General features: G+C 44.6%; 5 protein-coding genes across 5 annotated transcripts in view; 3 read left to right on the forward strand and 2 right to left on the reverse strand.

Moving 5' to 3' along the window:
* ociad1 (OCIA domain containing 1) overlaps positions 1 to 10,254 on the forward strand; it is an 11,904-nt gene extending 1,650 nt beyond the window's left edge. Inside the window, exons 3-8 of the mRNA XM_084164316.1 lie at positions 7,810 to 7,863; positions 7,961 to 8,008; positions 8,126 to 8,255; positions 8,344 to 8,549; positions 8,782 to 8,937; positions 9,253 to 10,254. Coding sequence (XP_084020442.1) covers positions 7,810 to 7,863; positions 7,961 to 8,008; positions 8,126 to 8,255; positions 8,344 to 8,549; positions 8,782 to 8,937; positions 9,253 to 9,290 — 632 coding nt within the window. The 3' untranslated portion in view covers positions 9,291 to 10,254. The remainder of the gene's footprint in view (positions 1 to 7,809; positions 7,864 to 7,960; positions 8,009 to 8,125; positions 8,256 to 8,343; positions 8,550 to 8,781; positions 8,938 to 9,252) is intronic.
* A 2,459-nt stretch (positions 10,255 to 12,713) lies between these two features.
* Positions 12,714 to 13,723, reverse strand: ociad2 (OCIA domain containing 2; the record flags this gene model as incomplete). Its single annotated transcript, XM_084163875.1, is given in 5 exon segments — positions 12,714 to 12,789; positions 13,052 to 13,223; positions 13,521 to 13,568; positions 13,656 to 13,674; positions 13,676 to 13,723. Coding segments are annotated over 5 exon segments (363 nt in total).
* Positions 13,724 to 16,076: 2,353 nt separating this feature from the next.
* LOC311131464 (DCN1-like protein 4) lies at positions 16,077 to 24,535 on the forward strand. The gene is made up of 11 exons (XM_084164478.1): positions 16,077 to 16,143; positions 17,794 to 17,864; positions 18,275 to 18,314; positions 18,421 to 18,508; positions 19,543 to 19,631; positions 20,182 to 20,252; positions 21,145 to 21,236; positions 21,447 to 21,555; positions 22,132 to 22,236; positions 22,341 to 22,443; positions 22,562 to 24,535. Exons 1-11 carry the CDS (start codon positions 16,125 to 16,127, stop codon positions 22,615 to 22,617), a joined length of 843 nt encoding a protein of 280 aa, XP_084020604.1. The 5' UTR covers positions 16,077 to 16,124; the 3' UTR covers positions 22,618 to 24,535.
* Positions 24,536 to 34,306: 9,771 nt separating this feature from the next.
* LOC311130564 (beta-sarcoglycan-like) lies at positions 34,307 to 48,933 on the reverse strand. Its single transcript, XM_084163330.1, has 6 exons — positions 48,882 to 48,933; positions 47,813 to 48,022; positions 40,632 to 40,817; positions 37,072 to 37,263; positions 36,757 to 36,888; positions 34,307 to 36,647 (listed from the first exon to the last, which is right to left on the reverse strand). The coding sequence occupies exons 1-6, from the start codon at positions 48,894 to 48,896 to the stop codon at positions 36,441 to 36,443; spliced, it is 942 nt and encodes a 313-aa protein (XP_084019456.1). The 5' UTR covers positions 48,897 to 48,933; the 3' UTR covers positions 34,307 to 36,440.
* A 975-nt stretch (positions 48,934 to 49,908) lies between these two features.
* Positions 49,909 to 58,276, forward strand: LOC311130929 (mitochondria-eating protein-like; the record flags this gene model as incomplete). Its single annotated transcript, XM_084163741.1, has 12 exons — positions 49,909 to 49,995; positions 52,716 to 52,821; positions 55,128 to 55,243; positions 55,404 to 55,522; positions 55,677 to 55,772; positions 55,895 to 56,029; positions 56,331 to 56,562; positions 56,722 to 56,880; positions 57,044 to 57,219; positions 57,540 to 57,663; positions 57,783 to 57,848; positions 58,220 to 58,276. 12 exons carry the CDS (start codon positions 49,909 to 49,911, stop codon positions 58,274 to 58,276), a joined length of 1,473 nt encoding a protein of 490 aa, XP_084019867.1.
* Between the last annotated feature and the right edge of the window lie 13,322 nt (positions 58,277 to 71,598).

The raw sequence follows: 71,598 nt of genomic DNA on the forward strand, positions 1-71,598 counted from the left end.
GAAATAAGTCAATTAAAATAAATTCATTAGGCCCTAATCTATGGATTTCACATGACATAGGCCCACCCAATTGGAAGCCAGGCCCAGCCAATCAGAATGAGTTTTTCCCCACAAAATGGCTTTATCCTGGGCTGGCGTGGTTACATGTGGTCTGTTGGACGTACTGCCAAATTCACTAAAACGACGTTGGAGGTGGTTTATGGTAGAGATGAACATTACATCTCTGTCATAAACTCTGGGGGACATTCCTGCAGTCAGCATGCCAATTGCATGCTCCCTCAACTTGAGACATCGTGTTGTGTGACAAAACTGCACATTTTAGTGGCCTTTTATTGTCCCCAGCACAAGGCGCATCTGTGTAATGATCATGCTGTTTATTCAGCTTCTTGATATGCCACACCCAGGCGGATGGATTATCTTGGCAAAGGATAAAATGCTCACTAACAGGGATGTTAACAAATTTGTGCACCAAATTTGAGAGAAACAAAGCAGAGCCAGCGATACTTTTTAAGGAGATGGGAATCGTATTAACGTCCATCGTGTACGTTGCCCATGCAATGTCAATGGGCCGCGCGGTGCATTCTGGGTGATTCTGTGACAAGGAGAGCTCTCCTTCAAGGAGTGAATTGGCGTCAATTAGGCGCTTGCTCAAAAACCTAACATTAGCAATAATTTCTTCAACAAGAAGTACAACATTACAAATATTTTCCAAGATGTGAAATAATTAACCTGCGATCTGTTTTATTGTATAGCTTTGGAATTGTGACGTTACGTACTTTCGAGGAAAATAGACAGTTCTCAACTCATACCCTGACTTTGAGAAGGGATTATGTGACGATTATTTTAGCAACCGAGTGACGCAACATGACAACGTGAACGTGATTTGTCAACATTCTGCTGTGTAGGGCGTTATGCGTTCTTTCATTCATTGCTCAATGGGATTCCTATCTCCTCCTTTCTCTAACATCTCTGGCAGAGCAGCCCAAGCAGAGCGATCGAGTGACAGACAGACACAGAGGACGTTCTTTCTGATTTCGGGTTTTGGGCAGGGCCTTAAATTTGGCAAAAGCAATCGGGCCTGTGTAGGGTAGGGCCTGAACGTCGCCGGCATGGGTATGGCTCAAAATTAATGCCTGTGCAGGGCTCTACTCCTAATAGCGCCTTATAGCTCTGCATTGACATGATTGGTTGATGGTAGGTGGGGGCGGGAGGACCTGTATAAACACAAACTCACTTCCTTGAGAACAGCTCTGCTCCGCGAAGCGCAAGAAGTATGAATGCGCTGACTTCTGGAGGCCGCATCGCAGTAAATGCTTTACGGCCACTGCAGATGTCGGATTGACCATGCAGAGCCGTTAACGCCTCAAGCCTCGTTCACATTACCCATAAGTACTCAGATGTCATGCATTTCAATGGAGACGTCCACAAGGGCGTGAAAGTGCAATGCCCTCTTGTGGTTGAAGGCTCCGTTGCGAGACAGACACCGCATACTTGGACATTTTTCTAACTGCCTCGGAAGTTACCAAAACAGAGAGATGAAAAATGTGGTTTTCGGTGATGGCTTTATGGGATAGCTAGCAACTTGTAAACAATTACCCATTCCAATAAGTGAGTACTATTTGAATAGTAATGTTAAATAATACACATTGGCTTTTAAGTTAATTATGACTGTTGCCTCCGGTTTAAGTTTATTGTGATGGTAATGATGTTTGTTTTGGATGATAATTGTTAGGTGGAGGTTGGTAGCTACAATGGTATGTTCAACCTAGCCTAACTTTTAGGTAGCTAGCTGCTCTGCAGTGCAAGCTGGCTTGACTTAGAGAAACAAGTTGAGGAAAAAGTAACTAAACATGTTTTATCACCTGAAACAACAATATTTATCCTGTCTCGAATGAAAAGGTCATATTTTGCAATCTCCCTAAATAAATGTAATATCTGACGAGAAACAGGCTCTCCTCCATCTCAAACATCTGTTTTATTACTTGTCCGTTCAGTAGCGGGGCAAGACTCCGTGAAGATGACTTACGGTGTAATGAAATGCATCACGATGTGAACGGACCAACTTTTTATTAGCATTAGACCAGAACCATGATACTGTTTGACGTATAAGTTTCAAAATTAGTCATGAAGATTAGGCTATTTTGTAGTTTTACATGATGCCCCGTTCACACAAAAAAATAACATTCCAAATCCATTGCCTTCACAAAAAGGTACAAAAACAATTATATTATTATTATTAAAACAAATAACCATAGTTTTCAAACCACTCAACATATAGGTCACTGAAAGTACAATTCCAGCTCATCACTACAGAATTAAGCCAACAGTTAATTTTTCAGCGCTAATGTTAGATGTGCCGCACTAGGCTGCGGTGCGTTCTGTATCGCATGCGTTCAATATTTTCTACGAAAGTACATACAGACACCAACTAGCTAGCTTTTAGTGAGTTGAAAAGCGAAGCACGTGCGTCAAGTTTGGAAAATATCCGGTAAAACAAAACGTATATGCATCTTGTGGACACCGGGCATGACATGCTTATCAGACCACGTTGCAAAATAAATGTACACATTATTCAGTCAACTGCTCGCGGGCGTCTGCGTTGCCAGGTGCTAAAGTACATTTACATGTACATTTTCGGCATTTAGCAGACGCTCTTATCCAGAGCGACTTACAAATTGGTGCATTCACCTTATGATAGCCAATGGGACAACCACTTAACAATAGTTTTTTTTTTTTTGGGGGGGGGGGGGGTAGAAGGATTACTTTATCCTATCCCAGGTATTCCTTAAAGAGGTGGGGTTTTAAGTGTCTTCGGAAGGTGGTGAGTGACTCCGCTGTCCTGGCGTCGTGAGGGAGCTTGTTCCACCATTGGGGTGCCAGAGCAGCGAACAGTTTTGACTGGGCTGAGCGGGAACTGTGCTTCCGCAGAGGTAAGGGAGCCAGCAGGCCAGAGGTGGATGAACGTAGTGCCCTCGTTTGGGTGTAGGGACTGATCAGAGCCTGAAGGTACGGAGGTGCCGTTCCCCTCACAGCTCCGTAAGCAAGCACCATGGTCTTGTAGCAGATGCGAGCTTGAACTGGAAGCCAGTGGAGTGTGCGGAGGAGCGGGGTGACGTGAGAGAACTTGGGAAGGTTGAACACCAGATGGGCTGCAGCGTTCTGGATGAGTTGTAGGGGTTTAATGGCACAGGCAGGGAGCCCGGCCAACAGCGAGTTACAGTAATCCAGACGGGAGATGACAAGTGCCTGGATTAGGACCTGTGCTGCTTCCTGTGTAAGGCAGGGTCGTACTCTGCGAATGTTGTAGAGCATGAACCTACAGGATCGGGTCACCGCCTTGATGTTAGCGGAAAACGACAGGGTGTTGACCAGGGTCACGCCAAGGCTCTTTGCACTCTGGGAGGAGGACACAACGGAGTTGTCAACCGTGATGGCAAGATCATGGAACGGGCAGTCCTTCCCCGGGAGGAAGAGCAGCTCTGTCTTGCCGAGGTTCAGCTTGAGGTGGTGATCCGACATCCACACTGATATGTCTGCCAGACATGCAGAGATGCGATTCGCTACCTGGTTATCAGAAGGGGGAAAGGAGAAGATTAATTGTGTGTCGTCTGTGTAGCAATGATAGGAAAGGCCACGTGAGGATATGACAGAGCCAAGTTACTTGGTGTATAGCGAGAATAGGAGAGGGCATAGAACTTAGCCCTGGGAGACACCAGTGGTGAGAGCACGTGGTGCGGAGACAGATTCTCGCCACGCCACCTGGTAGGAGCGACCTGTCAGGTAGGACGCAATCCAAGAGTGAGCCGCACCGGAGATGCCCAACTCGGAGAGGGTGGAGAGGAGGATCTGATGGTTCACAGTATCAAGAACGTGGTTCTATTTTAGATGCTTAATGCGCTGCAAGTCCTGGCTCTCCCATCTACTCATGGTTTTTCGAGCATATAGCCACATGTGTGATTGAAAGATGAATGAGGTCCACACTACAGTTGGTGGCGGTAATGCATATAAAGAAGAATGAACGAGGAGAGAGTCATCAAAGAAAACAAAAAAACTAATTAGGTTTCTCCTTTTAACTCTGGATTAATTGTTGGAGTAGCGAACACACGATTTTGTGCGACTCAAAATGGGTCAGAATTCTACAAAGATCCAGCAAAAAAAGGACCATAGGCATTTCAGGTAAAATAACAACCCAATGTGTATATCTCAGGACAAATTAGCTAGCAACAGCAAGCTAGCTAAATATCATTGAATGTTAAATGTCTTCCCAAATTAATATAGTTTGTTCACGGTTGGATTTGTTATTTCAACCTGCGTGTCATTAACGCTTCTGGTGAGGATAGACAAAATCAACATGCGCATGATGGTGGACGCACGCGCGGAGCCGGTTTGGTCATCATGTCGTTTATATCAGCGAGAAATAATTTTAAAAAACCAAAAGGTTAAAATGAAGCACACCTTTTTATAGGGTTAGGGGGCGCTTGTTTACGGAAAACAGACGGAAGGCAGAGTGGACTACCTATGCTAATTTAGCTATCTGCGTCTCCGAATACGGAAGATGGACGCCACAAACGTGTTGTCCCTGAAAAGTACTGTGTGTGCAACTTAAAACCGGTTAAAACAGTGTACAGTAAGTGTGTATTTTGCATTTGTGTAATTATTTTGATGTGATATGAAAGTAGAGGGATTTATGTTTCTAGAACCGTACTGCAATTGATAATCGATTCACGTTTAGATGGAGCATTTGGCTGTTTTGGCTTCCAGAGCAAATTTGCCCAGTAAAAATAACATGTAAGGTCCTTGGACTATAAGGAGTAACGTTAGGCTCCTTTACTCCAATATTGGGCTACATATTCCTTATGTTATAGCCCTATGGGCCTTGGTCAGAAGGAGCACTTGCACTATAAAGGGAACATGGTGCCATTTGTGAGGCATACCTGGGGTGTATTCATTATGCTGATTCTGTTGCAAAACATTTCTTAAACAGAAGCAAACGGGGAGGGACTTAGATTAATTTCTCCAATAGAAACTCTTGTTTTAGTGTCAAATTGTTTGGGCTAATGTTTACACCCAGAGGTTAAATTGGGCCGGGTCCCGCCGTGTCTGAGACACAACACCTATGATCCAAATGAGAGCCAGGTGGAGCTGAGACCAGGTACCTTTCAATATTTGAATTATGTCCACATTTTATTTTCTACAGCCAACAGCACGAGTAAGCAACAGCAAAATCAGACAACCCCATAGTAGAATGGTTTACCTATTTAATTGTTCAGCATGTCGCATTCTATGCGAGAAAATAATATTCCTCTCAAGGCGCATTCAAATTACGAATGCCTTACAGGGAGAGATGTGCATGCCCAGTCATTGTAGCCTACAACATTCTTATTGCAGTTGCGGGAAAACACACCTTTGAAAGCAGTCTTGATGGCCACTGTTAAAAGAGGATCACTGAGTTTTCTAGTGTTACTAGGCTACACTTATTTTGTAGACAATAAAGCTGAACGTTGAATGTTGTAGGTATTCCGCCATGATTACAAGTTTAGACTAATTTACCAATAAAACAATTGTTAGCTGACATGGCTAATTGAGTGACTGTCAGTGACTGACATAAGAGAAAAACGGCTGTTGCACAACCAGATTTTGAAATTGCATGTTGTGCATTCTACTACTCTATCTAGCTCCTAATATATACATACATACAGTGGGGAGAACAAGTATTTGATACACTGCCAATTTTGCAGGTTTTCCTACTTACAAAGCATGTAGAGGTCTGTAATTTTTATCATAGGTACACTTCAACTGTGAGAGACGGAATCTAAAACAAAAATCCAGAAAATCACATTGTATAATTTTTAAGTAATTAATTTGCATTTTATTGCATGACATAAGTATTTGATCACCTACCAACCAGTAAGAATTCCGGCTCTCACAGACCTGTTAGTTTTTCTTTAAGAAGCCCTCCTGTTCTCCACTCATTACCTGTATTAACTGCACCTGTTTGAACTCGTTACCTGTATAAAAGACACCTGTCCACACACTCAATCAAACAGACTCCAACCTCTCCACAATGGCCAAGACCAGAGAGCTGTGTAAGGACATCAGGGATACAATTGTAGACCTGCACAAGGCTGGGATGGGCTACAGGACAATAGGCAAGCAGCTTGGTGAGAAGGCAATAACTGTTGGCGCAATTATTAGAAAATGGAAGAAGTTCAAGATGACGGTCAATCACCCTCGGTCTGGGGCTCCATGCAAGATCTCACCTCGTGGGGCATCAATGATCATGAGGAAGGTGAGAGATCAGCCCAGAACTACACGGCAGGACCTGGTCAATGACCTGAAGAGAGCTGGGACCACAGTCTCAAAGAAAACCATTAGTAACACACTACGCCGTCATGGATTAAAATCCTGCAGCGCACGCAAGGTCCCCCTGCTCAAGCCAGCTGAAGTTTGCCAATGACCATCTGGATGATCCATAGAAGGAATGGGAGAAGGTGATGTGGTATGATGAGACAAAAATAGAGCTTTTTGGTCTAAACTCCACTCGCCGTGTTTGGAGGAAGAAGAAGGATAAGTACAACCCCAAGAACACCATCCCAACCGTGAAGCATGGAGGTGGAAACATCATTCTTTGGGGATGCTTTTCTGCAAAGGGGACAGGACGACTGCACCGTATTGAGGGGAGGATGGATGGGGCCATGTATCGCGAGATCTTGGCCAACAACCTCCTTCCCTCAGTAAGAGCATTGAAGATGAGTCGTTGCTGGGTCGTCCAGCATGACAACGACCCGAAACACACAGCCAGGGCAACTAAGGAGTGGCTCCGTAAGAAGCAATAAAATGCAAATTAATTACTTAAAAATCATACAATGTGATTTTCTGGATTTTTGTTTTAGATTCCGTCTCTCACAGTTAATGTGTACCTACGATAAAAATTACAGACCTCTACATGCTTTGTAAGTAGGAAAACCTGCAAAATCGGCAGTGTATCAAATACTTGTTCTCCCCACTGTACATACACGCACGTATTTGGACACACCTTCAAATGAGTGGATTCGCTATTTCAACCACACCCGTTGCCGACGTGTAGAAAATCGAGCACACCGCCATGCAATCTCCATAGACAAACATTGGCAGTAGAATGGCCTTACTGAAGAGCTCAGTGACTTTCAACGTGGCACCGTCATAGGATGCCACCTTTCCAACAAGTCAGTTCGTCAAATTTCTGCCCTTCTAGAACTGCCCCGGGCAACTGTAAGTGCTGTTATTGTGAAGTGTGAACGTCTAGGAGCAACAACAGCTCAGCCGCCAAGTGGTAGGCCACACAAGCTTACAGAACGGGACCGCCGAGTGCTGAAGCGTGAAAAAACGCCTGTCTTCGGTTGCAACACTCACTACCGAGTTCCAAACTGCCTCTGGAAGCAACGTCAGCACAATAACTGTTAGTCGGGAGCTTCATGAAATGGGTTTCCATGGCCAGGAAGCCGCACACAAACCTAATCTGGGTTTGGCGGCTGCCAGGAGAATGCTACCTGCCCCAATGCATAGTGCCAACTGTAAGGTTTGGTGGAGAATAAATAATGGTCTGGGGCTATTTGTCATGGTTCGGGCTAGGCCCCTTAGTTCCCGTGAAGGGAAATCTTAACGCTACCGCATACAATGACATTCTCTAGACCATGCCTCTATTCCTCTCTAGATTTCTCTTTTACTGAAGTTTATAGCTGCTGAAGTGTTGTGGGCATGCGTTGTTGAAATAAAGAGTTATAAGGATGGATCGATTCTGAATGCACTAATGACAACATTTATTCACAGCCCTTCCATTAACTGCTGTGGCAGTGTCTGTAGCTCAAGCACTCGTTATGAAAGGTACGTTTAATGTTAAGTCCATTGAAATTGTAATTAAAATATCAGCCTCTAATGCCTTTCATTGGATTTTACTTTACTTTCTATCTCTCCCTTTCAGGAGTCCTTGCACCCTCACCACGATTTGGTTCCCTGCCTAAAGTAGCTAGTAAGTGAAGGCTGAATATGAGGCTTGTCAGTGTCCTGCTGGAATTCAAAATGTAAATGTACCATTGTCATGTCTTGGGAATATTCATTTTTGTGTGTGCGTGGTGTCTATTTTCAGTTGCTGGTCTGTTTGGGTACATTGGCGGGAAGATCTCCTACACAAAGATATGTCAGGAGAAGTTCAAAAATCTGGAGAATTCCCCATTGGGTGACGCCCTAAGACAAGGACAACGTCATATCCCTCAACAGTCAGTATTGCATCTAATCCCCCTCCCCCATTGTGGTAACTGGTTATTGTTTTGACATCTTACCAAGTTACATTTTCATTGGAACCAGGTTTGCTCCTAAGAACCAGTCAGAGTTGGGAGATCCTAACCAGGCTTATTTTGAACAAGCCTCCCAGTCAGTGGCGGAACCTCGCGCTCAAGCAGACTCATTCAGCTACCCTAGTGACTTCTCCTATAGTGATCAGGCTGCTCTTTTGAGCCCTCCCATCAGTGAGTCTGGCCCCACAGGAGCTGCAGCTGATGTTAACCAACCAGGTATGGACATCAGGATTAGCATGTTGTGGTTACAGACATGGCTAATGCTCTCTCACTCATCCTTGTTTTATTCACAGAACTGTCTTCAAGCTGAATGTAATTTAGTTGAAGTAGAGAGAACATTTGGGAACATTATCTCACTTTTGAATCAACAGATTTTGTATTGGCCCTGGCCAGACACCTTGAATGGCAGTTTGCTCTGAAAGGTTTCCTCCCCTCACTGCCTTTTTAGTCCCTCCTTACTTGGATGATGAGACTCCCAAAAAGAGACCAATCCTGTACGAGGACCTACGAAGCAGAAACCGAGAGAACTACGAGGTTACCCTGACCCAAAAGGCAGACACTTTGCTCAAGTCCCCGGCTGAAACACCTGTTCTGAAGAGAGATGGTGACTCATTCCCCACAGTGATCTGTTATTGGGGCTATTTACATATGGGGCTTACAATGGTGATATGACCTGTCTATATAGGTTATTCAGTGTGTCAACAGTGCTCACATACTCAGTGTCTTTGGCCATAGCAGGGGGTCTGTATCAAGGAACATGCTAAGATACGCTAACATTTGCTTTTTAGATTGTAGCAATAATTAGCAGTGTAGCCTTTTATAATTGTTGAATTAAACAAACACATTATTCCGGGTGCGTTAGTGAACTACATTGCATAGACATGTCTGATTTTTTTGTATGGTTATTTTGTCTCCACAGTGAAAAAGAACCAATATGGAGATGCATGGGACGAGTGAAGAGTGTGCTTCAGGAGCCGGTGATCAGCTGCAGTACCAGGAGAAGAGGGCACATGTAGTATACACAAGACCTCTGCTATTTCTGCAATCATGCCATAGAAATCTGAAGAACAGATACAGTACGTTCCCAAAGTGATCAATGTCAAATCATATATTGTCAAAAGGTTAACATGAATAGCAGCTTTCTAGAATTGTCCAATTCAATTGAATACAGCCAACAAGCTTACCAATAGCCTGTGTTTCAGTGGAGGCTTCTGAGGGGAGGGTGGCTCATAATAATGGCTGGAATGGAGTCAATGGAATGGAATCAAACACAAACACGTGGTTGATACCACTCCATTCCAGCCATTATTATGAGCAATCCTCCCCTCAGCAGCCTCCACTGCTATGTTTCCACCCTATCATTTTAGCTATATAACTGGGTCTTATTCAAATGTAAATGTTCAGTATTACCAGTGAGCTCATACTATTTTGAAGGTTTATCTGTAAATCCTAAATGAATATAATAGATTTTCTAAGTAAGTGAATATGTCCATTCTTTGGTGTTATCTGGACAGTATCTGGAGTCAGGTTATTGTGTTGAGGGTGGCAGAGATCACAGATTATAATGCTATGTGATGAAAAAGCAGAATGTTGAGGGCCTCTTTGAAGGCCATTTTAGCACAGGTGGACATCTAATGGTCTAGCTTGGCAGGGTGTTCTTGTCTCGGTAATAATGGATGGGTCCCCTTACTAGTTTTTTCACAGCGGTGTCAAAAGTAACAAAACAAAGGATGTTGACTGAGATGCCCTCCAGGACCAGGCTTGCCCAGCTCTCTAGGCTGTTGACTTTTCAGCAAGGTGTGGCGCAGACATAAAAAATAGAACTGTGTAACGCATATCTCTTTCCTTCCGCTTATGTTTTGTCAAACAATTGTGTTGATTATTAAATCATACCCAAATTGGTTTGGGTATGCCGGCTGTAGTCATCTGTCTCATTCATGCTTTATGCTCTATACCAAGGATCACCAACTAGATTCAGCCCCGGGCCGATTTTCTTCTTCAGCGATGGTCAGGGGGCCGGAACATAATTACAAATAATTTGAAGACTGCAAATTGACCCCAAGAACCCCAAACCGATATAATATTTGACTAAAACAATCATTTCAAACCTTGTTTACATTTGTATACAGTGAGGGGAAAAAAGTATTTGATCCCCTGCTGATTTTGTACGTTTGCCCACTGACAAAGAAATGATCAGTCTATAATTTTAATGGTAGGTTTATTTGAACAGTGAGAGACAGAATAACAACAAAAAAATCCAGAAAAATGCATGTCAAAAATGTTATAAATTGATTTGCATTTGAATGAGGGAAATAAGTATTTGACCCCCTCTCAATCAGAAAGATTTCTGGCTCCCAGGTGTCTTTTATACAGGTAACGAGCTGAGATTAGGAGCACACTCTTAAAGGGAGTGCTCCTAATCTCAGTTTGTTGCCTGTATAAAAGACACCTGTCCACAGAAGCAAGCAATCAATCAATCAGATTCCAAACTCTCCACCATGGCCAAGACCAAAGAGCTCTCCAAGGATGTCAGGGACAAGATTGTAGACCTACACAAGGCTGGAATGGGCTACAAGACCATCGCCAAGCAGCTTGGTGAGAAGGTGACAACAGTTGGTGCGATTATTCGCAAATGAAAGAAACACCAAAAGAACTGTCAATCTCCCTCGGCCTGGGGCTCCATGCAAGATCTCACCTCGTGGAGTTGCAATGATCATGAGAACGGTGAGGAATCAGCCCAGAACTACACGGGAGGATCTTGTCAATGATCTCAAGGCAGCTGGGACCATCGTCACCAAGAAAAGAATTGGTAACACACTACGCCGTGAAGGACTGAAATCCTGCAGCGCCCACAAGGTCCCCCTGCTCAAGAAAGCACATATACAGGGCCGTCTGATGTTTGCCAATGAACATCTGAATGATTCAGAGGAGAACTGGGTGAAAGTGTTGTGGTCAGATGAGACCAAAATGGAGCTCTTTGGCATCAACTCAACTTTCCGTGTTTGGAGGAGGAGGAATGCTGCCTATGACCCCAAGAACACCATCCCCACTGTCAAACATGGAGGTGGAAACATTATGCTTTGGGGGTGTTTTTCAGCTAAGGGGACAGGACAACTTCACCGCATCAAAGGGACGATGGACGGGGCCATGTACTGTCAAATCTTGGGTGAGAACCTCCTTCCCTCAGCCAGGGCATTGAAAATGGGTCGTGGATGGGTATTCCAGCATGACAATGACCCAAAACACACAGCCAAGGCAACAAAGGAGTGGCTCAAGAAGAAGCACATTAAGGTCCTGGAGTGGCCTAGCCAGTCTCCAGACCTTAATCCCATAGAAAATCTGTGGTGGGAGCTGAAGGTTTGAGTTGCCAAACGTCAGCCTCGAAACCTAAATGACTTGGAGAAGATCTGCAAAGAGGAGTGGAACAAAATCCCTCCTGAGATGTGTGCAAACCTGGTGGCCAACTACAAGAAACGTCTGACCTCTGTGATTGCCAACAAGGGTTTTGCCACCAAGTACTAAGTCATGTTTTGCAAAGGGGTCAAATACTTATTTCCCTCATTAAAATGCAAATCAATTTATAACATTTTTGACATGTGTTTTTCTGGATTTTTTTGTTGTTATTCTGTCTCTGTCACTGTTCAAATAAACCTACCATTAAAATTATAGACTGATCATGTCTTTGTCAGTGGGCAAATGTACAAAATCAGCAGGGGATCAAATACTTTTTTCCCTCACTGTATCACTATTATGCGTAGGAATACTTTGGAACTGATTTTCAAAATGTTATTTCCTTGGAGCTGATTTGCTGGTGTTTTTAGTCTTATGCCCCCAAAACTTGGGGGCCAAATAAAATCACCCACAGGCCGACAGTTGGGGAACCCTGCTTTATATTGTATGCTAGCTTTGTTTGGATGACTGACTTCTTACAATCACATGCATGCCAAAGTTGAAGTCGGCCCAAGTGATTTTCATTCATAGCCTACTTATGACCCAGAGTCTCACGCAAACCACACACCAATAACAACCCCCGCAGGGCCTCTGATCGTTATATCTCTGCTGGAGTATGAATTGGAGCAGTGATAGCTTTCATAATTAAAAGAATATGGCACAGCCATCTCAGATCTGTTCAACAATGCTGCGATGGCTCTTCCTTGTGGCAGTGACTGCTACATGGCGTCATCCTGAATACACATAAACCTCAACAAAAATCAACAAGATATTTAACTGAGGTAAATACTCTTATCTTTATTTTTTGTAGAACTTATACAAAACAATTACGTCATGTCTATTTGCAATGCATCGCCTGGATTGGCTCCAAGGTGTGTCAAACATACTTGGGAGAATAGATGAGGATCATTAGAATTGAGTGTGTGTGTTTTAGCTTTGCACATCCTCTGTTGGTGTAGCAGGGGCTTGCTGTCGCTTACACTCTTCACACACATGGTGGCAGTGTCTAAAAGAGGCAGAGAACCTGTTAATGTTAAAACTCATTAACAAACCCAGAACTTAAATCTTGCGTGATTACATTAGATGCTATGTTACATGTCTGTCCACGAGAGATTAGCTTTAGTATCACTCATACCAGCATGCAATAAATACCATTCTTGTGCTAGTGCCTTAACTTGAACCTACTTGATAAACCACTGGCATGATAAGGCTTAAGAAAAAAGACTACCATGGGCAACAGAAGTGACAAATTCCTCAGCTCTACTCACCTGGGTCCTGGGCCAGAACCACGCCCTCCAAAGCCACGGCCTCCAAATGGGCCAGGTCCAAAACCATATTCAGATTCTGGACCAAAGACCAGCCCAAGTCTCTGGAACCTATTTCTGCAGGTTGGAACATAGGAAGCCTTCCCCACTGCATAACAACCAATGATGCCAGCTGCTGAAGGGACAAGATCATTGGTCATAAACATGTTAAAACTCTGTATTACAGGTTAAGTCCAGATGCCACTTTTGGAATGTCCAAAGTAGCCTATCCCCTTTTATTAATCAGTTTTTATCCAGCAACTCTGCATCTACCACTGAGTATGGAGCCGCAACTGAGTCCATCAGCACTGAGGAAGATGTGTAACTAAGTCACCATAGAAACCAGGTTTCCCCAAACACAAGTATTGTAAACACACATGATGAAACCTGCTGGACGGAACCCTCTACTTCCTCTCTAATGGACTCAGCTCACCTGCTAGTTTTGGGAATGGCCCAATTTTCTTTGATACACTCCAAACTCCTGCAAGAAAATATGATACAGTACATGTTTGTTTATGATGTTAAACCTGAACCTTGATTTAAACTGACTGATATGCGAGTGTCTTACCTTTGTAGATGAGCCCCCCCAGTGACAGCCATGCTTCCCATAGAGAGGGGAAGAGCTGAGAGGAACATGAGAACAGAGGTTAGTAGTCCTACTGATTTAGGGCCGGATTCAATCAAACCTGCACTACAGTAACCCCTCACTGAGGACAAATTAAGTTGTTCCTATGGTGCAAAGATGTTATTAAAATCAAAGGGAGTCCTGTTTTTCCCCACACCACTTAGTTAGAATGTGCATTAGCGTGACAAAGAAACAGTAATATTTTCTAGCAGAGCGGGTTTGATTGATTTTCAGCTTTATTTACATCATGCCTTTTCACTGAGCTTCCACTGTAATGGAGTTAATTAACCCCTCTGGTGACCGATGGTCAAAGAACAAAGTATTAAAAAAGGTTAAGTCATCTTCTGAAATAACGCTTTGAATACATGCCCATCAGTCGCCAACAGTATCCTCAGATGGGGGCAGTAGTTTCAGATGGAAGTAGTTTTCTGTTTTTAAAGCCTTTTAAAAGTGTACATGGAGGGTTAATTAAAGGTTAATTCACTGTTTTCTGTGTGATTATCAGAAAATAAAATGTGCAGGTCCAGAGTCCAAAGACCTGCTGTTTTAATGAGTACAGTATAGTGTGTGTGAATCAAAGTTTCATGTATAAGTGGGTAAAAAAATTAATCCTGAGGACCCAAGAAAATAATATACCATGTATATTATATACTTTGTGTGAGTCACATGACTGTTGCAACTATGCCACCAATAATGGCATGACTGGATCTAACATAAATGCAATAAAGTGGTGGTTACTCTAAGAAATATTTTACATATGATTAAATTCTAAGCATATTTTAAGCACAGTTTCAATACGAATAGGTACAACCCCCCCCCCCCCCCCATGAGTGTATGGGTGGTCCCGGGGATCGAACCCACTACCTTGGCGTTGTAACCAGTTGTATTTTAGAACCAACATATACTAAACAAAAATATAAACGCAACATGTAAAGTGTTGGTTTCATGAGCTGAAATAAAAGATCCCAGAAGTTTTCCTTTCTCACAAAAAGTGTATTTCTCTCAAATGTTATGCACACATTTGTTTACATCCCTGTTAGTGAGCATTTCTCTTTTGCCAAGATAATCCATCCACCTGACAGGTGTGGCCTATCAAGAAGCTGATTAAACAGCATGATCATTACACAGGTGCACCTTGTGCTAGGGACAATAAAAGGCCACTCTAAAATGTGCAGTTTTGTCACACAACACAAGGTGTGCAATTGGCATGCTGACTGCAGGTATGTCCACCAGAGTTGTTGCCAGAGAATGTAATGTTCATTTCTCTACCATAAGCCTCCTCCAACATTGTTTTTAGAGAATTTGGCAGTGCGTGCAACCAGCCTCACAACCGCAGACCACGTGTAACCATGCCAGCCCAGGATCTCCACATCCAGCTTCTTTACCTGCGGGATCATCTGAGACCAGCCACCTGGACAGCTGATGAAACTGAGGAATATTTATGTCTGTAATAAAGCTCTTTTGTGGGGAAAAACTCATTCAGATTGGCTGGGCCTGGCTCTACAGTGGGTGGGCCTATGCCCTCCCAGGCCCACCCATGGCTGCGCCCCTGCCCACTCGTGAAAACCATAGATTAGGGCATTATTTATTTATTTAAATTGTCTGATTTCCTTATATGAACTGTAACCCAGAAAAATTGGTGAAATTGTTGCATGTTGCGTTTATATTTTTGTTCAGTGTAGTTGCTTATGACTGAAATACATTTTTACCATTCACAAGGTGTATGGTGGAGGTTCCTTATGAGTGAACTGATCAATGAAGGTCCCCATCGTGTTTTAGTTTTCATTCTAGCGCGAGGAAATTCCGATTTGAGGGGATTCGATAAAGTTTCCCCGGCCACCTGGCTCTGTCATGTCTTGATGGGATACAGCTTTTCTCAAATTTGACGTCAAATAGATTTGTTTTTGCATTTTAGCTAACCCTAACCCTTTTACTAATGTTAACCTAATTCCCCTAACCTGCTACATTCTAACATGCTGCGTAAATTCTCCTAATTCTGCTGCGAAAAGTCACATTTGACAAAAGCTGTATCCCGTCTAGACAAATCCAACTGGTTCAGGCCTGGGAGACAGCCCTTTTCCAAATGTAATGCAATAAACGTTAACCCGATTCACCCGGGACATTAATAGAATCCCCTCACTGATTATGGAGATCATTTCCTAGCCAATGAACCACAGCGGTGGGATGGCCTGGTTTGGAACTTTGATCTCTCATGTTAGTCCAAAGGAGGTTCTTAATTCTTTGTCTACAGCTGTCCTACATGACACCAGAGACAGCCTATCATGAAGGATTAGGGGTGCGGCTACTAGGTTCCTCGTCCACCTAAATTATCTGTGGACATGGTTATGTTGACATGTCCCGCCTACTGGCCGGTCCTCGGACTTCACACAGACGGTTGTGTGTTTATTAAAAATGCACTCTGATGTGGCAAGTAAGTATAGTTGTGGCTTTTGGTGTATTTTACGTGCGGTAGGATAGGCTCCACGTATTGATAACCGGGTCTATTGCATCTGTATACTTTTAGATTTGGATGGTTCTATGAACTGTTAATCGAATAAATGTCTGTACAGACTATCTGACTATAGCCTTTCCCAGTGTTGTCTTGGGGCGCAACAAAGGGAGAATACTGTGTACTGTTATTGCTAGAGGCACGCACATTTTGTTGGAAATTGTTAGGAACGGTAACATTGCCAAGGCAACTATTCTGTTCAATACATCTTAATGTGTCATTATTGTCGACCACATTATACTGATATTTTGTCGGTTATTTACGGGTGGGAATGCAGTGCAGCTGCATTGCAAGTAACACTTGGAAAACAATGCTGTGTAAGGCTAAATAGGTCAGTTTTCCAAGCAACTGCGGAAAATTACAGAGGATGAAAATTGTGACGCAGTTCTGTAAAATATATTTCTATGCCGGCTGCAATAGCTCTCTCTGACTGCGCGTCATCTACATCAATTGTTCCAAGAGAACCATAAGATACATTTATGCACTATTCCATAGGATGTAACATTTTTGTAACAATATAACATGCATTCATCAGTTGGGGTGAGTAGCAGGAGAGGGTTGTTGAATGAAATTATTCATTTCTGAGGCCTGGGAATTGTAGTCTAATTCCACTCTCCATTGCTCCTGATATAAGAGCCTTGATCCAGGAAATGGACTACAACAACCATGTCTCCATCTACTCTCCAGATACTTTCTAAACTCTGTGCAAGTTGTGCGTCTGTACCTATTTTAGGTAGGCTATATTCATCTAGTGTTTGATGGGATTCGACTAATATATATATATATCTCACTGGATTCGGCCTTTCGTTGATCTATCTTGCTTGTGTGAGCGTTTTCACAAAACTATGTTGACACTTAGCGAACGTAGATGAAGATAACATTATTTTCTTGGATAAGCATATGTCGGCATAGTGTTTAATCAAAATCGACAAACAATTTTTGGCTGGCATTCTTTGAACCCTTTTATACAGTAACGTTACATGTATGTATTGAATACCATCCTCGTGTCAGCCCGGCTCATGATCTGTAGGCCACTGAATACTAGTGCCTTTTATCTAGCAGTAGCCTATTGCATTATAGTACTTCATCATACTACCCTCTGGTTGGTAATTGTGATAGAAGACTACTATAACTGCTAATTTTTTTTTAAATTGTCAATCCCATGATGAAATGCCTTGATTGTTTGCAGTTATGGCTGTGACATCACTATTTAGTTATCCCAACTGTTTTGATGCAAATGATGAAGATGGTGATTAAGATGGTTGTACATGCATGCGTTCTCATTCATATTGGCTGAATGCAAGAGGTGACCATGGCTATGACAGAGGGAGCATGATGTAGGCAGGCTGTGGGTAGCAGATGGTGAGCTCTCCCTTCTCTGTGCCTTGGGAAACCTAGTGAATTGACATGTTATGCAGCATGTCATTAAGATGAGGTTATGTTTCTGTGAGCAGCAGATTTTTGTTTCATATACTGTTACATGTACTGTTGCATATGTGTTCCATATCTACTTATGTACTGTAGTAGTGTTAAAGTTAGCGATGTGCTGAAATTGTATTTTTCACCCTATAGATTTTCAGCTACACTCCCATTTGTCTACACTGGCCAGCATTCACAAAATCTACCACACCCTGCACAGGCTGGTAAAAGCATTTTGCCCTCATATCATTGTGTATTCTTCATGTGTCGTATGAGTACTAGCCACCTGTTCCAACTGTTGTTTCCTGTTGGACTTACTCTGGCACGACGCTAAGGATTTGATCGTGGACATTTCGCCCTATCTACAAATTAATCGGAGTTATTAATGAGTTATAGATATAGATTCATTTTGTATTCCTGGATGGACCCTTAAAGGGTGTGATTCATCCTATCGTCTCTCCTCCCTCTCTCGCTGTCTGAAATAATAACTGCATCTCTAAAGGTTACAAGCTTGAGGAAATGAGAGAGCAAGCCTCCTGTCCCTACACACCCTCCCCTTGCTCAATGCATGCAGAAGTCTGTGTGTTTGTGTGTCTTGGTGGTGGTTGCCTAATACATTTATCCCGCCCCTCAGAACCTGACGGAGAACGTTGGACAGGACAGTCACTCCACAGGTACCGACCCTGCCTGCACCTAATGCAGACCCATGTGACACTTGTACACCTATTGTCCCTGATCTCTATATCACTCTCTATCTCTCTCATATTGTGTTTCCCTCAGCCTGCTGCTCCAGAGCCATGCCTCCTAGGAAAAAGAGGAGACCCACTGCTGGAGATGACCTGCCAGCCAAGAAGAGTCGCCAGGACAGGTACTACCAACCTGCTACACCAACTTATGCAACAGTTAGCTAAGTAACTAGACTATATAGGAGAGGAGTGAGTGGTGCAGTGGTCTAAGGCAGTGCTAACTGTGCCACTAGAGATCCTGGTTCGAATCCAGGCTCTGTCGCAGCTGGCCGCGACTGGGAGACTCATGGGCGGCGCACAATTGGCCCAGCGTTGTCCAGGGTAGGGGAGGGAATGGCCGGCAGGGATGTAGCTCAGTTGATAGAGCATGGCGTTTGCAACGCCAGGGTTGTGGGTTCGATTCCCACGGGGGGCCAGTATAAAAAAAAATAATATATATATATATGTATTCACTAACTGTAAGTCGCTCTGGATAAGAGCGTCTGCTAAATGACTAAAATGTAAAATGTTATATCTAACAGTCTTATTCACTGTTCACTAATCTCTCGTGCACAGACTATGTAACAGAAATTGTATCGTAACATCTGTCAAAAGACTGTTGGATTTGATGACTAACGAGCAACGGTTATGTGTGGAGGTTTTTGTAACTGGTTATTTGAATAAATCATGGTTTAGCGGGTGTGCACTTCTTTGGAAATTCGGAAGGGGATGGTACATTTGACCCATAGCCTTGCTTGAAACTTGCAGAGAGATGGGGTGGAGTTATGGCCCTGCTTCCACTCCTCATTTTAGTAGATTTTCTCATACATCTCCCCCCCAGATTAATTACGCAAAAATGTTGTTCTGGGTTTCAGAGATTAACTGTTCACTGAAACCGTATGCATGCATGATGACAAGTGATTTGTCTCCCCAGCGAATTTGCATACGTCATTGCCAACTCAGAAATTCAAAAGAGCAGCAAGAGGACTTGTCATCACATAGCTCATCCAATAGGGATTAACAGGATGAACCTTTTTTACATCATAGTGTGTGATATGCTCCCAGACGGTAGGATTTTAAGTCGCTCAATGTATTCCCAGCACCTGCAGTAATGTCTGAAATATGCTGTGTGCACTTGTGCCATAGATTGTCTGAAATTGTCGTTTTCGAAATGCAGTGTTTTTAGAAAACATGAGGCACCACAAATCCGAGAGGAGGAGAGCTTCTCCAGTAAAAGATGTCTGGAGTGGTTCTACGAATACGCAGGTGAGACAAGAATTGTAAATAAAAATATTCCTCTATCAGTTTGTATAAACACACAGACCATAACGGTGTAAATGCCTTCTCTATTACCCTTAGATTGGGGTTTTCATGTCATAGTTAAATTGTGTTGTATGACAAAGCTGTGACTAGGGCATCATTGATTGCTTCATAAAGGATGTCTCTTGCTTGCTGAAATTGTCGTAGATTAATGTTTTATATGTCACCTGCAGGTGGGATAGGGTCATAGAGAATTGTTATGTATATATGTATGCATTGTGATTGTCATTTTTGCTGTGATGTCAGAGTGTATGACATAACAATGGAGATAACCAATTATAGTTTTCGTGATGTTATAATAGTGAATGCTTTGACCTCCTGATTATGACATGTTAATAGAGTAGAGTCTCTATGGTTGCAATGTCATAGCATTTTTGTGTCTGGCTACTATGCTGTCATAATATTGCAGATTGATGCTATGCGTTTGTTTATGGTAGGAGTTGATGATGGCGTATACAGCATATATAATGACTCTGTGTGTGTGTGTCTTTAATAGGCTGTGATGATGTCGTGGGGCCAGAAGGAATGGAGAAGTTCTGTGAAGACATTGGAGTGGAACCAGAAAATGTAAGGATGGCTAGTCATGTCTATGTAGATGGGTGACATTTATAATCCATCTACATGTGCATGCAAATCCTAAATCATCACAATGGATCTAATCATCACAACTCTTATCTAAATTATCCGGGGGCACACCTGTGTCGCTCCTCTTTGAATTATCCGCCGTCCGACTAGCAGAATAACGGTTTACAGTACAATGACACATATCAAAATTCTTAGCTCTTTATGAACTCTTGAAACAATCCAAACATGACAATTTAATTCACACAGTAACATTCATTTAGTCGATTCAAGTTTAATCAGTCTTCACCTCTCCTGGCTTCAATGACCCTAGGACTTCTGTGGGAATGTCTCTTCATTGAGATTTCCACATAAGGTGTTTTTAACCCTGGATAGCCCACAGATGGTCTGCCATCCAAACGATGTAGTCATCATGCTGTGCTCCCACATCAGCCATCACTAGAAGCGAGTATCACCTTCTCTCATTCTTCCACTGTGTGTTTGTGTTGGAGTGTCAGTGTAGTATGTGTAAGTGTGTGGGTAGAGTCCAGTGAGTGTGCATAGAGCCAATGCAAGTGAGTCGGTGCAACTAAACAATGCAAATAGTCCGGGTAGCCATTTGATTTACTGTTCAGCAGTCTTATGGCTTTGGGTTAGAAGCTGTTCAGGGTCCTGTTGGTTCCAGACTTGGTGCATCGGTACTGCTTGCCGTGCGGTAGCAGAGAGAACAGTCTATGACTTGGGTGGCTGGAGTCTTTGACAAACTGTGTTTGAGTTGGGGAAAACTCTGTTATTGAGAGATGGCATAAAGATTACAATTATTAATTGAAAGTAAATATTTGAAATATCAAGCATTTCAGTTTATAGTAATATGTGAGTGTATGGTGTTTGTGAACAGGTGGTGATGCTGGTTCTGGCCTGGAAGCTGGATGCCCAGAGCATGGGCTACTTCACCCTACAGGAGTGGTTGAATGGCATGGGCTCCCTGCAGTAAGTCTGCTCTAAATTTGTGTGTTTTTATTGTACATATGTTCTGTGCGTGTCTGTCCATACAGTTTATTTCAATTTCTAGCTGTGAAGTGTACAAAATGGTGCTGATAACAGACTGGGGTTATAGTCTGCCTCTGCCTGTATAGTCTACTGTCTGTTTTATAGTCTACACTCTAGTCTGTCTCTAACCTGTCTCTCTGGCGTTGTCAGGTGCGACTCCACAGAGAGGCTGAGGAACTCCCTGGACTACCTGAGGTCTGTCCTAAACGACACCACCAACTTTAAGCTCATTTACAGATACGCCTTCGACTTCGCTCGGGTGAGTGAGGCAAAACCTAATCTGCAGTATTATCACTAGATTTCCTCTGACTGGGATATTCATTCCCCATGGATATTTATTTGTTGATATTTAGATTCAACACACGACAGATTATACATTAAACTTTATTACCATTTTATATAAATAAACACGAAAAATACCAGTGATGTCAGGTATGAAAATATTGCTGTGCTGTCAGCTCTCAGCTTAGTGTTCACAAGTTCTGAGTGTCAAGATTATTTTCTTGTTTGTTTTGCATGGCTGAAGCGCTAATCAAGAGTACTGATGGGCTATTTACATAGTCTGGCTTGGATTGAAGTAATTGTAAGGCATGTTCCCCTGAAAGCAATTAATTGAGCTTTACAGTGAATGGAAATATAGAGCTTGAAGTGAGATCAATACCATTTAATAAACAAAGCACATGGGATTTGCATTTGTGTCCTCATGAATTCCAAAGGATCAATGACCATTACTAGTTGGCTTACTGTATTACTTAATCACTTACAGTTAAATATTTCAATTGAGTCATATTTGACCCATGACCTTGGCGACGTCTGTATATTTTTGATTGTACAGGAAAAGGACCAGAGGAGTTTAGATCTGAACACAGCCAAGTGCATGTTGGGGCTTCTCCTTGGAAAGACTTGGTCACTGTTTCCTGTGTTCAATCAGTTTTTAGAGGTATGGAGTCTAACCTGTGTAACATTCAACTTAATAAAGTGAGGGAACTGTGTGAGAATGTAGTGTTCTTTGTATTGACTGCCTGTCTATGTTCATTTATTTAGCAATCCAAGTATAAGGTCATCAACAAAGACCAGTGGTGCAACGTTTTAGAGTTCAGCAGGACAATCAACCTGGACCTCAGTAACTATGACGAGGATGGAGCCTGTGAGTATCCACACACACACTAATGCACAATGACACTAATACACAAAAACACTCATTCTCATGGTGGTACAGGTGATCAGTTCCCTAATGTTATCATTCTTTTCTCTCATTTTGTCAGGGCCAGTTTTGTTGGATGAGTTTGTGGAATGGTACAAAGAAAGACAGATGTCATAGCATCAGGTACACTGCAACAAACGTCAACAAAACAACATAATACGACGATAACGACAACGGCTATGAGAAAACAAACTATACAAAATGGGAGAGGTGCGTGTCAGTGATGACAGGTGGTGCTTCCAGGTAATGATTGCAGTGTGGTTTTGGGCGAGGGGGTGTAAGGTCAAAACTAGGTGTAAGTTTCCCCGGGGAGATTGGGATGTAGATTACTTATGGTCACCATCTCCAGGTAATGTTCCCTACCCATGTTGCATTGTGGTTAAGCACATGGCAGCCCCTGTGGCGTTGCACCCCCTCACTGTGATGTCATATTGCTGTGTGATAGGATAACCTGTTCTCATGAGTGGCTGACGTGGGCTAAATGGTTTTGTGTGAAAGAAAGATCCACTCTTCAACCCTTCGCTCCTGCGAGGAGGAATAAAACAAACAAAATCCCTCCCTTTTGAACAGTCGGTCTTAGTCTTAAATCAAGGTCATTTTGACCTGGGCACATTTGAATATTGTATATCCGTGCTTTGAACTTGATCTGTGCTTGTCTCTTTATAACCTACAGAACCCATCGTTTCTATCAGTTGTGTCCTATATTTGGGTTGAATTGGAATTCTGAAAGAAGTACATTGTGTCAAATGGCTGAGTGTTACAGTAGTTGTTCTTTTAGCCATGGTCCTTAAAGCTGTTACAGGTGGATGATGACTCCTGCACAGTTTACTATGATGAAGTAATTTGTGCCAGTGATTTTGAGCCCCCAGTGGTTTTCATCCCCACGCTCACTATGAGCCTGTGCTAAAGCATTTTAGCCCCCTGCGAAGGCTTCAGTTCACCTCATACCACAACAACTAACCAATCAGCAGTGCTGCTTATTAACTCTTATTACAGTGCAGTGGTCAGTCGTTAGTGGACTGGCCAGCATTCATGGTTTACGTGACCAATCTATGTTTCTAAGCTGTAGGTTTGTACGAGTATCTTTTGTCTCAACATTTTTTATGGAGGTTGCTTTACTTGCTCAACACGCACACACACACACAGTGGTCAGGGATTAGATCAGGATGAAATGAGACTGTTGGGCTTATCATTCAAGAGGTCTCAAAATCATGGACATTGAAGGGTTAGATTTAGAACCCTGTGACGATGCTATGCGTAGGCTAATGTTCTTGTAACACATGTATAAACATTTGTCTCTGGCTGTGATGTGACGCTCAATTGTCATGAGTGAAACTTTGCATGCACGCTCTCCGTCAGAGCCATCTGTGAATGGATGAGATTATTGAAAACTTGTTTTGTTGTTTTTTGTTCAGGAATTTGTGCTTCATTTGATATCCTCCATGTTGTCTTAACGCTTTATGAAAACCATGATCGTGTATATTCAGAGCTGAAACACACATGTAACCTCATTTGGGGAAGAGGAGTTCCCTCCTGCATTTGCCAACCCCTCCCCCCATCACACACACAGTAAAAACGACAATTAAGAACCCCACTGTCAGTCTCAAATAAATGGACATGAACTGAAATTAACATGAGACTGCGTGTGGTAAAAGAATGGTATCAGATCTTTTGACATGTCAATCATTGATTGGTCAAACCCAGTGGCGTCTGATCCACAACTAAAGCATGTACAGTAAATTGATCAATTTATGAAGTAATGAGATCTCCACTTATCAGTGATCCATGATGCTTTTGCTGTCCTGTCAGTCATCAGTGTATTTGTGTATATTAGGTTTTCGGAGATGTGGCTGGACTGCGCACTAATAATTTGTACAAAGTCTAATTCAGATGGTGTTCTACATTGGTAATGCAGGAGGTTGAACAACCCTGTCCTGACTGTATATGTATGTACAGTATGTGTGTCTGTTTTCACTGTAACCTACAGTATCTCTACATATATATATATATATATATAAAGGGGTTTATTAACTTATTGTTGTCTTTCATTTTTGCTTTGCCATCTTCCTTTACAGAAAGATTCAAATGTTGTTTGTGATGAGATGTTCGTTCTGTGTTTTTAAATTGCACAGGATTATGTTTGATTCGTTACTGTAGGCCTAATGTATTTTTATTTGTACTATTGCATTACCACAGTAATTACCACGTGTCATGTGTGCACCTTATTATCCAGGGACCCATAGATTAACTGATATAAAAACATCACAAACACAATATGGGCTACTTTCTTTACAGGTTTATTTATGATGCATAGGCCTACACATAATGTGGAGGCAGTGTCATGAAGAGATTATTTTGTAGAAAAATAGAGGGGAGTAGGGTACCGAGTGAGTAAAGTAGGTGGATATGAATCTGGGAAATAGTGTTTTAATGGTCCCACCTTTTATTTGCCTCAGTCTGAAATCATTCAGTCACTTAAACAGCTATTTTCATTAAGACAAACATGTCTGGTTTTACACTCATTTACAACAATGTAATAACAGTATAATTCTGTAATTAAAATAAACAACTTACGTTTTAACTTTCATCTGCTGCATTAACTTCTCAGGTGATTTTTATTTTAATCAGTACAAACAATTACAGTTGTAGCGCTCAAGCTTCACTGCCCTCCTTGTGTGTCTCAAAATGGAGGGTGGAGTTAGAGTAGGTCATGTTGAGGTCACCAGAGGTAGAGACCTCACTACACTGGGTGGTCATAATGGTCTCTGAGGTAACGCTCTGATACGGACGAGATAATCCGAATGGTTTAGCAGCCACTAACCCCGTATAGCTCCTCTCTCCCTGTGTCATGGAGTTACAGCCAAATCCATCCATGGCTCTCATCTGTTGTCCCCTGCTCCTCCATCCATACCCTGCAGCTTCCTCTCCCTCTGGGGATGGTGGTGGTGGTGTTGCTGGGGCATCAGGTAGAGCTGGGGGGGGCTGGATGTCTACAACTAAGCGCTTCCTGTGTAGGGGAATTTGGAGTGAATACTCTCTTCTAGGCCTCGCCTCATCTGTGGGGGTGGAGAAAAAGTGTGATGTTTTGTACAATGACAGTTGGGGAGAGGGACTGATTTCTTCAGTAGGGTTACTGTAGTCTGCTCCGGCCCTCCTCCCCACCTCGTCTGTGCTGCTGTCTGAGGCATCAAAGTTGATATTGAGCGCTCTTATTTGGGAGGAAGAAACATTAATGTCTGTAGAACTGTCCTCTGTGTCCCTTCGTGTTCTCTCTGACAGCGCCTTCAGCCCACCAAGCCCTGGCTGATCCCACCTGTCCTCTGCTCCGGTCTTCCTCTCCACCTCATCTGTGGTACTGGCTGAGTTGTTAAAGCTGATATTGAGTGCTCTCCTTGGGGAAAAATAATCTGTAATGTCTTTAGCTGGTTTCATTGTGTGTTTTGGAGTCTCATCTCCAGTCTCACAGCTGGAAGAGGATGATTCGGCAGGTGGAGCTTCCTGAGGGGGCTGAATATTCTGACGCATCCTGAGTCCAGGGATGTAGATTTGAACTGGTGTCTCCTCAGCTCTCACCCTGTCTGAGGTGGTGGTGGAAAGGAGTGATGTTTTGGGCAAAGACATTTGGGGACGAAGCTTGGTGTCTTCATCAAAGTCTCCACCCTTTGTTCTGGTTACACTCTCGTACCTTGCCTCAGACTCATGTTGATACTGAGAACTCTTGTTAGAGAAGCTGATATTGAGATCTTTCCTTGGAGAGAAAGGTACTTTAATTTGTGTGTCTCCAGAATTGAGAGAGTAATCCCTATGTGTGACATCAGGGATCTTAGCTTTCTCCTCTTCTCTTTTTCGGTTCATTGTAGTCTCATCCTCGCTCCCGGTGCTAGAAGAGGATGAACCAGAGGGTGGGGGTGTTCTTGGGGTAGCAGGTGGAGCTTCCTGAGGGGGCTGGATATCCAGACATCTCCCAAGTGGGGGGACATAGAAGAGTTGAGTTGGAGACTCCTCAGCCATCTTCCCGTCTGAAGAGGTGGAGAAAGGGAGTGATGTTTTTGGTAAAGACAGTTGGGGAAGGGGCTTGGTGTATTTCTTAAAGCCTTCATCTTTTGTGCTGATGGCAGTTTGGGAGGTGAGACCCAGGCCAGACCACCTTGACTCAGGCTCTGGATGTGGGTGATAAGAGCTGTCCTTGGCGAAGCCGATACTGAGAGCTCTCCTTTGGGCAAAAGAGACATCAATGCCTGCAAGACTGAAAGATGAATCTGGGACCTTCGCATTCTCCTCTTCTCTTTTTTGATTAATTGTAGTCTCATCCTTACTCTCACTGCTAGAAGAGGATGAACCAGCAGGTGAGTGTGAACCTGGGGCAGCAGGTGGAGCTTCCTGAATATCCAGACGCTTACTGAGTCTGGGGATATAGACTGGAACTGGGGGGTCTCCAACCCTTGCCCCATCTGAGGGAAATGATGGTTGGGGAAGGGACTCCTTTAAGCTGATGGCACTATGGGTGATTAGATCCAAGCCAGTCGACCTTGTCTCAGGCTCTGGTTGATATTTAAAACCTTCCTTGGAGAAGCCGATATTGAGAGCTTTCCTTGGCACCAAAGAGACAATATCTCCAAGACTGAGAGATGGATCCCTGTACGTGACATCTGGAACTTGAGCTTTATCCTCATCTTCCTCATCGCGCTCCTCGTTCACTGTGTACTTTGTGGGTTCATCCCCACAATCACTGGACCAATCAGAGTGCTCTGAAAACACAGGAGTGCTTTGAACTTCCTGTCTCAGTTCACCCACATTCTGGACAATCATCTTCTCCTTCACTACCTCTGTCTCTGGGTTCACAGTGAATGCTGTAGGTTCATTCCCACTGTAACTTGAGCTGCTGGAGCTGAACCTATCATTCTCCCTCTGGTCTTTCACCAGCGGTTCTTCATTCCGAGCTTGTTCATACTCCTTTCTCAATTCATCGTCAAAAGCAGAACTCGAGAGATCTTGACTGCTGGACCATGCCGATGCACCTCGGATGGAATCAGGGAACTCAAAGCTCTCTCCAGTGTCATTCCACAGCTCAGGCTCCATGGGGTTTGGATCTGCCTTGTTTGGTTTCCAATCAGTAAAGGGCTCAGCTGTAAATCCAGGGATCTCACCCACGCTGCCGATCTTGATATGTGGTACATCAACTTGTTTAACCATAGAGAAATCTGAACTCTGCTCAAAGGAGTCGTCTTCCTTCTGGGGTGATTGAGGCTCCCAGGGATTATTCTGGGTCTTGCGCTCCTCCTCCAATCTCTGAGCCAAATTGTCTTTGGGCCAGTCCATATCCTGATCCCTATCCAGCCTCTCCTGGTCAGAGTGTGAAGACACGGACAAGCTTCGATATCCCTGCAACTGATCTGGGTCAGGGATGGGTTCAAACTCCATGCCATGGTGGGTATGGACTGGGTGAGCACCCACTTGTGGTTCACTCAGAGAGACATCAGAAAGGTCTCCACTATGGGTGTCTGTCTCTGGGCTGTCCTGCTGGGAGCTGCCTGAACTGACAGAGTCCCGTGCTCTGGGCTTCTCCTCCTCAGGCGGGTGATGGACCTCAAGGGAGGGGTGTGAGGTATCCCTCACCTGAACATTCTCATATGTTGCATCATATTCCCCAGCAAGGTTGTCCTGTCTGCCATTGACCACAGTATCATAGTATGGAATGTTATTCTGAACCCTTATTTCTGAAGGATGGCCGCTGAATGTCACTCTACTCTCCCTGTGTGTCCCTAGTTCCTCCCGAGCCTCCTCATCTGAATAGGCCTCATTGTCGTAGGGGCACTGCCCAGCAGAGGAGACCGACTGGGCTGGGGAGGAGCTCTGCTTGGTACGGTTACAGCACCTTCTCCAGAGAGGGTCCAGGAGAGGTCTGGCCAGAGCACCAAGTATAAATGCTAACAGGAAGGTGATAAATACAGACAGGCAGACAGCCAGGACCAGGTCAGACTGTGTTCTCTGAGTAGCCCTGTGGACATCTAGAGAGTTCAGGTCTGTCCCCTGACCCTCCCCCTGGAGGCTGCCTACCTCTGGGTTTATCAGCTTCCTCTCCCAGTGTAAACTCCTGGTGCCTCTGCTTTTCCTCTGTGTCTTACGGACATGGATGTTAAATACAGATATATACTCCTCTTCTGGCCCAGAGATGCACACGTACAGCCCTGCGTCTTCCTCTGTGATGTCACTGATCAGCAGGCCCATCTGACTTCCAGAAACTTGTCCATTAGTCGTCCACCATGTTGAATCTAGAACAAATACATCAACAGTGTATTACTGTTATAAAGCCAAGCATGATTACAGTTTTTTATCATTAAGGCTACTACTTTATTCACATCACATTTATACTATTGATCTGAAATGTAAGTTGTTACAAACAAATTCATATTGGTGTAATGCAACAAGTGAAAGGCAGCAGCTTCCTGTCTGGCTGTGTTACCTTGCTGTAGAGGGCAGCAGTGCAGCAGGATCTCTGTCCCCTCAGTCACTGTCACATCCTGGTGGAGCCCCTCCCTGTTCTCAGCTGTAGAGCAGGTGAGGTCACTGTCCTCCAGGTGTAGCAGGTCTCTACCTGCATGGGTGGAGGGGGAGGAACACACCACCCCCCTCCAGGTCTGCTGTTTGGCACTTTGCCTGTCGTAGGCCATCCACCTCCTCACGCTCCGCAGGCTGCAGTCACACCTCCACCTGTTACCACTCACCTCCACCAGGGCATTCAGGTTACGCAGCAACAGGTAGGCGGATGGGGGGATTGTGGTCAACAGGTTGAAGCTCAGATCCAAGACCTTGAAGGATGTCATTATGAACATTATAGGAATGTCAAAAATCTGTCATAGTACTGAGCTCAGGTGAGGTTTGGGTCAGGTGGTTACCGGATAACATGTTGTGTGTTGTGATGCAGTAGATACTATTAATGATGTGTAGTTACCCTGAGCTCCGGGAGGTCCCTGAGGGCAAGTGGGTGGAGGTTGGAGATGTGGTTGTGCTGCAGGTGGAGCTCTCTCAGATGGGGGCACCTGCTCAGATCTCCAGGTCGCAGGCCAGAGATCCTGTTGTGGGGTAGCTGCAGCACCTGCAGGGTCTCACTGCCTCCCAGGCCTAGCGGACAGCACACCAACATAGTCCTCACATTAGAGTGGCATAATGACACATGACTAGGATGGCCCCTGTTTGTCCTCAATAATGCACAGAGGATGGTAATCATGAGGTGGTTGACTATATGATCACGGAAGTCCCCTTCTCACCTTTGTACTGTTCTGTTCTGTTTGTGGGCAATAAGCTGACATGACATTCCTCCCATAGCTTTTCGAGCAGCAGACCAACCTGAGATGTCCCTGCCTACCTGTCTGGATAGCCACAGCAACACCTGCTCCCTATACCTGACAGGACTGAACTACAGACACTGATAGCGTTTGTTTTCCCCCACTATAGTGTTTATTCTAGTGTACATACTGTAGTGTTTACTTCCCTGGGCCATTGTAGTGACATCTCAATGTACATTACTACGGTGTGGTGGTAACATAATGAAACAGAGCCATTATTACTATGAGAATACACAACAAGACTTCTTCAAGGCCTCTTTTTCGGTTTAAAACTGAGTTATTGACAATCACATGGTTTTGCACTTTGAACAGATTAGTTTTTAATTATATGCTGAACATTATGTCCTGGAGCATAAACAAATCACTAGGGTTGGGTAGCCTAGTGGTTAAGAACATTGAGCCAGTAACCGAAAGGTTGCTGGTTCGAATCCCGCGGTGACTAGGTGAAAAACCTGCCGATGTGCCCTTGAGCAAGGCACGTAACCCTAATTGCTCCTGTAAGTCGCTCTGGATAAGAGCGTCTGCAAAATGACTAAAATGGAAATGTTATGACTGATTCAACCCAATGATTTCTGTTGACAGCACTTAAGTTACACTGATTTTCAGTCTCTCCTGCTGTCTCCTCTTTTCACTAGGCTGAGACTGCTGAGCTGAAATGAGGCATTGTGGGTCTGGGCTTCCTTAGAGGAGCGCTGGGAGACTGTGAGCAGAATATCAAGCAGCACGGAGAGGCCTCTGTCTCACAGAGCAACTGCCGACAGTCCTCTCAAACAAGGAGAAAACACTCACAATCACCAGTGAATACATATACAACTGAAAGGTTCAAATCCGCTAATGGAATTTTAACAAAGCAAGCTAAAATACTACTGTAAAATGATGATTGAGGCATTTTCCTCCTTTAAAACACAATCATTACACTTTTACACCCTCTTATGAACCATTGGAATGTCAGTAAACAGCCTTTACAATTGGCTGAAGATTGTACAATGATTTGTCAAATTCATTTTGTGATTGACTGGGCCGGTTTAATCATTTCCGAATAGAGCAAAGTCCTAATTATTAAGGATAATCATTCATAAGAGTATGGGTGTGCATGCATGTGCGTGTACAGTGCATTCAGAAAGTATTCAGACCCCTTGACTTTTTCCACATTTTGTTACGTTATAGCCTTATTTTAAAATGGATTAAATCGTTTTTACCCCCTGTTCAATCTACACACAATACCCCATAATGACAAATCCAAAACAGGTTTTTTTACATAAGTATTCAGACCCTTTACTCAGTACTTTGTTGAAGCACCTTTGGCAGCGATTACAACCTTGAGTCTTCTTGGGTATGATGCTACAAGCTTGCCACACCTGTATTTGGGGAGTTTCTCCCATTCTTCTCTGCAGATCCTCTCAAGCTCGGTCAGGTTGGATGGGGAGCGTTGCTGCACAGCTATTTTCAGGTCTCTCCAGAGATGTTTGATCGGGTACAAGTCTGGGATCTGCCTGGGCCACTCAAGGACATTCAGAGACTTGTCCCAAAGCCACTTCTGCATCGTCTTGGCTGTGTGCTTAGGGTTTTTGTCCTGTTGGAAGTTGAACATTCGCCCCAGTCTGAGGTCCTGAGCGCTCTGGAGCAGGTTTTCATCAAGGATCTCTCTGTACTTTGCTCCGTTCATCTTTCCCTCGATCCTGACTAGTTTCCTAGTCCCTGCCACTGAAAAACATCCCCACAGCATGATGCTGCCACAACCATGCTTCACTGTAGGGATGGTGTCAGGTTTCCTCCAGAAGTGACGCTTGGCATTCAGACCAAAGAGTTCAATCTTGGTTTCATCAGACCAGAGAATGTTGTTTCTCATGGTCTGAGAGTCCTTATGGTGCCTTTTGGCAAACTCCAAGCGTTGTGTGCCTTTTACTGAGGAGTGGCTTCCATCTGGCCACTCTACCATAAAGGCCTGATTGGTGAAGTGCTGCAGAGATGGTTGTCCTTCTGGAAGGTTCTCCCATCTCCACAGAGGAACTCTGGAGCTCAGTCAGAGTGACCATCAGGTTCTTGGTCACCTCCCTCACCAAGGCCCTTCTCCCCCGATTGCTCAGTTTGATCGGGCGGCAAGCTCTAGGAAGAGTCTTGGTGGTTCCAAACTTATTCCATTTAAGAATGATGGAGGCCACTGTGTTCTTGTGGACCTTCGATGCTGCAGAAATGTTTTGGTACCCTTCCCCAGATCTGTGCCTTGAAACAATCCTTTCTCGGAGCTCTACGGACAATTCCTTCGACCTCATGGCTTGGTTTTTGCTCTGACATGCACTGTCAACTGTGGGACCTTATATAGACAGGTGTGTGCCTTTCCAAATCATGTCTAATCAATTTAATTTACCACAGGTGGACTCCAATCAAGTTGTAGAAACATCTCAAGGATGATCAATGGAAACAGGATGCACCTGAGCTCAATTTCGAGTCTCATAGCAAAGGGTCTGAATACTTATATAAATAAGGTATTTCTGTTTTTTATTTTTAATACATGTGCAAAAATGACTGAGCAAAACACACACACACACACACACACACACACACACACACACACACACACACACACACACACACACACACACACACACACACCCTTTAAACCTCCTATGCTCCTTTGAGACCCCTCTTTCAAAGACACAGAGATCTTCTAGCCATGGTAGGCAAAATAATGGGTAACTGGGCATTTTTATACATCACCCTAAGCATGATGGGATGTTAATTGCTTAATTAACTCAGGAACAACGCTTGTGCGGAAGCACCTGCTTTCAATATACTTTGTATCCCTCATTTACTCAAGTGTTTCCTTTATTTTGGCAGTTACCTGTATGTGTGGTAGGCAAAGCAACCTGTGATTAGTGTAACTACATTTATAGTACAGCGAAGCAATTCCTCATGTGTTGGAGTGTGTGTGTGACTCACCCTCAGGGATCATCTCTAGCTGATTCCTCTCAGCAGACAGCAGCTGCAGGGCCGGGGCCCAGGACACACATCTCCCTCTGTTGTGTGAGAGGGAGATTATCCCATGTTTACCCCTCCAGGTCCTCCCCACACACAGAGACAGGTGAGTGATGCTGTTGTGTCCAAGCCGTAGATTCTTAAGCCCCCAAATTGGCCACGAGGGGGTAAGGGAGTTCAGCAGGTTGTGAGATAGGTCTAGATCAGTTACGGTGAATAGGATGTGTTGTGGGGCCTGGGAAAGGCCAGCGGAGGAACAGTTTAACAGAGGACCTCTCTGACAAAGGCAGGGCTCAGGACAGGTAGGGGGAGTCGGAGAACACTGGAGCCCCTGGATGAGGAGGAGCAGCACTGCAGCACAGAACATCCACTGAGACACTGCCATCACAAACAGCCCTGTGCTCATAGGCAGAACAAAAAGAGATAATAATTAATGTTAGTGAGTTGTGAGTTTCAACATAAAAGACAATGTATGAGCACATACAGTATTGAAGGTGAATTCAATAGATATGCCCTGATATACCAACAGTAACACATACAACAGCACCCAAATAAAGTCAGAACACATGCATTACTCTCAAATTTAGAAACATGCACTGCAATATTAGCACACGTCATACACACAAATATAAATTAATGCGTGAAAAAAACTCAAACTCACCCCTCCGTGTCTGCATTGTACACAACCGAAACAAACTTGTGACTTTTAGTCTCTCCCCGGGCCCTTCCAGTGCATTGGCAAAAGTGGCAGATTTTTTTACTTTGTCTCCTGTAGTTTCAGATCAAAGTCTTCAGTGTGTATTGCCATGTTGAGTCAGACATGCATACACAAAAATTACATAAACGTTATGCAGATTCCCTCAATCATTCACATGGCGTGGTTAATGTCTCACCAGAATATTGTTTTCCTCTCCTTCATAGTTAACTGTGCTGCCAGAAATATGATGACAAGGACAACTACGCCCAGCTTGGATTTATTATTGATTGATAAATCACTGGATCGGAACAGATTTCATGCTATAAAAAGTCATCTTGGTTATTTTGCCCTCTTACAGTGTAAAATGTAGTAGACGTAGAATATAGCTAGTACACTCTAAATGCATTGACACCTCCAAGTGGGCATTGTGGGATAGGGTACAAATAGGGCAGTTTTCAAACGTGAAAATAAAACTGCAAATTGACGAAAGACCAGAAGCAATACAGATCACAGCGCTTTTCAAACACAGCATATCCCTTTATTTAAACAAACATGAGTTAAATAATTGATATTTTCCAAAAGCTCATTCTCAAGGTTCCATTGGAAAACAATGAATTCCTACATCTATTAAAGCATAGAGTCCATATTGCTGCTTGAGACGATGATCACATTTCTCCAAGCACATTGTTACTGTAGAAACAATTTAATACACACTTTAAGCATGTTAGACAACTGCCAATGAGCTCAAAATAGATAAACATCACACTTGTAGTATTGCCACTTCATGTTATATTGCACAAAACATCACTCAATAGTATTTGTTTCAAACCCATGTTATCAAAATATATCATTGAAACAAACACAAAAGCTTAATGAATACCACAATAAAAAAATTAAAAACAGCTGACTGCATTAATTTATAGTGCGTCTTGGTGCAAGTACACTACATGACCAAACGTATGTAGACACCTGCTCGTCGAACATCTCATCCCAAAATCATGGGCAGTAATATGGAGTTGGTCTCCCCTTTGCTGCTATAACACTCCACTCTTCTGGGAATGCTTTCCACTAGATGTTGGAACATTGCTGCGGGGACTTGCTTCCATTCAGCCACAAGAGCATTAGTGAGGTCGGGCCAACCATCACTGTTGGGTGATTAGGCCTGGCTCACAGTCGGCGTTCCAATTCATCCCAAAGGTGTTCGATGGGGTTGAGGTCAGGGCTCTGTGCAGGCCAGTCAAGTTCTTCCACACCGATCTCGACAAACAAGATTTCTGTATGGACCTCGCTTTGTGCACGGGGGCATTGTAATGCTGAAACAGGAAAGGGCCTTCCCCAAACTGTTGCCACAAAGTTGGAAGCACAGAATCGTCTAGTATGTCATTGTATGCTGTAGCGTTAAGATTTCCCTTCACTGGAACTAAGGGGCATAGCCCGAACCATGATAAACAGCCCCAGACCATTATTCCTCCTCCACCAAACTTTACATTTGGCACTATGCATTCGGGCAGGTAGCGTTCTCCTGGCATCCGCCAAACTCAGATTCGTCCGTCGGACTGCCAGATGGTGAAGTGTGATTCATCACTCCAGAGAACGCATTTCCACTGCTCCAGAGTCCAATGGCGGTGAGCTTTACACCACTCCAGCCGACGCTTGGCATTGTGCATGGTGATCTTAGGCTTGTGCGGCTGCTCGGCCATGGAAACCCATTTCATGAAGCTCCCGACTAACAGTTATTGTGCTGACGTTGCTTCCATAGGCAGTTTGGAACTCGATAGTGAGTGTTGCAATCGAGGACAGATTATTTTTAAGTGCTTCAGCACTCTGCGGTCCCGTTCTGTGAGCTTGTGTGGCCTACCACTTCGTGGCTGAGCCGTTGTTGCTCCTTGACGTTTCCACTTCACAATAACAGCACTTACAGTTGACCGGGGCAGCTCTAGTAGGGCCGAAATTTGACGAACTGACTTGTTGGAAAGGTGGCATCCTATGACGGTGCCACGTTGAAAGTCACTGAGCTCTTCAGTAAGGCCATTCTACTGCCAATGTTTGTCTATGGAGATTGCATGGCTGTGTGCTCGATTTTATACACCTGTCAGCAACGGGTGCGGCAGAATTGCTAAATCCACTAATTTGAAGGGTTATCCACATACTTTTGTATATATAGTGTATATTCCTTTTTCTGAGCATTCGGCAATATGATATTATAGACACATGGAAATAAATTCCATTTGGCATCATAACTAAAGACACTCCAATCTCTTCCTTTGTGAAGACACAGAGACAATGTTTGACACGTACAGGATGAGAAGGCAGATGTAAATTTAGATAGCAATGTGGAGAGTGCTGAGAGAGTCATCTCATGAAAATCTACACTAGACCTTTAAACAAGCACAGATTATCTCCTGCAATCAGTAATACTGAATGGCTAAAATGAAGTTTCCTATTTCACACATATCCCACTAACTCCAACTCATAACTCCTTAACTAACCATAATCAATAAATAATTATAGTGGCCCACACTAAGTGATCAGTGGCTGATGCCTATTACAGGGTGACTTGTATTTGAGTCACACACAGCTGCCAGCGGAAATATAAATGTCAAATAATTATTAATAGAAATATCCAGAATACTGGTAATACTGGATGGCTTGGTAGAGTGCTGCTTCTGTTGTTACTTCATATATAGTCAGAAAAAAAAAAATGATAATACACTTATTTAGATATCTTTGGCCAAGCAGATATGCAGGAACACAAAATGGCCACCATAAAAAATAGAGTGTTTCTGGGTGTGCTACATTTTGAATGCGTATGGAGTATGCACTGTACACCATTCTATGGTATTTCAACACTGGTTGGCCAGACCATCTGTTGATTGTAGGAGAGGATGGATGGTGTAACATCAGTTTGTGTTCCAGTCTCTTTAGTGGGCCTTTCCACATGGGTTGTCTGAGGTCTGGCAGCCCATGTTCTGATACTTCACCTGGACACGGAACAGAGTGCCGTCTGCACACATACACAGCTTGTACCTCAACAGACCCTCGTCGAAATACACATTGGCTCCCACTGAGGAGTTAGGCATGCGAGTGACGCTCACCATCACAGATCCGTTCAAAACAATACTGTTCTCCTGCAAAGGGAAATACCCTGTTAACCATATTTGTTAATGGAATACAGTACACTATAGACTTTAAAAATAGTATACATGTATTACAAATTTGGTAAGGGGTAACACTCACAGCTCTGAGCTCGATGTCCCCTCCCATCCTGAACTCCACTGTCTTGCCCATGATGAAGACACCCTCGTTGCCGCGGATGATGGCCTTGCTGTCCCCTTTAATGGACAGGTCAGAGGAAGCATTGCTGGTGATCTGAAAGATAGAGTCTTCAGAGATCTACCACTTTTTCTGGGATTTTTCTACATTTTCATCAATGACAGGAATGGATTCTAGAATGTATTTGATCTACAGAAACACACTTTGTGGTGCTGCAATGGCAATCCTACGGTTTTATTACATGTTTTATTTGATGGCTTCTGAAGCGCTGGAACATACCCTTTCTGTGGAGGCCTTCTTCACATTGAGTACTTTGACTCCTTTGGGCAGGTGGAACTCGTGGTTTTCAAAGTCTGTGCTGAAGAAGGTGTTCTGAGTGCGGGGGTCAGTGAAGGATACGCCCATGTCACTGATGATGGACGTCTTCTCTTTCTCAACACTGAGCTTAGTGGAGCCCTGCTGGAACACCACCTGGAAGAGCATACAGTTACAGGCCATCTCAGCCCTTTCCTTGCAGTCAAATTGTCACGTTTGTTCATAGACGGGTCAGACCAAGGCGCAGCGTGATATGCATACATGTTTATTTGAACCGAATAAACAACAAGTCCAAGGTACACAAACAACATACCTCACACGGAACAAGATCCCACAACTCAATAGTGCCCATAGGCTGCCTAAGTATGGTCCCCAATCAGAGACAACGAGCGACAGCTGCCTCTGATTGGGAACCACACCGGCCAACATAGAAATACACATACTAGAATATAAACATAGAACTACACAACATAGAATATACACACCCTGACTCAACATGTAAGCGTCCCCTAAGTCAGGGCGTGACAGTACCCCCCCCCCCCCCCCAAAGGTGCGGACTCCGACCGCACAACATAAACATAACAGGGTAGGGGCCGGGTGGGTATTCCGCCTCGGAGCCGGATCCGGCTCAGGGCGTGACGACCTCTCACTCTTCGCCTCCCTGTTGCGCCCCTGGTCTGGTCTAGACCTCGGCGCGTTGCTTCCCCTCTCCTTCCTCCCACTATACTCCAAGCCCTGTCTGGACCCTGGTGTGGGAGACCCCGAACCTGGAGAGGGGCTGACGTCTGGGTCTGGACTGGACCCCGGTGGAGCGGACTGCTCTGGCTCCGGAGTGGAGCAGCTGACCGGAGCTGGATCAGGCACCGGTGGAGCGGACTGCTCTGGCTCCGGAGTGGAGCAGCTGACCGGTGCCGGACCAGGCACCGGTGGAACAGGCACGGGCCGTGCCGGACTGGACACACGCACCACTGGCTTGGTGCGAGGGGCAGGAACGGGCCGTACCGGACTGGCGACGCGCACCACTGGCCTGGTGCGGGGAGCAGGAACAGGCCGGGCCGGGCTGGCGACGCGCACCACTGGCTTGGTGCGAGGGGCAGGAACAGGCCAGGCCGGGCTGGCGACGCGCACCACTGGCTTGGTGTGAGGAGCAGGAACAGGCCGGGCCGGGCTGGCGACGCGCACCACTGGCTTGGTGTGAGGAGCAGGAACAGGCCGGGCCGGGCTGGCGACGCGCACCACTGGCTTGGTGTGAGGAGCAGGAACAGGCCGGGCCGTGCCGGACTGGACACACGCACCACTGGCTTGGTGCGAGGAGCAAGAACAGGCCGGGCCGGCGACGCACACCACTGGCTTGGTGCGAGGGGCAGGAACGGGCCGTACCGGACTGGCGACGCGCACCACTGGCCTGGTGCGGGGAGCAGGAACAGGCCGGGCCGGGCCGGGCTGGCGACGCGCACCACTGGCTTGGTGCGAGGAGCGGGGACAGGCCAGGCCGGACTGGCGACGCGCACCACTGGCTTGGTGCGAGGAGCAGGAACAGGCCGGGCCGGGCTGGGAACACGCACCACTGGTTTGGTGCGAGGAGCAGGAACAGGCCGGGCCGGGCTGGGAACACGCACCACTGGTTTGGTGCGAGGAGCAGGAACAGGCCGGACCGGGCTGGGAACACGCACCACTGGTTTGGTGCGAGGAGCAGGAACAGGCCGGGCCGGGCTGGCGACGCGCACCACTGGCTTGGTGCGAGGGGCAGGAACAGGCCGGGCCGGGCTGGCGACGCGCACCACTGGCTTGGTGCGAGGGACAGGAACAAGCCGGACCGGGCTGGCGACGCGCACCACTGGCTTGGTGCGAGGAGCAGGAACGGGTCGGGCCGTACTGGGAACACGCACCACTGGCTTAGTGCGGTGAGCAAGAACGGGCTGGACCGGACTGGCGACCCGCACCACTGGCTTGGTGCGAGGAGCAGGAACAGGTCGGGCCATACTGGGAACACGCACAACTGGCTTAGTGCGGGGAGCAGGAACGGGCCGGACCGGACTGGCGACACGCACCACTTGCTTGGTGCGAGGAGCGGGACTGGGTTCCTTTATTAACCCCCGCTCCTTCTGCTGCCTAACCTGCTCCTCTCGCCGTGCCACTACACTTTCCTTCTCCCTTTTAGCCTCCTGTAGCGCCTCCCTCTGACCGAATAACTCCTGCTCCCTCTGAACCAATAGCCCCCGTAACATGGTGGCCTCCTCTCCTAACCTGCAGATTCGCCCTTCCACGGCCTCCTGCTGCCTCGTCATCCACCCCGTGTGCCCCCCCAAATTGTTTTCTTGGGGTTGCCTCTCGGGTCTCCGTCGTCGGCACTCCTCTTCCCGTGAGGACTCCTCCCGGGAGCCCCCACGAGTTAGGGAACAGAAAATCATCGTCGTCGTCATCCTCCGACTTCTCAGTATAATACTGTTCCCACTCCTCTTCCCATGGTCGTAGGGACCCAATCTGAAAACCAACCGGGTGCAGTGGTCGGGGCTCTTCTCTCGCTCCCCGACCACCCCTTTAGCCCCCCCAATTTTTTTTATTGTGGCTGCTTCTCGGGCCTCCTCCTCGGCCGGCTTCCGTGTTGCCGTTGCTCCTCTCCTGCCTGGGCTTCGCCCAGGGTCCTTTTCCCAAAAATATATCCTCCCATGACCACCAATTGCCCACCTGTGACATGGCTACTCTCTCCGCCTGGGCACGCTGCTTGGTTCTCGTTTGGTGGGATCTTCTGTCACGTTCGTTCATAGACGGGTCAGACCAAGGCGCAGCGTGATATGCATACATGTTTATTTGAAACGAATAAACAACGACAAAACAACAAACTAAACGAAACGTGAAGTCCAAGGTACACAAACAACATACCTCACACGGAACAAGATCCCACAACTCAATAGTGCCCATAGGCTGCCTAAGTATGGTCCCCAATCAGAGACAACGAGCGACAGCTGCCTCTGATTGGGAACCACACCGGCCAACATAGAAATACACATACTAGAATATAAACATAGAACTACACAACATAGAATATACACACCCTGACTCAACATATAAGCGTCCCCTAAGTCAGGGCGTGACACAAATGACCTAGTGGCCTCATGGGTGGAACGTTATTAATACTTTTCATAATTTCATAATTAAAACATTATTTTTTTAAACCCAGCTGAAAATCCGGTGTTTCTATGTCAAATGATTTTGTTATATTTCAGTCTTCTGTGATGTATATAAAGTGTAAAGTGTCTTGTTTTTTTTAAGCCCATAACCATGTGTGTGAGTTGTATAATTTTGTTTCAAAGTAGATTTGTTTAAGACTACCAAGAAACACTCTGTGTGACCCTGATTTAGCCAACTCAGTAAAAGGTTAATATATTTATATTTGGGTATTGGGGATGTGTGTATGTATAGACTGGTTAAACAATGCATTTGTGTGTTCTGAATCTATTCTGTGTTTGTGCCTGTGTGTTGTGTGTGTGTTGCCTAGGTGAATGTGTTTTGCCTAAGCTCACCGGGTTGTTGTTGCCGGTGATAACCAGGTCCTGGTCCTTCCTGCCTCCCACAGTGCTCTTGTGCAGTGGGTGGACCACGCCCATGTCTGCCTTCTGCTTGAAACGCAGCAGCCCACTCTCATGGAACTCCATACTGTCACAACCACTGGGCCCGATTCGTATCACCGTCCAGATCACTAGAGTGATCTAAGAGTTGGGAAAATTGTCAGATATTTGGATATATTGATTTGATTATTGTCATAATCATAACTAGTTATAACATAACCATTACTAACATTATCATGATGCCATGTGTAATGGGTTGAAAACAAAGTCACAAAAAACAGACACCCCTTTATTATTATTATTATTTTTAACCAATTTGTTTTTTTGTCTTAATTAATCTAAATGGTATGCTCTACATGCTTGAGCATTAGTAGTCCATCATGCCAATAGATGGCAATGTTGCACTGTGGTAGTAGGGGAAACAGCAAGTTCTGGCCAAGCGCGCACCATTCTTCAGAATAAAGAAAGCCCCAGAACTTTGCAGATGTAAGCTTGTGTCCGTTCTCTTCACTATTACAGGTATGTAACAGAACTTCAAACCTTTCTAATATCGAAAGAATATGTAATAACATGCTATTAAACAACTTTGTCAAGGTGTTATCACGTTAGGAAAGGGTTGGCTCTGTTGCGCCTTCTTCACCACACTGTCTGCGTGGGTGGACCATTTCAGTTTGTCGGTGATGCGGTCCAGTCGATGTGGATAGGGGGGTGCACCCTCTGCTGTTTCCCGAAGTACACGATCATCTTCTTTGAGTGAGGTGATGAATGTAAAAGAAAAAGCTGTTGAAACCATGGTCTCTGCCATTAAAGTGATGACCCATGATGAAATGTCAATGAACTGTTTGGTAAAAGTGGGAAAGAAAGGACTTTCCATTCCTACAGGTCAAATAGCTGAGGTGAAACGTAGAATCAGAGCCTGGCCAGAGGGAGGAACAATGATGTTCGAGCCAGCCATGGACAGCCATTGCCCAGAAGGTTTGGAGCTGTTTCCATGCCTTGTGGATGTACCCTGTGGAGCCTCGAAGGTGGTAAAGATTCCAATTCAGAACTCCACACAACATGACATTCATCTCTCTCAGAGAACAGTGCTGGGTTGGGTAGAGCTGATGGATGACATCAGACCCGTCATCACAGCACCTGACTGTCAGAAGAAGTATGTGAGTCAGTCTAGTGATGCTTTCTTATGCTCCACTCAGATTCACAATGGTGAGCAGAGAAAAGAGAGTCACACACTAGTTGGGTTCAGAGAAAAATGGCACCCACCTGTTGACTTACAACATCTACAGGAAGAGGAACAGGAAATAGTCAGAAGGATCTGATGTGTTCGCACAGGAAGATGGAGATATCGGTTGCATTCCAAACCTTAAGCTGAAACTCAACTTGAAGGATCACACTCTTGTCCAGAAAAGTTACAACTCCATTCCGAAACCTCTATACAAAGAGGTGAAAGAATATGTCCAAAACCTACTGGAGAGAGGCTGGATCAAGAAATCCACATCTCCATATTCATCCCCGGTGGTCTGCATGCACAAGAAGGACAGCAGCCTGCAGTTATGTGTCGACTTAAGGGAGATGAATCGCAAGACCATCCCTGACCATCATCCGTTGCCACAGATACAAGACCTGCTGGATAACCTAGGGGGATACACATGGTTCTCGATACTCGACCAAGGCAGCGCTTACCATCAAGGCTCCGTGGATGAAAGCTCAAGACAAGCCACCGCGTTCAGCATCCCCTGGGGGCTATATGAGTGGGTCCGCATCCCCTTTGGTTTGACCAACGCCACATCCGCTTTCCAGAGGTGTATGGAAGGAGTTCTAGAGGGCATGAGAGACGACTGTTGTTCTCCATATCTGGATGATATTCTCTGCTATTCCAAGACGTTCAGTGAACATGTGGAAGACCTGAGAAGAGTGCTTAGGCAGATGAGGAGCACGGTATCAAACTACGGCCGAAAAAGTGTGAAGTCTTCAGACGCCAAGTGAGGTACAGTTGAAGTCGGAAGTTTACATACACTTAGGTTGGAGTCATTAAAACCGGTTTTTCAACCACTCCACTAATTTCTTGTTAACAAACTATAGTTTTGGCAAGTCGGTTAGGACATCTACTTTGTGCATGACACAAGTAATATTTCCAACAATTGTTTACAGACAGATTATTTCACTTATAATTCACTGTATCAAAATTCCAGTGGGTCAGAAGTTTACATACACTAAGTTGACTGTGCCTTTAAACAGCTTGGAAAATTCCAGAAAATGATGTCATGGCTTTAGAAGCTTCTGATAGGCTAATTGACATCATTTGAGTCAATTGGAGGTGTACCTGTGGATGTATTTCAAGGCCTACCTTCAAACTCAGTGCCTATTTGCTTGACATCATGGGAAAATAAAAATAAAATCAGCCAGGCATTTCAGACATTTTTTTGTAGTCCTCCACAAGTCTGGTTCATCCTTGGGAGCAATTTCCAAATGCCTGAAGGTACCACGTTCATCTGTACAAACAATAGTACGCAAGTAATAACACCATGGGACCACGCAGCCGTCATACCGCTCAGGAAGGAGATGCGTTCTGTCTCCTAGAGATGAACGTACTTTGGTGCGAAAAGTGCAAATCAATCCCAGAACAGCAAAGGACCTTGTGAAGATGCTGGAGGAAACAGGTACAAAAGTATCTATATCCACAGTAAAATGAGTCCTATATCGACATAACCTGAAAGGCCGCTCAGCAAAGAAGAAGCCACTGCTCCAAAACCACCATAAAAAAGCCATACTACCTTTTGGAGAAATGTCCTCTGGTCTGATGAAACAAAAATAGAACTGTTTGGCCATAATGACCATAGTTATGTTTGGAGGAAAAAGGGGGTTGCTTGCAATCCGAAGAACACCATCCCAACCGTGAAGCACGGAGGTGGCAGCATCATGCTGTGGGGGTGCTTTGCTGCAGGAGGGACTGATGCACTTCACAAAACAGATGGCATCATGAGGAAGGAAAATTATGTGGATATATTGAAGCAACATCTCAAGACATCAGTCAGGAAGTTAAAGCTTGGTCGCAAATGGGTCTTCCAAATGGACAATGACCTCAAGCATACTTCCAAAGTTGTGGAAAAATGGCTTAAGGACAACAAAGTCAAGGTATTGGAGTGGCCATCACAAAGCCCTGACCTCAATCCTATAGAAAATGTGTGGGCAGAACTGAAAAAGCGTGTGCGAGCAAGGAGGCCTACAAACCTGACTGTTACACCATCTCTGTCAGGAGGAATGGGCCGAAATTCACCCAACTTATTGTGGGAAGCTTGTGGAAGGCTACACGAAACGTTTCACCCAAGTTAAACAATTGAAAGGCAATGCTACCAAACACTAATTGAGTGTATGTAAACGTCTGACCCACTGGGAATGTGATGAAAGAAATAAAAGCTTAAATAAATCATTTTCTCTACTATTATTCTGACATTTCACATTCTTAAAATAAAAGTGGTGATCCTAACTGACCTAAGACAGGGAATTTTTACTAGGATTAAATGTCAGGAATTGTGAAAAGCTGAGTTTAAATGTATTTGGCTAAGGTAAACTTCCGACTTCAACTGTACATAGGTCGGATCGTATCCAGCGATGGAGTACAAATCGACCCAAAATACTTGGAGGCTGTGTTGTGGCTAAAGGAGAGGGAGCCACAGAGAGCTGGAGAGGTCAGAACACTGCTGGGATTCTTCGGCTACTACAGGTCGTTCAACCAAGATTTCTCCAGGATGGCCAAACCCCTATTTGAGCTGCTACAAAGTCCATCAGAAGAAAAGGGGAAAACTGCCAAGCCCAAATCAACCAGAGGAAAAACCCAGGCCAAAAAGGTTAGCAATGGACAACGGCATCCCAAGACACCAGTCCAGTGGACGGCTGTACACAGAGCCATTGTAGCCAAGTTGGTGGACATGCTAACCAATCCACCCTTACTAGCATACCCAGACTGTGACTTACAATTTGTGTTACACACTGACGCTTCCAAGGAGGGTCTAGGGGCTGTCCTTTACCAACATCAAAACGGGAGACTACGTGTAATCGGGTATGGTCCAGAACGCTAACTCCAGCAGAGAAAAACGACCACCTCCACTCTGGCAAACTTGAGTTTTTAGCACTTAAATGGGCGATCTGTGACAAATTTAGAGACTATCTATACTATGCACCCATCTTCACCGTATACACAGACAACAACCCTTTGGCCTATGTTCTGAGCACATCTAGACTCAACGCAGTAGGTCACCGCTGGGTCGGGGAGTTGGCCGACTTCCACTTCGACCTGAAATACAGGCCTGGGAAAATGAATGCAGACGCTGACACACTGTCTCGTTGTCCTGTCGTTCTCCACAACCACGTGGGTGAATACACAGAATCTATGCCACCAGAAGTCATCTCAGCGGTATGGCAAGGAAGCAGAGCAGTGAAAAATGAGGATGTCCCATGGGTGGCTGCGCTGCAAGTCAACTCTGGAGAGGGTGGTGTGTCACCTGAAGGCGTGCCTGCCATCACACCAGAGGATATTAAGGCTGCACATTCGAGGATGCTGCAATCAGAGAAATCATCTCGCTGAAAAACAAAAGATGGAATCCAAATGAGAAAGAGAGAAAGCTCATGGGACCAGAAATAAGGAGACTAGTCCATGAGTGGAACAAGTTGGTCATGGAAAATGTAATCCTGTACAGACAGGCTGGACAACGAAAGCAACTGGTACTACCCAGCAAGCTGAAATCAGTGGTGCTGAAGAACTTACATGACGACATGGGCCACGTCGGAGCAAACAAAGTGATCCATCTAGTCAGGGAAAGATTTTACTGGCCATTTATGCAGCATGAAGTAGAAGACTGTGATCAGACAGTGTGCATGTATCAAGAAACGTCCCTGTGTTCCAGAGAAAGCACCTATGGGTTCTATCGCCACCAGTGCACCCTTTGAGCTTCTCTCCGTCGACTACATGCACAATGAGCCAAGCAAAGGAGGCTATGAATATATTATTGTACTGGTCGATCATTTCACACGCTTTGCACAGGCCTACCCAACGAAGAACAAGTCAGGAAAAACTGCAGCTGAGAAGATATTCCAAGACCTCGGTTTGGCTATCCTAGTAAGCTTCACCACGACCAAGTGCGAGAGTTCGAGAACAACCTGTTCCAGAGACTCCAGCAGCTTGCAGGGATCTCATACTCTCTAACTACCCTATACCATCCACAAGGGAACCCTGTGGAAAGGATGAATAGAACACTCCTGTAGATGTTCCGTACTCTGCAAGAAGAGAAGACGACAGAGTGGAAAGACCATCTACCAAACATCGTCCATGCCTATAACTGTACCAGGCACAAGGCAATGGGATACTCACCATTTTTCCTGCTGTATGGCAGAGCCCCTTCCTATCGTTCTACTGTTCAACCTCAAACCAGAAACAGTGACAAGAACCCAACAAACATTCGCAGAGAAGTGGACAACAAAGATGCAAGACGCATACAAAATAGCTTCTGAGAACAGTCAAAAGTCCTCAGTGAAAGGGAAGAAGTACTACGACAAAGGTGTCAAAGGTGCAACTCTACAGCCAGGTGATGGAGTCCTTGTGAGGAACCTATCGGAAAGAGGTGGCCCCGGGAAACTCTGTGCTTACTGGGAGAAGACAGTACACAGAGTTGTGGAGAGAATTAGAGAGGGTCCAGTGAATAAGATCCAGTCAGAATCTGGAGACAAAGCTCTTCGTGTGCTGCACCGGAACCTCCTGTTACCTGTAAATGACTTGCCAGTGCATCAAGACACTCCAACCAAACCTGTGAAAAGAACAACACCAAGACAAAAACAGACAACAAACAGTAACATGATTGACCAAGAGTCTGACAGTTCAGATGAAGAGGAAAGCTACTATACTTACCAGCACAGTCCTCAGGTCCATCAGAGTGATGTCAGACCACAACAAGTCAACCAGAGTGGCTTACCAGACTGCAAGCTACTGCTCAGAAGTTCAGACCTACAGTGGCACAGGAAATAGAACAGATCCAGAAACAGTCTGAAGGACTTGAACAGCATGGAGTGGAGGATGAAGTGCAGGAGGAACTCCAAGATGTTGTGCTAGTACAGCGGCAAGAGGTCAATGGAAAGGAAGACTTACCTGTGAGAAGGTCGCACACTGGAAGGCCCAGAGAAATGTTTAGCTATGAGAGTCTGGGACAACCGTCATACCAGTCATGGAGACAAGCAGCAAACGCAGTTGTTCTCAATTCTTACATGGTGCCTGGAAACATGATGTACTTGTACTGGATTTATGTTAGCTTGATGCTAGCTGAGGTAGAAACGATTACAAGTCACAGAGACTGTTTACTGAGTAGCTTACTTGTACTGGATTTTGTCTAGGAGATTTGATAAAGAATCCATTTGTTAGGGATTTCTTAGTTTGTTTTACATGTTATTGGTTTTGTGTAAAATTGTGCTCACGAGCTGGTAAACCCGCCGTGCACGCAGTGCGGGTGCATGAGAGAGAGACGATTTTACGGAGGTGCTACTATCTTAAAGCTGAATTTATTGTTGTCAGTTTTCTATATTGGTAGAGGTTTATAGAAAAACAGTCAGTTATTTTTGGCTTCATATATAAGTGTTTCTATTGTATGAATGTGAAGTACATTTTGGTTTTCATGTGAAATTATAGAGTAAGACAAAGTAATTAGTGGAAAATTTTTGAATTCTGCTTTAGGTAAAGTGCATTTATGTTGTGTAATTTAAAGTGTGCACTTGTTTGATGTGAATGTTTTTAAAAGTACGAACAAGAAAATAGACAATTGAACAAGAGAAAAAAATAACATTCTTCAGAATAAAGAAAGTGCCAGAACTTTGCAGATGTCAAACTTGTGTCCGTTCTCTTTTACTATTACAGGCCATCTCAGCTAGACTGAGGCTGTCCGGATCACTAGAGTAATCTAAGAGTTGGAAAAATTGTCAGATATTTGGATATATTGATTTGATTATTGTCATAATCATAACTAGATATAACATAACCATTACTAACATTATCATGATGCTATGCATGCTACTAGCCTGAGTTAAAAGTGAATTCAGATACACAAGGATGATTACATAATGCAGACGAGCTTTGTGTGTAATTGGGCACTCACAATGAGGTTGATGAGTGCCAGCAGAAAGAGCAAGATGATGATGCAGACAGCCATGTTGCCCTTGCGTCCTCTCAGGCCTGTCTTGTGCAGGCGCTCCTCCTCTATGGGCACATAGCCTGCCTTGAAGTTGCTGTTGTGCTCCTTGTTGGTGGTCCGCCGTTCGATGGCCTTCTCCCTCATAGACCTCTTTACAGGCCCGTTGGAACTCTCCTTCAACAAACACAACAGTAAACATCAGTATAAAGGCTCAGGGGAAAAGTCAGGACAGGTGCTTAATTTAACCAACTGATATGACATCTGATATGTGTGCTGCTGTGACAACTAAACACCACTTTTTGGGTGGTCCCCATCAATCAAAGCATGGACTTCACTGCTTCACTTCTCTATGTGAGACTAAACATTAAGAGAGTTCTAGCTATTACACTGTAACTAACTACCAGATGTTATTGTATTTCACTCTGCAGTCTAGTTCATCTAGTTGACACATTGTAACAACCCAATTGACTGTCTATTTAACTACCACATGTAGTAACAATGTAACAAATATATATCTCAGTACAGAGAAACAGAACCATATATTGTAACATTGAAACTACCACGTTGTTTTTAATTAGCTTTTACGCAGGCGTCGCTGGATAGACAGACTGCTTCTAAAGAATGCGCGCAATTAAACACCCGAGTCTCTCTGTCTGTGTGCAATGACTAAAAATAAATCACACGTATTTTCCCGTAACAAATGTGAATATGTCCATATTCATATTCAGATGAAAAGATAACTTCAAGCGTTGTGATAATACACACAGTTTAAACTGACCAATGCCGTGGAAAACTGCGCCAATCAACCGTTATTTCGAGCGATAGCCTATCATAAAAACATTATAAAGGGCTTGGGAGGCGTAAAACCGTATGGATATTCTGCAACCGCTTTACAACGCCCGACCGAAATAAATAATTTCAAATGAGTTCGTATTTATGTAGATGCTTAAATCTAAACCACAGACGTTTGAAAAACAAACCATGAATAGGAAATGTAGAAAAACAAGAATGTCTTAGGCTATTGGAAACAGACCTGCTCAGACGCCATGTTGACCCTCCCTTTTCGACTGCGGTTGACAGCTCGAGAGTCGGGAAAGACAGTGGAGGAGACCACTTCATCCAAATGAATAAAATAAGACATGTCTGGCCAGTTTTAATACTTGCGAATCGTTTTTTATTAATGTACTAATTATATGAGCAAAAACATAATATAAGGCTAAATTGGAGGCCTTTTTATCAAAATTGTCCATAGCTGGATCACTGTAGCCGAAAATTGTCAGTGTTTATCACAGATGGTTCATTCCTGGCTATACCAGCCAATGGAAAAGGCCAGCAGCAGGATTCCAAAACAGGAAAGTCCACATAAAGCATGTCCATTCATATTTTTTCCATAGATAACTTGCAGGCGGGGCTTCTGAATAGACATGAGTCCAGACCATTTGTCCACCAATTACACAGAGCATGTTATGGTTGTTGAAGTTTAATAATATTAACGTTCGAAAATTATAATTGATCCAAATGTTAAAATGGCCACCTCATTAGTTTATTTTCTTTAGGCTATTACCTATGTGGCCAAAAAGAGACGTGTCATTTATTGGACTAAAATTCATTAGGGAAATAGCTTTGTCTATGCTCCACAGTTTTTTCCTGTGCTTGACACAGCACCCACGTGTGTGTGACAGTATGACATTACAATGGTCTCGTTTACCTCCCAGACAGCCGACTACACCTGTGCACCTGTATCATAAAGGAGCTGCCTGCAGAAGCAGCACCGTGTGTGGGCTATCCTCCTCTCTCTCGGGAATAACCAGACTATTCATGAAAACAATGCAAGCTTTAGCAAACGTTCTCACTCTGTATTCTGAGTAAAAAGCGTTGCCACAACTGAGGTGGCGCTTGCCACCCATTGTAACGAAGGTGGACAAAACGTCAAGGGCAAGAATTTTTACAGCTGGTATAAAAATGGAGCCCGCGCCTGTCAAGTGGCGCTCTCGCCCAAGATAAAATCCCACGGTTGCCCAAGAGCGTTAAACCTTTCAGGATTAGGGAGGGGAGCAGACATGGCCGACTCGCTAAGGAGGCTGGTGAACACATCTTCCCTCAGCGTTATGCAGGACAAACTTGAGTGCTGGTACAAGGACTACCATGTAAGTCATCAATAATTTATTTATACCCTAAATCTGGTGGCTGAAAAGGAACCAACTAGGCCTAGATAAGGCTACAATTATTATTTATATGTAATAGCCTAGTTGTCTAAATAATAGTAGTCTGTAAGAAATATGATATTGGTGTGGAATTCAGTAGGCTATTTAATTAATCACTTGTGTTCAATCAAATGTGTTCTTCCCTTGATAACTTGTTTCGTCCTTAAAATGTCTATCCACACATGTCTCTAAAATAACTTCATTAGCCTACTTGATTATGCCACACTTGATTAGATGTAGTCAAAGATATTAGAATAATTTGACGTTGGCATGTTTGTTACACTGTATCGCAATGGATTGAAACAATGTAACAATGTAACAGTAAAGGGATTCACTTGTTTTGATTACATTGATTTTGGAGTTTGGTTGCTATGGACGCCAGTCGTCCTGGCAACCGTGAAACCATTCATTGTGACTTTGAAAGCAAGTGTTTCGAGTAAGCCCCTGGGAGCATTTTGGTAGTAACCTGAAAGGCATGTCCTGATTGGACCAATGCATTATCACATACTCCAGAGACCAACTAGCGCATTTGACTCACTAGAAATCACAGATAATGTATTTTATATGCACATATCCTAGATTCAATATGATTATTAAAGATAATCACTAATCAATCAGCCATGTGAAGTCTCCTAAATTGACCCCGCAGCTGAGATTACATAAATAAATGTTATTCTTTAAATCTAGAATCCTTAGTTGCTACATCTATTTTTGGACTTATACATTATTGATCTATACCCACTGATTCATGAACAATATAAAAGCCTCATGAACTTAGTTCAACTGTCAAACCCAAAATATAAGCTTGTTTTACTCCAATGTTTTTAAACAATGTCAATTTAAACATGGTTAAAACTATCATTTTGATATCATGGATGGTCAGTCCTTGCATCCATACAGTGAGGGAAAAAAGTATTTGATCCCCTGCTGATTTTGTAAGTTTGCCCACTGACAAAGAAATGATCATTATATAATTTTAATGGTAGGTTTATTTGAACAGTGACAGAGACAGAATAACAACAAAATAATCCAGAAAAATGCATGTCAAAAATGTTATAAATTGATTTGCATTTTAATGAGGGAAATAAGTATTTGACCCCTCTGCAAAACATGACTTAGTACTTGGTGGCAAAACCCTTGTTGGCAATCACAGAGGTCAGATGTTTCTTGTAGTTGGCCACCAGGTTTGCACACATTTCAGGAGGTATTTTGTCCCACTCCTCTTTGCAGATCTTCTCCAAGTCATTAAGGTTTCGAGGCTGACGTTTGGCAACTCGAACCTTCAGCTCCCTCCACAGATTTTCTATGGGATTAAGGTCTGGAGACTGGCTAGGCCACTCCAGGACCTTAATGTGCTTCTTCTTGAGCCACTCCTTTGTTGCCTTGGCCGTGTGTTTTGGGTCATTGTCATGCTGGAATACCAATCCACGACCCATTTCAATGCCCTGGCTGAGGGAAGGAGGTTCTCACCCAAGATTTGACGGTACATGGCCCCGTCCATCGTCCCTTTGATGCGGTGAAGTTGTCCTGTCCCCTTAGCAGAAAAATACCCCCAAAGCATAATGTTTCCACCTCCATGTTTGACGGTGGGGATGGTGTTCTTGAGGTCATAGGCAGCATTCCTCCTCCTCCAAATACGGCGAGTTGAGTTGATGCCAAAGAGCTCGATTTTGGTCTCATCTGACCACAACACTTTCACGCAGTTCTCCTCTGAATCATTCAGATGTTCATTGGCAAACTTCAGACGGGCATGTATATGTGCTTTCTTGAGCAGGGGGACCTTGCGGACACTGCAGGATTTCAGTCCTTCACGGTGTAGTGTGTTACCAATTGTTTTCTTGGTGACTATGGTCCCAGCTGCCTTGAGATCATTGACAAGATCCTCCTGTGTAGTTCTGGGCTGATTCCTCACCGTTCTCATGATCATTGCAACTCCACGAGGTGAGATCTTGCATGGAGCCCCAGGCAGAGGGAGATTGACAGTTCTTTTGCGAATAATCACACCAACTGTTGTCACCTTCTCACCAAGCTGCTTGGCAATGGTCTTGTAGCCCATTCCAGCCTTGTGTAGGTCTACAATCTTGTCCCTGACATCCTTGGAGAGCTCTTTGGTCTTGGCCATGGTGGAGAGTTTGGAATCTGATTGATTGATTGCTTCTGTGGACAGGTCTCTTTTATACAGGTAACAAGCTGAGATTAGGAGCACTCCCTTTAAGAGTGTGCTCCTAATCTCAGCTCGTTACCTGTAAAAAAGACACCTGGGAGCCAGAAATCTTTCTGATTGAGAGGGGGTCAAATACTTATTTCCCTCATTAAAATGCAAATCAATTTATAACATTTTTGACATGCATTTTTCTGGATTTTTTTGTTGTTATTCTGTCTCTCACTGTTCAAATAAACCTACTATTAAAATTATAGACTGATCATTTCTTTGTCAGTGGGCAAACGTACAAAATCAGCAGGTGATCAAATACTTTTTTCCCTCACTGTAGCTCTGTCTATGAATTTGAGAGTGGTTACATTTCTTCAGGCACATCCCTCAGCTTTTTACGAAAAGAGGCGGGGCGACCGCTTTGTTATTGTTTCGATTAAGGACTAGCTTTAAATAGTGTGTCCCGTTTGTGTTGGTTCATTATTCTCAACCCTGTTTGCCACCTTCCTAGGTCATCTCCTGTGACCAGAATCTGAACAGGTGCTGTGAGTTGGTGGAGCTCACCTCCAAGATACAGGGACAACTCTTCACCATCCTCAACCTCACTGCTAGAGAGGGTATGTGTTTAAGCTTCTCCTCACAACTCTCCTCTCTTTTGCCTTACCCAAACAATTGTCTGATAATGCCTCTGTCACGTTCGTTGTGTAAAGGATCGGACAGCTGCCTCTGATTGGGAACCACACCCGGCCAACATAGAAATAGATAAACTAGATTATATCCAAATCACACCCTGACCTAACCAAACAGAGAATACAGGTGATCTCTAAGGTGCGGACTCCGTCCGCAAAAACCTGACTCATTAGGGGAGGGTCCGGGTGGGCTTCCAGCCTCGGTGGTGGCTCCGGCTCCGGCTCCGGCTTCGGACGTGACGTAGGCAGTAAACTCCTCTCCCATCCTGCCTCCCCTTTGCACGCCCGGTCCCGTCTGGACCCCGGCGCGATGCTCCCCTTCTCAGTCCTCCCGCGATGCACCAAGTCCTGTCTGGACCCTGGTGTAGGAGCCCCCGACCCTGGAGAGGAGCGGATGGTTCCGGCATGGGGGAAGAGTAGACGACCGGACCCGGACTGGGCACCGGTGAAGTGGACTGCCCCGGCTCTGGTAGGGAGCAGATAACCGGAGCTGGACTAGGCACCGGTGGAGCGGACTGCTCTGGCACTGGAGTGAAGCAGCTGACCGGAGCTGGACTAGGCACCGGTGGAGCGGTCTGCTCTGGCACTGGAGTGGAGCGGCTGACCGGAGCTGGACTAGGCACCAGTGGAGCGGACTGCTCTGGCACAGGAGTGGAGCAGCTGACCGGAGCTGGACTAGGCACCAGTGGAGCGGTCTGCTCTGGCACTGGAGTGGAGCGGCTGACCGGAGCTGGACTAGGCACCAGTGGAGCGGACTGCTCTGGCACAGGAGTGGAGCAGCTGACCGGAGCTGGACTAGGCACCGGTGGAGCGGACTGCTCTGGCACTGGAGTGGAGCAGCAGACCGGAGCTGGACTCTTTGGGCCATGGATCATCACTGGTGGCTTCGTGCCAGTGTGGGGCGCTGGCACAGGACGCACTCGGCTGTGGACACGCACCACTGGTTTGGTGCGAGGAGTAGGTACAGGGCGCACGGGGCTGGCGACACGCACCACTGGTTTGGTGCGAGGAGCAGGTACGGGCCGTACAGGACTGGAGACACGCACCACAGGTTTGGTGCAAGGAACAGGTACGGGGCGCACCGGGCTGGCGACACGCACCACTGGTTTAGTGCGAGGAGCAGGCACGGGCCGTACCAGGCTAGGGACATGCACCACTGGTTTGGTGCGAGGAGCAGGCACAACCCGTCCTGGCTGAACGCTCATTTTAGCCCGGCAAGAGCAGGGTGCGGGCACCAAGCGCACCGGGCTGTGAATGCGCACTGAAGATACAGTGCGTTTCACAGCATAACAGGGTGCCTGTATGGTCCCACGCTCCTTAACGCGAGTGCGGGGAGTTGGCTCTACTCTGAAACCTGGCTCCGCCAGCCTCTGCTCTAAGGACTGCGTTCTCTTTTGCTGTAAGGTTAACTCCTCTCTCAGCTCCTCCTGTTGTCTGGCCAGCTCCTCTCTCCGTGCATCCACTGACTCCTTCTCCCTGTGGGCCTCCTGCAGCACCTCCCTCTGAAGGGAGCTCTCCTGCTCTCTCTTAGCTAACAGCCCCCGTAAGGTAGTTATCTCCTCTCTCAGAGTGCTGAGCTGCATGTCTTGGAGGGCCTCTATAATAGCTGCCTCCTCTTCCTCCACAGTCAGCCCTTTCAGGGCCTCCTTCTGCTCCGTGTGTCCCCCAATTTTTTTTTATTGGGGCTGCCTCTCGTGCTTCCTTCGCGGTCGGCACCGTCGGCGTCGCCGTGGATCCTCTCCTGCCTGGGCTTCTTCCTTCGCCCAGGGTCCTTTACCGGCTAATATCTCCTCCCATGTCCAAAATGTCTTCCCCACCTGTGTCCAGGGTGTCTGCTCCTCCTGGCCACGCTGCTTGGTCCGTTGGTGGTGTGATCTTCTGTCATGTTCGATGTGTAAAGGATCGGACCAAGGTGCAGCGTGGTATGCGTACATGTTTAATATTATAAATAAACACTTCACAACTGAACGTGAAGTTCTAAACGCTAACAGCAACAAGTCTAAACAGAAACATAATCAGAAACAAGATCCCACAACATAGGTAGGCAAAATGGCTAAGTATGATCCCCAATCAGAGACAACGATCGACAGCTGCCTCTGATTGGGAACCACACCCGGCCAACATAGAAATAGATAAACTAGATTCTATCCAAATCACACCCTGACCTAACCAAACAGAGAATACAGGTGATCTCTAAGGTCAGGGCGTGACAGCCTTTTTTTCTTTTGAGTCAGGTGGTCACTATGCGGGAGTGGACGTGCTCAAATCACGTCTGCTGCCATGGCTGGGGACCTGCTTCTCCATGGCAACCTCCTCTGTCACCAATGACACAAGCCTCAACCTCATTCAGGTGAAATCATCTGTGTTCTGTTATGGTTGTACAGAGATTAAATTATTCTTTAAGTACAAATTATTTATATTAACTTATTTGTTCTATTCTATTCTGTCCTGTGACATATTGTGAATAAGACAGTGATAGTCAAGGCTAAATGCTGTGTGTTGTCATGCAGGAGTCTGTTGAGAAGGAAAGGAAGATCAGGGAGCTGTCTGCCTCCCATGAGAACGACATGCAGAAGATGGAGACTCAGCTGTGCTCCACTCGCCTGCAGCTGGAGTCTATCAAACAGGAGTAAGTCTGCACTAAACAAAACAATATTTGTTATTAATCTATACAATGGACCTACTCATTTCAATCCGACCAAATAAGTCTACACCAGGTAACGTATGACTAACTTTCTGGTCTAAGTGTTATTCACCTACTGGTATGTTAAATGGGTTTACAGACTGGCGGATACTCATCTGCAACTGGATGACACCAAAAACATGTCAGCCACAACTCTGCTGGCCACAGAGGATGAGATACTACAGCTGAAAGCAGAGTGAGTGATACTGTACATACTGTTATACAGTTTTGTAAAATGTTCATGTGAGTATTAGTTGTCCTCTTTGGCTTATTGATGTGTATATTCTGAGGTTATTATTGTGTGTATCTGTGTGTCAGATTGCGTGCGGCCTGTGACCAGGTGGAGACCTACAAGAGGAAGCTGAATATTCTGGATGACTATGAGAGGCAGGGGCGTCTGCTGAGGGATGAGGTGTCTTTCCTTACAGCAGAGAAGAGCATGCTGCAAGAGAGGTGAGCAGGACACACACACACACACACACACGCACACACACGCACACACACACACACACACACACACACACACACACACACACACACACACACACACACACATACACACACACACACACACACACACACACACACACACAGTAAATCTAATTTCAATTTCTCTCCTCCTCCCACAAGATGGCCCACAATGTGTTGAAAATACTGTATTTCTTTTTACTTCCCTCTCTTTCCTCTTTTGCATGATATTTTGAACACATTCCTCTCCAACATTCCCTCCACTCTCCCTTTGTATCTCTGTCAGGTTGGTGAGGAGTCGTTCCCCCAGCCCCCTGCCCAGACGTCGCCACCACTCCAGCCCCCTGAGGAGTGAGTCTCCCACCCGGGCCCAGCTCACCAACTCGTCCCGCCACGCACGACTTGTGTCCCGCTTCAGTGACCTGTATGCTGTGGAGCGCCTGGAGGCCCAGAGCCTGCTAAGACAATACATAGACGACCCGGAGATGGTCCAGATAATCATCTTCATTGCCACTGTGGTATGACATCTGGACACCCTGTACATATGGAATAATGCTACATACAGTACAACCTGTGAATTTGATATGTCAGACCTGAGGTGTTGGTTTCTCTATAAATCTCCTATTCCATACAGTATCTCTCATCTCTAATCTCCTGTGTGTGTGTGTGTTTATCAGGAGGCCTTCCAGGCAGCCAAGCTGGCCTACCGCCAGTTCAAGCTGCGTGTGAGGAAGACCCTGTCTCCCTCCCACCTGGGGCCAGAGATCCTGGAGGACTCAGTGGTGGACTACATCGTCAGGAACCTGGACCTCTACGACGTGCAGGCCAGCATTAATGTATGGGCTACACTTTTCTCTCTTACTGACATATTACAAAAACCTGGAAATTCCAGTCACCTTTACATTCCAATTTCCTGAGTCTCATGCACTGTAGTTCATTGAGTGTTTGTTAATAGGAGGTGTGTGTCTGAGTGTATTGTAATGTTGTTTCCTCTCCCAGGACGTGATCAACGCCATGAATGTGAACCCACGGATCTCCTTCCCTCCGGAGGTGGACTTTGTCCTAATCAGCGGTTTCATCAGGGAGACATGCAGAGTGGCGTTTGCAATGCAGACACTGGACCCTCCTCTGGACTTGGCCTTTACCAGCGACCGAGAACTCTACAGCGACAACAAGTCAGTCTGCATCCATTAACTTCATGAAATAACAATAACAAGATGAGATATATCATTTCTATCCCTACCACTAGATGTCACCCTTGTCACATATTTACACTCCTCTCTCCTTTTTCTGTCTCTCTCTCTCTCTCTCTCTCTCTCTCTCTCTCTCTCTCTCTCTCTCTCTCTCTCTCTCTCTCTCTCTCTCTCTCTCTCTCTCTCTCTCTCTCTCTCTCTCTCTCTCTCTCTCTCTCTCTCTCTCTCTCTCTCTCTCTCTCTCTCTCTCTCTCTCTCTCTCTCTCTCTCTCTCTCTCTCTCTCTTTGTCTCTCTCTGCCAGGTATCGTCGTAGCTATGACTCTGAGTTTACTGCTCCTCTGGTGGTGTACCATGTGTGGCCAGCGCTGGTGGAGGGGGACTGTGTCATAGTGAAGGGAGAGGCCGTCACCAGGAGAGGAGCTCTGGTACTGATGCACCTTCATTCCCTTCAAAATAACTGTAGAATCATGGGCTTTGTTTTAGCAATTATACATGATCACAATAGAAAATAGATGATTGATGTGGTTTCTCTGCTGTCTTCCAGTGGCGGAGCAGAAGCAGGAGCTACAGTCCTGTTCGTTCTCACTCTGGCAGCCCCACACGCACTCTCGTAAGTTACTACGACGACTGAGACCTAACACTCAAGAATGTCACAAATATCAACAAACCCTTTGGAAGGTTGTTTAGATATGATTTATTGTCATTCTTTGGGACAGCCCAGTGTTTTATGATGCACTAAAATAGCAGCTGGGAAAGCTGTGCATGTGTGATTTAGTGTTAAACTTTTGTCTTACCACCAAAATACATACATGCATATCCTGAGCCCTTAGGGTAAGTACGAAAACACCAGTAACTCCTAGACGTAGTATTAGTGGGAGATAGTAACTAAACCTCAAATCCAAAGATGCAAGAAATGCTCAGTGTAACGGACAGCTTTTATCTCCCTTCCATCTCTCTCTCTCCCTCCCCCATCTCTCTCAGGCTTTTAGCCACAGCAGAAGCCCCTCTCCTGGACGTCTCTCAGCCAGTCGCCTCTAAACCCTGACTGACCACTGATCTATGAAAGGAAAAGAGAACACTCTACACATCTATTTCATGTTTGCAACAAAGTCTGATTTTGAACTTTAATGGACTGAATCCTGTCTTCATTGTCAGTTGAGATTACTTGAGATTCCTTCAGTCATGGACGTTGCTCCAGAGTTTACAGTATACTGGAGGGAAGGTCTATGTTACCATGACAGTTTCCAGAGACTGGCATGGTAACATGTGTGTGTGTGTGTGTGTGTGTGTCTATGTGTGTGTGTGTCTATGTGTGTCTATGTGTGTGTGTGTGTGTCTGTGTTTGTGTGTCTATGTGTGTGTGTGTCTATGTGTGTCTATGTGTGTGTGTGTGTCAATGTGTGTGTGTGTCTATGTGTGTGTGTGTGTGTGTGTGTCTACATGTGTGAGTTTGTCTATGTGTGTGTGTCTGTGTGGGTGTGTGTCTATGTGTGTGTGTGTGTGTGTGTGTCTATGTATGTGTGTGTGTATGGGTGTCTATGTGTGTGTGTGTGTCTATGTGTGTGTGTGTGTGTGTGTCTGTGTGTGCGTGTGTGTCTGTCTGTGTGTGTGTGTCTACATGTGTGAGTGTATGTGTGTGTCTGTGTGTCTATGTGTGTGTGTCTATGTCCATGTGTATGTGTGTGTGTGTGTGTGTGTGTGTGTGTGTGTGTCTATGTGTGTGTGTGTGTCTATGTGTGTCTATGTGTGTGTGTGTCTATGTGTCTATGTGTGTCTATGTCCATGTGTGTGTGTGTGTCTATGTGTGTGTGTGTGTGTGTGTCTATGTGTGTGTGTGTCTATGTGTGTCTATGTGTGTGTGTGTGTCTGTGTTTGTGTGTCTATGTGTGTGTGTGTCTATGTGTGTGTGTCTATGTGTGTCTATGTGTGTGTGTGTGTGTGTGTGTGTGTGTGTGTGTGTGTGTGTGTGTGTGTGTGTGTGTGCGTGTGCATGTCTTATTATCTTAGTGGTTCTTAAGTTCTTAACTGCACATATTGCAACTCCAAGATGAAAGTGTGTGGTTGATTGTATTTCGACTTTTAATTATTTTAAAGGACATTTAGACCTGCACAGTAGCACTTTCCAAGACACTTAGTTTAGATGTAATCTCTGACCTTGAACCTTGATAGACCTAGGTTATAAGGACCTCTCTTTCTGAATTCCTTTGATTGTAAGTCTCAACAGTGTGGACATATTGGTAGAATGTTTTTTTTTAAGTCAATGATTTTCTTGTAAGTCACATGGTGCTAAAGTTCAATCAGAACTTTTCAACTCCACAAAAACGAGAGAGATTGGTATAGCTGAGAATAATGATTTAGCATGTAGTTTGTAAAGTAATCAGTTGCTGTGTATGTTTATTTTTGTTGTTGTTGTGATATTAGCTAGATGTGTCGTTGGGAAGGATTTGGAGCAATAGATTTGATAAAAAGTGATACACAAAATCTTCTGAAACTTGAAATGGTTGACTTGAGAAAATATGACTTTTTTGTCCTAAGGATGTTGCTTACACACAAGATCCCAAAACAACATGCATTTAGGAAAATTGTAGGGCTGTAATCAATGAAATGTGGATCCTGACTATTTATCATTATTTTGAAACGTGTCTTTGGCAGCTGGAATCATTGTACAGTATAGTATTTAATTTAGCCTCAAACAGTGTGTGAGTGTTGTGTGTGCTAAATTTAGTGATAAACAAAAAATACTTTAGCTTAAATATATTTGTTATAATGTACTCGTGCTGCATTTGTCACTGAATACAGAATACCAAATTATTTACCAAGAGATTGTGCCTTTTATTTAAAAAATACCAAAATTAAAATATTCAGAAAAAAGTTACTATCAATGTCTTCTAAAAATTAAGACTAATGTTATTATTGTCTTCCTTCCCCTCATCCTCTGTCAGGCATTTCCTGCTAAACACGCTGAATGCTAGTCAGTTATTATGATCGTGTTGTACAATAAAGTAGGCTATGGACAGGTCCATTTGGGGATGGGAACAGGTCCATTTGGGATGATGATCCCATTAACAATGTGGTTTTCGTTTGTTCATGATGTGGGTGGCTGTTCAATGTTGTTCCATGTCCCTGACACAGTCTGGAGACCAAACAGAGACAGGCCAACAGGGAACATACCAAAGAAGTTACTGTGGTACACTGTTTAGAAAGACTGATTCACTGACCATGAGGACAAATACAAATAAAACTGCCGTTGCCAGGGTATCACATAACCTCCCCCAGCCTTGGCCTTGGCTGTACGTACAGAGACTACAGCAATGTAATTACAGAATGACTCAGGACTCAAGCCGACAGGAAAATTAGAAAGCACTGTTTGGTATAATGCATGCAGACGTGCTATGAATTCATAAGCAGCAGACCTTCTATAATTTTCAGCATGAAAGCCCTGCTCTATTTTACTCATCCTGTACTTTGTGTTCTCAAAGAACCCTGGTTGAAGTTATTCTTACTGCAGGGAACTTTTTGGACCACAATGTTCTTCCCTCTCTCCCGACTATAGCAAATGACCCTTCCATCCCCCTTTACATTCCCAGTGCCCACCATAGTGCATGAAAGGAAAAACAGTCCTGTTCCCTATGAATGAGTTAGAGTTGTCAATTAAAAGTATGCTTCACCATTCTAAAGGTTTAGAGCTAGAGTCTCATCATAGTATTGATCTCAGTGGGTCTGCACTGATGGGGGTCTGCACTGATGGGGGTCTGCACTGATGGGGGTCTGTACTGATGGGGGTCTGCACTGATGGGGGTCTGCACTGATGGGGGTCTGCACTGATGGGGGTCTGCACTGATGGGGGCCTGTACTGATGGGGGTCTGCACTGATGGGGGTCTGCACTGATGGGGGTCAGTACTGATGGGGGTCTGCACTGATGGGGGTCTGCACTGATGGGGGTCTGCACTGATGGGGGTCTGCACTGATGGGGGTCTTCACTGATGGGGGTCTGTACTGATGGGGGTCTGCACTGATGGGGGTCTGCACTGATGTTAAAAGCTGAGAGTTCCGGTAGTACTGCACACAAGAAAGACATTAGAGGGCACTGTTGTTCCACTGTAGAGACTAGACTCTGCAGGGGAGAAGAGTGGCTCCAGAAGGAACAAGGTTTTCTTTAGAGCCAAAAATACTGTAGGTTTCTGACTTGTTAAAATAAAAAAGTAAATTTGGGCTTGTCCTTGGACTTTCAAAGTCATTGCACATCAGGAACTTGAAGCAAGACTAAGTGTGTACGGCTGTGTAATTAAAGTAGGGCCTAAACCATGACTCTCTATTAAGAGACACTGAGAGCCATGGAGAGAGGAAGGGGGAGAAGGAAAAGACAAGAGCAAGTATTGAGGAGTAGAGTCCCCAACCATGCTGAAGAGTGTGTGCTTGCAGCACATGTGTGCTTTCGTGTGTGTGTGTGTGTGTGTGTGTCTTTGTGTGTACATATGAATGCACTCATTAAGCACAATCTCAGTGGTGTTGCCAGCCTTGTGTGATCCAGCATTCCCAGTCCCTAATTAACACAGTCTAATTAGCGCTCACTCTCCTCAGGACTTGCTCAGTCCTGCCCTGCTCCCCTCACAAGCCAAACACATGACACAATTGGCTGTTTAAGCCCTCTCCAGTGCACAAAGTTCGCCCCCTGCTTCACAGAGCAGACACCAAGCTGAAACAGGCATTAGGCCTACTTCCACCCTCCAGGGCCTGTTGGTTGATTAAACAGCTCTGTTTATGATAGCAGCTCACTGGTCATAGTGCTTGTTTGGCAATGAGATGCTTATAAGTTAATGAGATGTTGTCCTTGTTTGTTGATTAGATTCTAAGAGTTCTAGGTTCCTGGGTTGTATTTGTTGTTTGTTGATTAGAATTGCCGCCCTTTCAGTGGGAGTAGATGTTGTTTGGAGATTAGATGGTGGTGTTGTAGCTGCAGTGATTATGCTCAGATCAGAGGATGTGGATTCACTTTCTTGTGGTTAGAGTGGAACTGTTGCTGTATTCACAAAACAATCAAAAGGTATATTAACTTCACACCCAAATGATTGACATGAGCTCAACTAGAAACAGCATCTGTGTCTGTGTCTAATACAGATGGATGTGTGTAGATTGTGTGACATTGGTTTTGACATGACAGTGAAACAGTAAGACATAAACAAACACTCCTGATATATTATGTCTCCCTGGCAATCAGCCAGTTTGAAAAGTCTCCTCACATGAACTGAAATATCCTTAACCCATGTGTTAGTGAACCAGTTCATCCTGGGGACCAGGGGAATTCTGTATGTATGGAAAACCCCTGTTTGTTCTGGAACGTGCAGAAACCCTCCATCCCTCCATCCAGGATGTCATGGAAACTACAGCCATGTTTCCTCACCGCATTCCCACACCGAGCGTGTCCTTTCTGACCTGGCTGGCCTGGTCCAATCAGCTGTTACCATGGCGTAGATGGGACCGGGTCTACAGGGGCTGTGCTGCTGGACCACTACACTAGTGAGAGCTGAGAGCTCTCCCTCTCTGAGCTGGGGGAATGTTTACACAGGTGTACTGTGGTCAGCCGTGGTCATGGAGGGGTTAAGCACAGAGCTCAGTAGCCCTGAGGCGACAGATGGGAGAGAGAGAGGGGGTCTCTGTTGGCTCTGCTGGGTCTCTACTGGGGACAATAACAACACTCTCCCCTAGGGAGAGGCAGGTCCATCCCAACATGACCATACTGCACACTATATTTACTGTATGTATGAAGTCACATGCTATAACACAGATGCATGCACATACACATTCCTTCTCTCCTTTTCTCTCTCTCTCTCTGGACTTTGTGGTTTCCTGTCTCCACCTCATCTTGTTCCATACCTGGGACTTGGATGTCCAGTAGAATGTGTAATAACCCCTATCACAGTGCAGATTGTCTTTTCTAAAATTCTTTATGGGCTGACGGGAACGGAGGAGCTGAGACCTGTGGTGGTAAACTTAGAAGCTTGGAAAAAGAGAAAAATAAAGAGATTCCATTTTCATTTGGTGGACATTCTATACATAAACTAGAACCTTATGAGTCATGTTGCTTTCTAAGAGACAGAGATCCATGGAGTAGCTGCCTGGGGGAAGGAAAGGCAGAACAAAACAGAACCCATCTGATACTCCTGTTTGGTCACCTGGGATTTATCTCCCTGGTCACAGGTCACATGTGATCTATTGCCCTAGTTACAGGTGTGTTTTTCCTGACGCTGGGCCCAGGCTAAACCTTTGGGGTCAGGTAGTTCCCCCTCTTCCAGCCCTCTGTTGGCTCCACATGTGACAAAACCATTCAGGCCTGCTGCTGTCATCTGCATTAAAAACCATCAAAGTGTCCCAAAGATCTACCGTTTTTATAGGCCTTCAAATCACAGACTAATGGACACTTCTGAAACACTTCCTGAATTTAAAGACTTAGGGCTCTATTCAATCCATATCGCGGAAGTTCAGCATGACAGTGTGATTGAAATTTAAAGGCAATGTTCCTGCGTTAGTGGAGACTGCATTCACAGTAAACGCTGCATAGTCAGGAAGAGACAATATGGGACTACTGTTTCTTGTTGAACCAGGGTGAGAACATGGATGAGCAGCTGTAGAGAGAAGTGAGACATTCATTCACAGCCCTAGATGGAAGAGCTCTGTTATAGTTGGACCTCCTCCTGGGTAGATCCAGAGATGTGTCCAAATTGGGCCAGTTCAGTCTCAGAGCTCTGTTTCAACATCGATGGAGTGTATGATGCTTCCTCTCATTCACCCTGGGCCCTTTTCAGTGGGTTGTATTCAGTTCTGGCCAGCCCTGAGGTTCTCTCTCTCCTACAAGTGGAGGTCTGAGTGAATACCCACCCTGGCCCGGCCTCTGGGCCCCAGCTCCAGGCCCTGCAGCCTGCCAGATTAATAGGGGAACATTAATAGGGTCGTATATCACTGCACATGATGACACGGTTACGGGTGACCGGACCACAGTGCATAAATCAAAGAGAATATGAAAATGGAGGAAAAAAGAGAGGGAGGGAGAGAGGGAGTGAGGAGTGAGGAGGGAGAGGGTTGAGAGGGAGGGGGAAGGCAAGGGCAAGAGAAAGAAGTGCAAGAAATTCAACTTAAAACAAAAGAGATCTAGAGGAAAAGTTTCAGTAGACTCGCAAGACTGAACAAAAGCAAGGCTGTGTGTGTGTCTACTGTCAAGAACAGTTCCCAATTCCCAATCAACAACACTCTCTGAACATGGGAACTTGTAATATGCTCACTCTAGAGATGATTACACATTGCATTATCTCCAAAGTTTGATTACATTATATTTTCTCACAGACAAACGTTATTAAACTGTTGATAGGGTTGTGGATATTGGTCCATGTGAAACAGACTGGGGCAGCGATCCATAGCTGTGCTGATGAGTGGCCAGAGAGGCAGGGTGTGGCAGGTTTACTCTGTACTCTGATGGAGTAATGCCTCACTGGCAGTGTCAGTTAGGAAACCGCTGGACGCTCTGAGAGACTCTGGGTCTGTGTGGCCCTGGAGGGCCATAAAAACACATCTGGACCAGAGCAGAGGAGGGAACTGTTTATGACAACAGGGACCAGGGCAGGCAGAGATGGAGAGTTATGAGAGGTATGATTGGAGAGTGTATGTTAGAAAGATATAGTGCATGTACAGTGTATGTGTACCTTTATTCAAACAGAAGTACAGTGTGTTGGAGTATAAAGTATGGGAGTGGATGTAGTGTATCTCTCTATTTCCCAGTTGGCCAGTGGTGAAACGGCCCAGGGCCTTAGACTCTGCTGAGTCTGTGAGGTCAGTGTGAGGTCGTTAGCCTGATTACCGGCCGGCCAGACTTCCGGACCCTGAAGAGGACAGTTCAAACAGCCGTGACACAACATCACCTCCGTAGCTCTGCTCCAGACATCAGAGACTGGCCGGACCACTCTGCCAGCGATTCCATGGCCAAACACTTCCTTCCACTCTTCTCTCTGAAGATCAACCTACCTCACATCAACTAGGCTTTATTAATATTTTTGGCCACTGCATCTCCCTCTGCAGAGATTTGTCAACATTTCTTTCCTCCCCCTGTTCTGTTGTAGCACATCTGGAATTTCACAAGCAACAATGATCAATGAAAGTGACTGAGTTGTGTAGCCTCAATACGTTTGTTCAAAAGAAAGGCCTGTCTTTTAAAACATGGAGGTATAAGATCAATGTTTGGCCTGCTGGAGCTCAGGTTTCATAGGATGATGTCATCAGCTAGGAGATGGGTGACTGGTTAGTGCCACCAGAGTGCCAATCAAAGCTCTCAGTAACTGAGTGTTTGAAACGATAAGCTTGGCTGACATTCAGGGCTCAGAATACAGAGAGCATTGTGGCTCCGCTAGCCTGTTCAAACAGTCATATAGTAATTTGAATAAAACATTTCCTCTTAAATGATCTTAAAAGCACAACGACACAAGGGGCCCAGAAGTGAGGTAATTTGGTTCATGTTTTTCACAGACTAGTGTTTTACACGTCGTTAAAGCCGTGAAGGCTGTCATGATCATTTCTCTCTGAAGGAGTGCAGAATCAGCTAGGTTCAAAATGTATTTGGGCAGTTTGATCTTTAATAACAGTGTCGTGCCAGTTCCTAACAGAAATGGAAAAAAAGTGTTCTGCTTTTCTGATTAACAAAAACTATAGGTGTATGTTGTAACCTTAAACCTAAATGAACGAGGACACATGAAAAGGGAGCAAAAATATTTAACTTCAATGAACAATCCCGTTCTCTTCACAGGTGGTCTAAGATGCAGAGTCTACAGCTATAGAGTCAGGAATGAGCCAGGTACAGAACCAGAGCTATCTATGGATCAGTGAGCTTCAGACCAGGGAGCCCTGTCTGCCTGGACTCTGGAATGTAACTTATAAAAAACTTCTGGGTGATTTGTTTAATGACTATAGCAGCCATTCATTACAGAGCAGCTCTGGGTAGAGTGCAGTTTGTGCAGGTGTTTCCCAGTGTTACTGCACCCTGGAGACTTGTTACACCGAAGCCTGATTTGATACTCTCACGGAAACCGGCAATTAAAAAACGGTGCCAATCCCTCGTCCGACTGGCCCTAACTCAACGCTTAACAGCTCCACCCCACAGCTAGAGGGAGGGAGGGAAAAGAGGGAGGGAGTGAGAGGGGAAGAGAGGGAGGGGGTACATCTGGGAGTCTGATGTTTGTCGTAGGGAGTCTGTGTGGATCTGAGAGATGGAGTAACTGTGGCCTCACAGGGGGCATGTGTAACAGACCGTGTCACATTCAATAAATAGAAACTCTTTCAAAGCTGTGGTTTGCCCTCCCTGAGCCCCTGGTCTAACGCTAAAACAAAAGACTTTATGGAGCAGCTGCTAAAGCTCTTATACTGACTCAGCTGCACACTCTAGCTTTCTCTCAAATACGCATGGACGCACAAACACACACATTTACACACTGACACTAGCGAAAGTACTACAATGAGCACTTCATGCTGACCTTATAAAACAAGCAAAATAGATGACTTAATTGGCTATATTAAAAGTTATGTTTTGAGAGCAGAAATAAATTAAGAGCCATTCTTTCCACCCACACAACCAAAGTAAAGAGAAGGACTGGCGCAAGGCAGAGAGAACATGTGGAGTACATATTACATGTCTACCAATATGAGTGGCAGTTTAGCTTATTTCTGTTTTAGCCTCAACAACGTTTTTAATAATAGAACAAAAATATTCAGCTTTCAAGAGCAATTTGGGTTTTTCCCATGTGCATGGTGAAGGATTTCAACACTTGAAAGAGGACATGCGAACAATGTGCTGTGATGTTAATCTGCTTGCTGTGGTTTTCAATGCTCATTTTAGGATTGTGGTCTCTCTGGTCTCAGGCCTGTTCCTTGTTGTTGTTTTACTATGCTCTGTTACCAAGATTCTGAGTTGTGAGAATAACCTCCATTGTGCTGTTTGTGGGTTCAATTCATGGAGCGTTGATACGTGCCAACCAAAGCACATACTCATGAAGAGAGAGATTGAGAGAGAGAGAACAGGGCAAAGAGAAAGGTATTGGGCACAAGATGTAACAACACACAAAATAATATACATGTGTGTTACACACAAATGCATGCATGCACCCACGCTACGCACACACGCACACAAACACACAGACACACAAACACACACACGCACTCACACCCACAAACACACACACACACACACACATTCGTAGGGAAATCAATGTGAAGGCATTTTCTCCAGGCTGCCATGGGAGACAGGGGCCCATCTGTCTGATTATTTCTGTTGGATTCTGGAGCTCTAGAGCATTGAGGGTGCATTCCGGGAGCGTTGAGTGAGCATTGAGGACATGTTTCGGGAGCATGGCCAACTTTAGGGTCCCTAAGAACACAATTTGTAGAATCTGTGCCAATATTCACTTGCATCCCTCAGGACTCTGAATTCACACTAAATTAGCAGACATAACCACTGGATGGCAGTCTGACCACATACAACTGTCTCTGTCCACAATCACACAGCTCCCTTAGTCTTTCCAGTAGGCCTAAAGGTGTCCACATTCAGTGTCAGCAAGATGACAGAAATATACAGTCATTACTATTTCATTATGTGAGCATGCTTGACTGCTTTTGTTGTTGTAATGAAATAGTAATGACTGTTCCAGGATTACTGTATATTTTGTGAGTTCTACTTCTAAGACATTCACATTTACAGTTGAAGTCGGAAGTTTACATACACTTAGGTTGGAATCATTAAAACTCGTTTTTTTTAGGACATCTACTTTGTGCATGACACAAGTAATTTATCCAACAATTGTTTACAGACAGATTATTTCACTTATAATTCACTGTATCACAATTCCAATGGGTCAGAAGTTTACATACACTAAGTTGACTGTGCCTTTAAACAGCTAGGCTAATTGACATCATTTGAGTCAATTGGAGGTGTACCTGTGGATGTATTTCAAGGCCTACCTTCAAACTCAGTGCCTCTTTGCTTGACATCATGGAAAAATCAAAAGAAATCAGCCAAGACCTCAGAAAAAAATGTGTAGACCTCCTGTCTGATTCATCCTTGGGAGCAATTTCCAAATGCCTGAAGGTACCACGTTCATCTGTACAAACAATATTACGCAAGTAATAACACCATGGGACCACACAGCCGTCATACCGCTCAGGAAGGAGGCGCGTTCTGTCTCCTAGAGATGAACGTATTTTGGTGCGAAAAGTGCAAATCAATCCCAGAACAACAGCAAAGGACCTTGTGAAGATGCTGGAAGAAACAGGTACAAAAGTATCTATATCCACAGTAAAATGAGTCCTATATCGACACAACCTGAAAGGCCGCTCAGCAAGGAAGAGGCCACTGCTCCAAAACCGCCATAAAAAAGCCAGACTACTTTTTGGAGAAATGTCCTCTGGTCTGATGAAACAAAAATAGAACTGTTTGGCCATAATGACCATAGTTATGTTTGGAGGAAAAAGGGGGTTGCTTGCAAGCCGAAGAACACCATCCCAACCGTGAAGCACGGAGGTGGCAGCATCATGCTGTGGGGGTGCTTTGCTGCAGGAGGGACTGATGCACTTCACAAAACAGATGGCATCATGAGGAAGGAAATGTATGTGGATATATTGAAGCAACATCTCAAGACATGAGTCAGGAAGTTAAAGCTTGGTCGCAAATGGGTCTTCCAAATGGACAATGACCCCAAGCATACTTCCAAAGTTGTGACAAAATGGCTTAAGGACAACAAAGTAAAGGTATTGGAGTGGCCATCACAAAGCCCTGACCTCAATCCTATAGAATATTTGTGGGCAGAACTGAAAAAGCGTGTGCGAGCAAGGAGGCCTACAAACCTGACTCAGTTACACCAGCTCTGTCAGGAGGAATGGGCCAAAATTCACCCAACTTATTGTGGGAAGCTTGTGGAAGGCTACCCGAAACGTTTGACCCAAGTTAAACAATTTTAAGGCAATGCTACCAAATACTACATGAGTGTATGTAAACTTCTGACCCACTGGGAATGTGAGGAAAAATAAAAGCTGAAATAAATAATTATCTATTATTCTTAAAATAAAGTGGTGATCTTAACTGACCTAAGACAGGGAGTTTTTACTAGGATTAAATGTCAGGAGTTGTGAAAAACTGAGTTTAAATGTATTTGGCTAAGGAGTATGTAAACTTCTGACTTCAACTGTATGTGTGCTGTGCAACATGTTGATTCTCCATGAAGAGAAGAGTAAACATTTGTACCACTGCATCTCCCTGAGCCAAACAGCTGTATGCTGTAAGGGATGGATCTACATTTACAGAATGGTTACCTGGAGGAAAATGGGAGAAGGTCATGATTTTTCAATTTCAGTCAAGGGAAGGGTTTAGTATTTTTTAAATCTAGTCCAGGGGAGGGTCATGTAATTTATAATTGATTCCATTTCTGTATTTCTCAGTGTTTTGTAATGAGTTGCTTACTTATATATCGATGTGTGCCCAATGCTGCCCCTCTGCTGGGCACGCACTATCAAGTGCGCCTATAGGCAATTTAGTGTGGTCTCAATCAAATGATCCATAGCCTATAGGCTACCAAGCGCATGCTAGGAGAAGAACAGAGCAAAGTTATATTTCTAAGACAGCTGATGGGTTGGTGTAAATACAACTAGGCTGCATTACACAATGCAATGGATATTCCAACCGTGAGTGGGCCCCGGCCTGCTCTGCTCTGCTCTTCACTTTTTTGTGTGCTGCCTAACCAATGGTTGTGCTGTGTAGGACTACGGTGGCAGTTCAGGATGAGAGTCAAAGGCTTCATCTGAAAATAATTGTTTATTAGGCCTAGTCCAAAAAATGTGTGCGGACTATCCTATATTCTGTTCAGTTTGAGAAGGAGATGGCGAAGATTATGTATTTATCAGAGTTACTGATATCACAATAAACCAGATTCAAGTAACTTACATTTTGGTGCCGAAACTTTAAGCACAATCAGTCGGAAATGGACAGCTCATGGTGCTGAAAGTAGGCAAATTCGAGTTGGCATAATTCACTTCAATGTAATTAGACGTTACTAAAAACAAGAGGGCTTTGTGTTGGAGCCTATTTTTTCCTATTTAAGAAATAAGAGCCTACCTGTTTGACAGACATAATTAGGCTATAGGCTGTTATATTGTTGTGTTGTGTTGCAACACAGGATATATCCATAGATTTGTTGGTCAATTCTTCTACCCACCATGCACTCTTTAAATAGCCTACCTCAATGTCAGTGAAGGGCTGTTAATTTAAAACCAAGACTTGAGAGGGCATGAGAGGGTATGCCATATGCCTATCTTTGATTTTTGGCAAAATACACAGGCCTACCCCTAGTTAGCTTAAGATTTTGAAGAAAATTAAACGGATCCGATTATATAAAGTGATCTATAACAGCACTTTGGTCCGCGATGCTTTACGCTTGAAACAAGCTGTAAAATACCCGGGAAAGACGTGACTCCTATGCATATGGGAATATCATTTGTTCGTTTCTTTGACATTCAGAAGCTGAGCTACAACCTATAGCCGAGGAGAAAAAAATTGACTTTGCTTGGGAAGTAATCTAATTCTGTCACTATCAATTTATTAAGCTATTCATTTTCTGTACAATAGAAGATGTTTAAACCCAGAGCTTTTAGGGAAACACTTGTGACCTCTCGTTGGGTTAAGCCACGGACGAAGAGTAGGCAGCAGTCAAAGCTTACATTTTTCTGCGTTGTTACTAGGTATACTCCCTCTGGGGTGGAAAGGTAGGCCGAACTTTTGAAAGTACCATGCTCAGATTCCTAATGATGTCTCAGATTTAATTATTTGCAAACAGGTACAGTTTCGTTGCAAACAAGACACACTTATAAAATGAACACATACGCCTATCTCTCTGTCCATTCTTAGCCTGTAATTTCGGTAATTTGAATGGTATTAAAAAATATTCTGCTAATATGTAAAATGACATAGAATTGCAAGAAATGTTTATTTATGAAAGACAATTTTTTCATGCATTTATTATAAAGGAGATCTTTCCACCCCTACTCGTGTCCTTGATGGTCTGCGAACCCACTCCCTTCTGGCCCGCAGCCTTGTGTTCTATCGTGCCATTTTATGCTTACATGACAAAGAACAGTTTCTAAAACTGCAAATCTAAGGCTCTGTTCTGTCCAAGAAGTGAGGGTATGTTATTTTTTATCCATTTTGTTTGATTTACTATATTGGGTATAGGGGAGGGTCACTTTTTTTTTTCAAGCTTTCAGGGAGGGTTTATGTAAAATATATTTTGCTGATGTCCGACATTCTCCATGTAACCCTTATTATAAATAAAGTTCACTC

The sequence above is a fragment of the Coregonus lavaretus genome, assembly GCF_964263955.1.
Source record: "Coregonus lavaretus genome assembly, chromosome: 6".
NCBI lineage: Eukaryota > Metazoa > Chordata > Actinopteri > Salmoniformes > Salmonidae > Coregonus > Coregonus lavaretus.

Bases quoted from the DNA above. Each gene is read 5' to 3' on its own strand.
- LOC311130564 (XM_084163330.1), bottom strand. The intron at 37,264-40,631 runs GTGAGCTTAGGC...ATGCTCTTCCAG, and splicing joins TCACCGGCAACAACAACCCG to GTGGTGTTCCAGCAGGGCTC. The intron at 36,648-36,756 runs GTGAGTGTTACC...TTCCCTTTGCAG, and splicing joins GGGACATCGAGCTCAGAGCT to GAGAACAGTATTGTTTTGAA.
- LOC311131464 (XM_084164478.1), top strand. The intron at 18,315-18,420 runs GTACCGACCCTG...TGTTTCCCTCAG, and splicing joins ACAGGACAGTCACTCCACAG to CCTGCTGCTCCAGAGCCATG. The intron at 21,237-21,446 runs GTAAGTCTGCTC...TGGCGTTGTCAG, and splicing joins AATGGCATGGGCTCCCTGCA to GTGCGACTCCACAGAGAGGC.